Here is a 71755-nt window from a genome sequence, read left to right on the forward strand (position 1 = left end):
TTTTTTTTTTTTTTTAATTACCATAAATTCTGGAAGCAGGATTTTTAAAATGCCACAATGGACCACTGTGAAGACATGCATGGAATTTAAAAAGATATACATTTTACTTGAGCTTTTTGTTGCACTAAAAAAAGGTGCCAATAATGGCCAACAAATTCATATTAACTTAAATTCATATAACTACCCACTTAGGAACCAAGCCCATTTCTCACATGGTTTTTTTTTTTTTTTTTTTTTGCTAGAAAATATATATATAATTTTATGGTAATTTAAAAAAAAAATGCACCTCTGTTGAAATGTATTGCAACGCAGAAAGGACGCATGCATCTATAACGCAACCGTTACATTTTTTTATGCAGTTTTTGAGTCGCATGAGCTTTGAAAAACAAACCAAACCATGATTGTGGCTAAATTGTTGCAATGTTGCCGCAAGTTTGCAAAGAAAAAAAAAAAATCGTGTCATTATTGGCAACTTCTTTCTCTTAGCGGCAAAATGCAGATAACGCCGTTTTCGGACGAAATTTTGATGCTTCTCTATTCTGTGTGTAAGACTCTCTATAGGGGTGTGTGTGTGTGTGTGTGTGTGTGTGTGAGAATATAGGTATCTTTTGTACATGGATCTGTGTGTGTGTGACTCTCTATGGGGTATCTGTACTGTACATGGATCTATGTGTGTGTGTGTGAGACTCTCTATGGAGTTTCTGTACTGTACATGGATCTGTGTCAGGGGTGTGTGTGACTCTCTATGGGGTATCTGTACTGTACATGGGTCTGTGTCAGGGATGTGTGTGACACTCTGTAGGGATCTGTACTGTACATGGATCTGTGTCAGGGGTGTGTGTGACTCTCTATGGGGTATCTGTACTGTACATGGATCTGTGTCAGGGGTGTGTGTGACTCTCTATGGGGTTTCTGTACTGTACATGGATCTGTGTCAGGGGTGTGTGTAACTCTCTATGAGGTATCTGTACTGTACATGGATCTGTGTCAGGGGTGTGTGTGACTCTCTATGGGGTATCTGTACTGTACAAGGATCTGTGTCAGGGGTGTGTGTGACTCTCTATGGGGTATCTGTACTGTACATGGATCTGTGTCAGGGCTGTGTGTGACTCTCTATGGGGTATCTGTACTGTACATGGATCTGTGTCAGGGGTGTGTGTGACTCTCTATGGGGTATCTGTACTGTACATGGATCTGTGTCAGGGCTGTGTGTGACTCTCTATGGGGTATCTGTACTGTACATGGATCTGTGTCAGGGGTGTGTGTGACTCTCTATGGGGTTTCTGTACTGTACATGGATCCCTGTCAGGGATGTGTGACTCTGTGCCTCAGACTTCTATGCAGTTCTTCATTCTGTGTTGGTTTTCAGACCCAGATTCGGAGAATGATTTGCCCAGGAAGAAACGATTTAATGCCTCAGAGGAGGAGTTGGAGAACCAGGATCCTGGGGTGCTGGAGGGCACGTGCAGCTGGTCTTCTCTACTACGGGTAACTGAACAGGAAATCAAGCCAGACACCCCAGCCATTCCGTCCATCAGATCGCGCATCCAGATGTTAAAGGAGAGCAATGAGAGAGGTAGGCGCTCCCTAGGCGGTGGATCACTGAGGGTGTGAAGGAATCCTATTGCTGTTCTAGGTGCTCAGGGGGATATCCTGGAATGCTGTTGTTAGTCTGCAGCCAGATTCTACAGAGAAAATAAAGACCCTACAAGCTGTTTATAGTGTTAATTTTCATTTTTTTGTTGCAGATCTATTTCCGGATTTTGTAGAGGAGGGCCAATTTGTGGCCGGGGCTGATGAGAAGGTCAGTGCGCTGTTGGGTGAAATTTTTGGATCATTTACGTATTTTCTTTCCTGATAACCTCATATAATGTTTGAGACCTGACTGTTATTCCGCATTGTTCATTGCCAATATTTCAGTGTATATGCTAAAATCAGGGTGTGTGCTCTTTAATATATTGGCCGCATCATTTGTCATCTCTTTATACTTGCAGGACGACTCAGGACAGCTGCAGTCAGTTCTGGATGAAAAACGGGAAAGACTGATGGGTAAGAACCAAATTATTATTTTATTTATTTTTTTTTTATGTTCACGCTACCTGATTTTAAAAGACTCTCATTAAATGGTCTTCTAATGGCTGTGTATAGGGACCTTTACTTGGTGTAGGGTGGTTCTAAAGGGTCTCCTCACTAAATGGTCTTGTAATTGTTGTGTATATGACAAGTCACTTGGTGTAGGGTTGGAATAGTGGCATTCTTTCATAATCATTGTATTTTCGGTATTTCCTCCTTCAGAGTGCAGCACTGGGGGTTCAAGCGAAAAGGAACTTGCAGAAGAACAACTTGTCCCGCTGGCCCAGAGCACTTTAGCTACTCGACGTCCTCTGCTTTCCTTAGAAGACAACCCTTCCAGTGTGGAGACAGCTAGCCGCCTTCGAAAGGTCAGTTCTTGGGTTGAGCAGCATGAAAGGCCAATATAATTTATAGCGTGGTACAAGATGATGTTTAGTATGCAAGAGGTTTTTTTTTTTAAATAACCTTTACAAGTAATAGACAAAACTGGGCCCTGACAATGCAGTTACTCATATCTTCTGTACATATATTGCTCAAGGAACGACAGGAGGAGCTGGCCATGGTGTGTGCAGTTCTGGATCGCAGTAATCCCTGGAGAGCTGCGTCTATGAGACAGAGGAAGAGACCACTTGAAGAACAAGTCAGGGAGGTAAGGGGTATCTGTGATGGTATAGAGGGACCTGGTGTGAGGTGTTGGCTGTCACCAGAAAAGGTTGGGTGGCAGTGGAGAGTCACATATCAGGCATGGCACTGGGCAGTAACACAGCAGTGTTCATGCTGGACCAACAGGGAAAGGTTGGTTATAGGGTGTCACTCTAGGCCAGCAACACAATATCACTTTTCTGGATGTCACGCTGTATTAGCAGAGTAATGTCACTTTACTGGGTGTCACGCTGTATTAGCAGAGTAATGTCACTTTACTGGGTGTCACGCTGTATTAGCAGAGTAATGTCACTTTACTGGGTGTCACGCTGTATTAGCAGAGTAATGTCACTTTACTGGGTGTCACGCTGTATTAGCAGAGTAATGTCACTTTACTGGGTGTCACGCTGTCTTAGCAGAGTAATGTCACTTTACTGGGTGTCACGCTGTATCAGCAGTGCAATGTCACTTGGTGCCATGCTGGTCTTCAGGTCAAGAGGTACACACTGATTTCTGGGTGTCACTTGTGGTGGAACATAGCTCTTCAGAGTCCTGTCTTGGCTTACATTGCGACACTGCTCTGCAGAGCGGCAGTAGAGAGAAAAGAAGGCGACGACGGGTGAGAACAGGACGAGGGAGAGTGAAAATGGGACCCATGTCAGATGACTCCAGCGTAAGTAAACACCATGATGCTTCGTGTCAGGCAGTGCTGTACTGTGCTCCCATCTATAGAGTTGTGATATTAAACTGGGTGGTGTGGTTCATTCTGAGTATCCCCCTGCTGACTTCCAGGTATAGGAATGTTCTACAGATCCTGGGACATCAAACCTCCCCTCTTTGAGGGCCGATCATGGCAATTCATTTTCTTCCCCCCCCCCCCCCCCCCCTACCAGTGATTACCAGTTTTTTGATTGTGTTCCAGGGCACAGAGTCTACAGAACTCTCTCTGGAAGGCAGCGATGGGTCTCTTGATGTATCTACAGAGCGCTGCGTCTCTTCCCTGGAGATTCGACTTCAAAGAACTTGCAGCTCCGGTAAGATTTAGGCTATCCTAGGTGGGGTTTTTTTTTTTTTTTTTTTTTCCTTATGAGTGGAGATGAGTTTTTTTTTTTAGGTGTACAGTATGCTTTTGTTCCTGGACTAGGGACAGGACCATGTGAGTTGGCTGGGGAGGGATGGGGCCCATGTTGGTGATCAAACTTGTACATCAGTTTTATGTCTTTACAGACTCCCTGCCCCCAGAGGAGCTTCCATCCTCATTTGATGCTGCGGATGGAGACAAGTCTAGGGAAGGTAAGTCTAAGGGAACGATTGACAGCACGGCATTTACTTTTAGAAGAATATAATGCTGCTGTCTGTATATTCAGAGTGAGAACTGCCACATTGTATATCTCCTGTGTCCATCCTAATAAAATGCAATGAAAGTGGTTGTAACTCTCAGACATTAAAGTATGAGCAAAGCCGTACCCTCTGTGTGTAATTGTCACATTTAAGAACCCCAAGTGTCATTTTTGTCTGCTGCCTCGTTTTCTCGTTTCTCTGCTATCAACATTAGTCACTTCTGACAAGTTTTTCTGACACCAAGAGAAAAAAGGTGACCAAGGAGGGATCTGATTGACAGCCTTAGCTCTGTCCCCTGTGTTAAGTGGAGGGGGTGTGTCCCTTTCCTCCAATCACCTCTCAGAACTCTTCTCACTGAGCTCTGCAGAATGTAATTTCAGCTCTCTGCCCCCTTTTTTCTGACCGTTCAGACAAGTTTATATATTCTGGACTTTTAACAGATGTAGAGAAGACTGCAGATAAACAGGTACTGTTTATGTAGGAGAATGTTTCATCTGTGTATCACATGAGGCCAGTCACTTCACTGGGTATATGTAAGGGTTTACAACCACTTTAATGATTATCTGCTGGTGAGGTTTGTCCATAAATGAAAGTTTAATCCCCCAGAAGTGTGGTAAAGATTCTGCTTGTGGCCTCTTCTCCTGCCTTTTGTTTCCCCTGAATACAGTGCAGAATGTTCATCTTTTATATTTTGTGTGTGTATAACAGACATGTAACTCACTTTGTTTATAAGATCTCATTACAGGTTAAGGTCAATATAATAAAATTACAACTATCCTTTCCTTTAAAAAATTGCAATAAATTGGTTTCTTGGTGTACAGAATTAGTCTACATTTGTGAAAACAAAAAATGCGTTCAGTGTGTTTCTCCAATACATGCACATTTGTGTGTGTGTTGTTTTTTACACTACTTGCAGTAAGGGGGGGGGGGAATGGATCCTGCCAGAAACCAGTGTACTTCTTGATTGAGCGGACAACATAGTGCTCCAGCCTCATCGAAATCCCAAGTAGTGTAGTCAGCTCTGCCTAGTTCTCGATTATGGGGCAGAGACTTGGGTGGGGAATGTTCTCTCTTCTACAGAGAACTATGTAGGACTGATAACACTGCTTGAGATTTCAGTGCAGGAAGTTTGAAGCTCACTGGATTTCCTGCAGGGTAAATGGGTCGTTTCTGTATTTGCAGCATTCGGGCGGTGAAATGTACATGTATCGCACAAATGTACTGAATAGATTAAAACATTTTTCCAGATATACAAATGATCTATGGCCTGATTTTTCATTGAGAGGAGTCTGAGATCTGATCATTGTATGATGGTAACACATCGCTATTCTGTCCCCTCTTCTTTTTTTTTTTTTTTTTTTTTTTTTTTTTTTTTTGTTCTTGTAGACTCCGTTGTAGACCACGGTGATCAGAGGCGGGTGACTATGAATAGTTCTGAGCTGATTGACCGCATATTTGAAGGTGTCCTAGATGTTAGTGAAGTGTCAGATTTGTCAGAAGTGGATCTGGATCTTCCTCCTGTTTCAATACTATCTCCTCTCACTAAGTCAGCGGATCTTCAGGCAGCTATCAGCCCTCTAGTGAGTCTAATTTTCCTAAACCCCCCCCCTCCTGTACTTCTTCTAGATGATCGGTAACATGATACCTATATCTACAGGGCTCAGTGGTGTCCAGTTTACCTGAATTGCTGGAGGAGGAGTCCACAGTGACGCGAGTCATGTCAGCTGAAGAGGAGGTCCACTTGCCCTACAGGTACTGGGGTTTAGTCTAGCTTGGATCAATCTACTCTACAGGTGCACACTTTGGCTTTTCAGCCCAGCCAGAGTCCATCTGTCCTACTGGGGACCATCGGGATTATTGGCTTAGCCAGAGTCTGTTCACCCTAATAATTAACAAGCTTCTCAGTCAAGTCCAGCTCCATCAAACCTACTGGGTTTATTGGTCTTTCCATAGCCCATCCACCCTACCAGGCTTGGCATGTCTTTCATAGCCCATCCACTCTACAAGATACCAGGCTTAGCAGTCTATCCATAGTTTGTCAGTCCATCCGGGTACTGGGGTTAATAGTCTCTCCATAGTCCATCCACCCTACAGAGTCCTGGGATTAACAGTCTCTCCATAGTCTAACCACCCTAGTGGTTAATGAGGTTAGCAGTCTATCCATAATCTATTCATCTGTTAATGGGTTTAGCAGTCTAGCCATAGTCCATTCACCCTAGTGGTTTCTGTATTTAGCCCTCTGGCAGAGCTGATGGTTTATTACAGAAATCGTGGCTGTTTTTCATTCAGGGCAAAGTGTACGTGGAATAGAGTGACTATATGCAAAACCTATAGTTTAGACCTGGCATTACCTTTCTATATGACTATTGCATCTATTTCAGTATTGATGCTTATCGAACATTGCGGAGAAATGTGCAGCTAGAGTCCGTTAGCCAACTGTGTACGCCAACTACGAGCCGGCATCCTGAAAGAAGGCCACTAAAAAAGGGAGACACGAAGGAGAGGATCAAGGTGAGCCTACTGTTCTATAGAAAAGTGTGAATTGTTAGCATAGTAACAAGGCCTGTTTTCCTCCTCTGGCAGCTCTTCAGTAAGGAGGTCTCATCGCTGCAGCGTATTATTGAACAGTCGTGTTGTGCCTTGAGCTATTGTGTGGACGTTGACCATGGCAAGGGCACTCGGCAGGAGGCTGAGGCAGAGCGGCTGCTCTTGGTCTCCAGTGAGTGAATGGTATACATATTTCACTAGTTCTTTTTGTGCACTGATGTTATAAGGAACTTGCCTCATCTTTCTCCTCTTTAGCTGAGAAGAAGGTGGCTTTATTGAAGGAGCTGGACAGACTCCGAGGAGAACGATCGGAAGAGCCAGAATCTTGTCCTTCAGAAGAGCTGAGACCTTGCCATGGTTCTGTCACCATCTCTGAGATCCAACTGCCTCTCAAGGTGGACTATGTGTGCAAGGCAATCCGTGACTCAGGTACTTGTAAGTGTGCTGGCACACAACCTCTGATGCGAGTACTTGTGAAGCCTATGACTCGAATAATTGACGAGTACTTCAGACAGGTTGGGTTGGTGTCTTATTTACCCTTGCCAACTATGTAACTTGTGAGTGCTGTGGTACACACTCTGTGACTAAGGTACTTGTGAGTGTGCAAGGCAATCCGTGACTCGGGTATTTGTGAGTGCACTGGCACACACTTTGTGACTTGGGTGCTTGTAAATGCATCGGTCTTACTGTCCTCTACTTGACCACTGTTCTTTTTTAAAATCTGTGTGTTCTCTTTAGGATCTCCTGGTCACTATTTCCTCATACTCATCCGCTATGGAAGCTATGATGTTATAGCAACACCTCTGGCCAGTGCTGCAGATGCACAGACCGGTGACACCATCATATTTCCTACCTCAGTGACCCTGTAAGTGATTTACTGTGAAAGCTGCTTGGTTTATTTGCTGGTAAATTAAAGTTTTACTCCCATTTTGTTTATATTTTAGCACTATCTTTTTTGCTTTCATTTTGAATGTAAATTTTTAGCTTTGATGCATTGTCACTTTCATTGAACATCACACACCTATGTGGGGGTAGGCTGTCACCTGATTGTTACTGCAGACCATCAGTTAGCCCTTTCCTCTGTTGGTCTTTGGTCCTCTGGTGTCCTCACTACAAAGCTTAACGGGTCCTGCAATATTGGCCTGAGCTACTACACAAATCTGCACATATTTTCTTTGTACACAATGTGGTATTCAGAAGTCTTTCCAGGAGAATCTGGGGGCCTGGTGTGTGAAGAATGAGGACGGTCATGGTAGCATGTTGTGATGCAGTATTTTAGGAGTCTGGCATTGTGGTTTCACAGTGAGAATTGGTTGTGATTTGATCTGCTCCTCTTACTCCACAGGAATGAGGCAAGCGCAGACTTCAAAATAGAAATTGAGGTGTACAGTCTGGTGAGTTGTTGTTAAATTCAGAACATGATTCCAGTTAGGATTGGTTGTTGCAGTCCTCTGATTCCAGTCCTGCTGCTATTACCAATTTTAATTTTCTGCTAAGCAATGCACATTCAAAAAAGAAAAGAGTGATGCTAAGCACCTTGATTCTGTGCTCAAAGCCAGGTCCTCGGGCTGTTTCAATCTAGGAACCCACACTTGGCATCCCGTATGGCTAAGCCTTGCTGCCCTCTACGACCGGGGTGGTCAAAGACACTGTAAAACAAACACAAAGAAAGGGCGCACCAGCCTAGCGCATTATCCTCCAAGCTTTTTAATAACCATTGTTTAAAATCAACTACTCGCAAACATGCGTGGTAGATCAGCATATTGATTCCAACGAACAGCATCAAAATAGAAAAGTCCGATGTCTCCTATAGACGGAAGGCTGCCGCGTTTCGAGGCCTTGACTCTTCCTCAGAGCCTGATTTCTGGGGTTTTGTCCTTTTTTATCCATGGGTGTGACTACTCCTCCTTTACTGGGATTCTGTCCTCATATCAATGAACGTAGTCCGTTACTGGGCATTCTGTCCTCCTTGACAATGGTTGGAGCCAATGCTAATGATTCTGTTCTTATCAATGGATGTGGCCCTGTACCAGGTATTCTGTAATCCTATCAATGCATGTGGAATAATGTCCTTTATAACCATGGTCGGCCCATTAATGGAAATTCTGTCATCCTATCAATGATTGTGGTCCATTACTAATGATGCTGTCCTCGTATCAAACGTTGTCCCTTGCTGGAAATTCTGTTCTCATAATAATGGACATGGTCCCCTACAGGGAACTCTGTCCTCATTTCAATAGGCATGTACTGTTACTAATGATTCTGTCTTCATAATAATGGACGTGGTCCCTTATTAAGAATGCTGTCCTTGTGCTTATGCACCTGTCTCGTTACTGAGGATTTTATCCTTCTTTTTTTTTTTTTTCTGCCCATGTATCTCTGCTAGTTACTAGGAATGCTGTGTAATATTGTTTTTAAATGGTGAGGTTTATAACAGTGCTGGGTGTATCCTGTCCTATCTCCAGGCCTTGGTCCATGGTAAACCCTTGACATCAGCATACGTATAATGCTAAGTGTTTTCATCCACCCACAGGCACAAAGTGGACCGATTACCTCTGTGGACAAAAGAAAGTCCCTTAAGCCGAAGGTACATTTTTTTCCTCATTTTTCAGCATGCTACTAGTCTGATGTGACCATCATTTGCCTGTACTAAGTTTCTGTGCTTTCCTTCCCCTCCAGATTACACCAAAAAAGCTCCTGAGTTCCCGGGTAAGTGTCATTCTCTTATTGGCTTAGAGCGGTAATTCCTGGGGTGTATGGGATAAGAAAGGTCACCTTTTTCCTGTCTTTCACACAGAAAACCTCCCTGAACTCTCCAGGTAAGTGCCCCCTAATGGTGTGGTGGTGGTTCTACAATGCATGCTCAAATCATAGAAATAAAGTCAATCCTGCACTTTTTCCTTCTGTACTCATGTTATATTCATAAAGGGTTGTCATGTTATATTATACCAAGGAATGTTGTAGTTTTAACTTTCAATTTTTAGTCTGCAGCCATTATTTACGGTTAAATCCTTTTTTTTTTTATTTTATTTTTTTTATTCTGCTGCAAATTACAGCCAACCATTGACATGAAATGTATCATTACCAATGCCTTTTAGGTTTACTGGGCAGGGAGTTTTTTTTTTTTTTTTTTTTTTTTCTCTGATGAAATAATAGTATAGGGTGCTAGCTAATGGAATTTGATCATGTGATTATCATCTTTACTATTTACACTCACACATGGCTTCCTAGAAACCTATCTAGGGCTAAAAGTGCCCCACTAGTGATCTATAACTGCAGCCTCTGGCGCCTTCTACAATCTCCTCCTCTCCCTGCAGCCTCTGGCGCCTTCTACAATCTTCTCCTCTCCCTGCAGCCTCTGGCGCCTTCTACAATCTTCTCCTCTCCCTGCAGCCTCTGGCGCCTTCTACAATCTTCTCCTCTCCCTGCAGCCTCTGGCGCCTTCTACAATCTTCTCCTCTCCCTGCAGCCTCTGGCGCCTTCTACAATCTTCTCCTCTCCCTGCAGCCTCTGGCGCCTTCTACAATCTCCTCTTCTCCCTGCAGCCTCTGGCGCCCTCTACAATCTCCTCCTCCCTCTCCCTGCAGCCTCTGGCACCAATTCATTTTTTTTTTTTTCTTCCTCCTGTTACTGTAGCGTGTAGTCCAGCAGTCAACTGCCCTCTCAGGTCCAGTAGCTTTCTGCTGGTGGGGTCCCTGACGTTGTCTCTAGATTCTCTGGGTAAATTCAAGTTTCCACTGGAAAAGGTGAGCAATAATTTGTCTAAGTGTGTTTTGTGCTCAATTTTAGTGCCTTTTTTTTTTTTTTTTTTTTTTTCTTCTTCTTCTTTACTTTTGAATACCCCAATGTGTATTGAGAGGGGATTGCCAAGGAGAGTCCAGTAGTGGTCACTACTATCAGTCAGCCTGGTTTAAGCACCCATTTTGAAATTGGATGCAGTAGCTCCATTATTATTTATATAGAAGTAATTTCAGTTTGTGCTTATTCCTGTGATGTTGCTGTGGCCAGACTATGGACATTCAGATATTTACATATTCTAAACAAGCAGAAAATGAGCTTTAAAACCGTCGCTGACCTTTTTGTAGATACAGGCACTGTGAAGCAAATGGAAAAAATAATGAAATTCTGTTCCTGTATGGGTCAGTTTTCACAGGCACGATGAGACAGAAACTGATGTGGACACCTCTTCACATGTATATGGAGTTGTTTAATTCTCAAGAGTTCTGTCAGAGGCCAAAAGCTGATAGCTGAGTGGAGAGGCTAATAGCGGAGGAGCTTGGGGTTGGGGGGCTGATGGTGTAGAAGTTGTTGGGGGGGGGGGGGTGAATTGGACCTGACATTAAAGAAGTAACTTGAGGGCGAGAATTTATGGCTCAGGGGTTGGGAAGAGTCCTAATTCCATCCAATGGGTTTTGTTTTGTTGGAAGCCCAGGAGAGAGGGAGTAATGGAGTTTGAGTATGATGGAGCGAGCGACCAGAGAACTTAATGGGATTTCTTTTGAGGAATGTTTGACACAGGTAGTGTAGAGGGTAAACCAATATTTTGGGGAGGGAGACAAACAGTAAAGAGGCCCAAACATCAGAGGAAGATAATAGCCTTATGTTATGGAGAGTTGGGAGATCAGAGGAGAGAGTGGGACATGTGAGATGAACAGCAGAAGAGGGAGTGGGATGATATAAGATAAATGACTGAGAAGGGTGGAGGGAGGTATGACAAAGGCAGAGGAAGGAGATGAGATGTATGAGATGAGCAGGGGATATATTAGATCCGTGTTTCTCAAGGCACCCTTTTAAATGTATAGACCGTCTCGGGGCACCCATTCTAAAATGTAAAAGACAACTATTTTAATAGCTTTACACAATGCAGCGACACCCAACGTTGGAGGCAACTTATTCTTCCAAAGCAAATACACTTTTGCACACTAGTAGTGACTAGTATACCAATGTTTCTCTTCTCCCTCAATTTCTTTCCATCAGTCAGCTAATGTCACCCCAGTGCTGAGGGAGATGGGCACAGGAGGGTCAAACAAGGATGCTGTGGAGGCAACAGACCTTCTTAATGGATTACGCCATTGGTTGTTAGGACGCCAGCGTCTAGAAAGTTGTAATGGTGTACAATGAAAACCTGTGGCTTTGTGTAACTAAAGCTGGCTTGATCCACCCGCTGGCTTGTGTATGTATGTGTATGTATATGTGTGTGTGTGTGTGTGTGTGTGTATATATATATATATATATATATATATATATATATATATATATATATATATATATATATATATTTATTTATTTATTTTGTATCCATTTTTAGGCATTTTACCAAGGCACCCTGTTTTAAAAAGGCTGTATTAGATGGAATGAGGAGGCAGCTGGGGGGGGGGGGGGGTGTATGAAATAAGTGGTAGAGGAGGGAGCGTTCTACATATGATGAATGGCAGAGTAGGTTGTGGTATGATATGTGATAAACCGTAGAGGAGGGAGGGGGATGTATGACTTGAATCGTAAAGGAAGAAGTGGGATGTATAAGAAACAGTAGAGGAGAGAGAGATGAATAAGATTAATGGCAGAGGAGGGAGTGGGATGCATTGGTTGTGTGGCAGAAGGTGGGTGGGGGGTGGGGGGGAGCTGTGTATGTGATGAATAGCAGAGGAGAGAGGGGGACTTATGGGATGAATGGAGGAGGGAGTGGGAGGTATGACATAAACAGCAGAGGAGAAGGGGGCTATTGTGATACTGGATCAGATAACAGGGGAAGAAGCTACAGGAGCGCAGTGAGTGTGCACACATTTTCTCTGCTGAGGGGCATTTGCCCATCAGTCCAAAAAAAAAAAAGGAAATGGCAGGAAGGCTGGAAAAGAGGTGAATATACGTAGGAAACCCCCAGTACCTCTGACAGGACACAGCAAGTGCCTTCTCTATTGATATTACTGCGTTCCCTAATCTGAGAGCTCACAAAGTGTCTTTGTCTATTACTCGGTGTACCCCTGAATGACTGACTACATTTAGACATCCCTGAGTGCCCGTCTCTCCTTGTCTCACGCTATCACTCCTCCTGGTTTTTCTTCTCTCCTCTCGTCTTCTCATCTTCTTTTTTTCCACCTGTCTATCTCCTCCTAGATGAAATTGGAAGGGAAGGTCGGTCGCCTGCTTGGAAATCATTTTCAGGATAAGGTGGTTTACTGATTTTTCTTGCATTGTTGGGATTGGTGCATGTCTATGTAGTAGAGGCTTCTCATGCTGGGGGTTGTAGTCGTTCACATTGGTCTTATTGTGAGTGACTAGAACGGGGAACACACACACTCTCTGCAAATGGTTTTCTGGAGGTCTGTGGACTCGGGATTTCTCCCTCACACAATGGATGAAGAAAAGGAACAAAGTGAGGCTGGGGAAATTACTGATCAGGCCGGTCAGGTGATGATGAATAGAAGCTTACAGCCAAATTACAATAAAGAATTGTGTAATATGTGACCTTCTCCAGCCGCTTCTGACCGGACCTGCTGACACAGGTGATCCAGAGGATGTACATGCTGGCACCTATGGAAATTGCAACACCTGAGGAGTTCATAGAATGTCTTCTGTGAAACTATTAATGTAGTAACTACTTCCAAATTGATTTCGCCATTATCCGGTCTAGTGCTGCACCAAAGCTGATCTAGTCAGAACTGACAGCCGGGTCGCCACTGTCCGCCCATCAATATAGATTAGACGGTGACACCGAACAAGCTCCCTGCCCTGCATACAGGAGTTGTGTACTTGGCAACCCTGTTGCTGGGCCTCGCTCCTTGTGTTACAGGTTACCTTCAATCTGCTTTGACCTGAACTGATTCAGCTGGGGCTTAGCAGGTTCTGTATCAAAAGTACATGCTGGGGCCTCCTCCCCAAACCCTATAGATCAAAGTCCTGATTCAAACAAACAGATGGTCGGTTGTGAGAACAGATCTGATCTGAACTGCAGTCTTCATCTCATTGTTAGATCATATCCAATTCTAAAACAAAATGTATTGCAGCTCCCCTGTTAGTAGAGGTGGTGGTGAGATTCGTTTTTTTTTTTTTTTGGGGGGGGGGGGGGTATAACCCTTTATTTTCCTCTAGTGATTCTACCCGTAATACACTTTCTGTCCTAAGATGACAACACACCATACTGTATGGAGGAAGCCAAGGTTGACACCTAGGCTGAACTAGAAAAAAATGTCTTCCTCTCCATTAGTGGGGGAGGGGGGGGGTTTGAGTAGTTTAGAGGGAAGATAAATTGCTTGAGACTCTAGTTAAGCTCACAGGAAGCGACATTGCATTTCTGTGTTGATCAACCAAGTATTTTCTGTACTTTATGAAAAGGTTCTTAACCTAAAAAAAAAAAACGAATGTGGCCACCACTTCTAAGGACTGGAAGATATGGGGGGACGCTGAGCTTCAGTACTATGATGTACTACTTTTATAAAATTGTTCTTCGCTTTTGATATCTTTAATAGACTGCCCTCTGCTCTTGTTTAGTTGACTATACCATGAACAGTTAGCGGTAGGTGTTGCAGTTTCCATTCTTGCCTCTGTAGATATGAGGGTTTGTGATCTGGTAAGAACCAATCTATTGTATATTGATCATTTTTAAAGGTGAACTCACAATAACTCCACCCCCAGGAATGGCAGAGCGTGGACTGGGGGCTGTTGTAATGCTTTTACTCACACTGCACTGACTGGCACTAATCGGCTCTACTAACCAGACACCATTTTTGTTCTGCTTGTCCTGATTGTTGTCTTCTCCCAGGTGCCTTTCCTGTCCCCTTTGGAGGGGAACCTGTACCTGAAGATGCAGTGCCAGAGTCATTCTGCTGTACAGCGTACAGGATTTCTGGTAAGCGCTTTTTGATGGATGATCGCCATATCCAGGGGGGTTAAAAATTGATATGTTGTATTGATGGCGCTCTTCCTATTCTCCCTGCAGACAATATTTGATGATGTCAGTGGTCTGGGGGCATGGCGCAGGCGTTGGTGTGTCCTTTCCAGTAACATTCTGTCCTTCTGGGCATATCCTGACCAGGAGGCCTCTAAGGTAAGTACACATTGACCCGGTGTTCTGGGACCCGCACTTCTTTTTATTGGTGCTGTCTGTACTGATCATTATTGTGTAGGATCCTCTTGGGCGGATAAACCTGGTGAACTGTACGAGTGCCAGAATTGAGGCTGCCAAAAGAGAGACGTGTGCCCGTCCTCACACCTTGGAGCTTATCACCATGAGGCCTCAACAAGAAGATGACCGGGACACGCTGGTGACCCAGTGCCGCAACACCTTGTGTTTTACAAAGTGAGTCTGTTATAGTGACTGGCTTAAGGTAGAATCTCTTCTAAGAGAAGTATACATGATGGAGTACCTTGAAAACCAGGGCTCACGTATTGTCTGTGAATCTCTCCTTCCAGGAACTGGCTGTCTGCAGATACCAAGGAGGAGAAGGACCTCTGGATGGACTGTCTGAACCAAGTTCTGTTAGACCTGCGAACATGGGGAGCCAGCCTAACAAAACCAACACCTAGCTGAGGCTACTGTTCACCCAGCCGCTGCTTTTTGTTATGAAAATGTTTTTACCTGATTCAAAGTCCTATTCTAGCCCAATCAACATATAAACATACCAATCTGCAATGTATTCCCTAATTGATCATCCTGTCGCTAGGTGACCAGGTCACTCTTTGGAAACATTGTTACAAAAGGAATCTCAGATAACATTTGTATCTTTGGAAGACCCTGTTATGTCCCCCCCCCCCCCCCCCCCTGTCTGCAGTACATAGACAGGGGCTCAGGAAAGACATTGTCTGTATTCCAAATGCTGCCAATTTATACCGTAGCACAAGTGTGCACTTTCTTACAGTTCTTCTATTTTGTCATTGTATGTCTTTACATGTCCAGAAATGACTCTAATAATTGTTGTCTTGGTCTGTATTCTGTACGGTTTGTGGTTGCTGCTCTTCCTATATATGGATATATTTTATGATCGGATTATTTAGCAATTTGAATAGATCGTATATATTAATCTATGAAATAAATCATTTAACACACCTCTGCTGTCTCTGCATTCGTAGGTGAGGGCTGATTTGTGGTACAGTGGAAACACTTCATGTATGGAGTCACTGGCATACTTCTAAAAATGTTAATATTAGATTTGCTTCCTTCAGAGTCAATGTGAAACCACATGGATATCAGGAAAGCCGGGGAACTAGACACTGTGTGTGTGTGTGTGTGTGTGTGTGTGTGTGTGTGTGTGTGTGTGTGTGTTTGTTTGTTTTATACTACCAAAATTAGTGTGTGCTGTAAATTGCCTCCAACATTGCTCCCGTTTTTCTTCTTGCTGGAGGCCGCCATTCTGCTGAAGCCCAGAGCCCCTGAACAGCAGTAAAATATTAAGGAACTAAACCTTAAATTGATTTAATTTAATGATTTAAAATGATTTAAAAAAATTGCTGCATTTCTGGAATGCTGGTATCATACCTGATCATGTGCAGCACGCTGGCAGTTGTAGATCAAACAGAAGCAGCTTCCTTGGCTGTAAAGTTTAGGAGGGGCTTCATTCTGCTTTAAGGCTGTCAGCAGATCGACCTCTGCAAATTCGTCAGTGCCTTTAAAATGGAGAGCAACTGAGCATGTGCAGAGCAGTACGAGACCGTGTATTACTTGATTTAAACAGTATAGACACTTATTTTAAAGAGGAGCTCCAGTTTGGGGTGAGGAGGGGGGGGGGGATTGGGTATTTTTAATTCTAACTTTTAATAGGACACTTACCAGTCCAGGGATCCTGCAATGTCAGCATCCTGAGCTGATTCATTGGTCGGCTTCATGTGCAGGCATCGGCATTGTAAAGGAAACCGGCAGTGAAGCCGGACTTTCTGAATGGTCTTGCGGTCTTCTGGGACCTGTGTGTAGGTGGGGGGGGCAAAATGTAGCAGTAGTAGTAGAGTGGTAGTCTTACCCAGGAGTGGGAGTGGGTACCTGCCAAATGTGGAAGTGTCGGGGGTAGGGGGAGAGCTGCAGTTTCCCCTCACTGAAGGTTTTCATACAGTTAAAGAAATGTATAGTGTTTTGTAATGTATTTTTGTTCAGGGCTTAAAGAATATCATTTGTCAAGTAAATATGAAGTCGGACACTGTGTGTGGTATATTTTTTATTTATTTTGCCATGTATACTTTTTCCATTTAGGAGGTTGGGCCCTAGCCTTTTTGCGAATTAAGACTGTCCCTAGCTGCTCTGCTGAAAAACCCTGTTGAGAGAGCCCAATAGCTCAGGCTGAAATTTACACAATTCAGAGTCGGGGCATTGACCCTGACCCCCAACATCCTATGTTTGGGGGAAGGTGGTTTGTATAAAGTATGTCTGTGGAAGTCTTCTGTTGAGCTCCCCAATATTGGTGCCATTGTATACCTTGTACTAAACGTCAATTTGTAAAATATAGGCGTATCAATATTAGTTTGATTCTAGTGTACCAACCATATAGAAGATTGACCAACCATTGTCGGGAGATTGTTTGTTTGTGTTCTTGAAGAACAACACATGCTGACAGAATGAGAAAGTGGATGTCACTCCAATAGAGACAGACCATGGACAGGGACTAGTAATGTTGGAGTCTTTTAAATTAGTTATTGGTCCACAAATTACATGCTGCTTGTTGCCAAAGTTGTCCCCTCGATCAGAAGACCTTCTATACAGACCTTTTATTGCTTGCCAGTGGAAGTCTCTGAGTGGCCAGAGTCTATCACAGGCAGTATCGGGTGTAGTGATCTGCCAAACAGTGCTTGAATATTCCCGACCAGGATGTCCTCAGGAAGAGCAGTGCCAGGCTGTGGAGCCTGCACAAAGGTATGTACTACTAAACACCAGTGCTGGCATTTCCTAATCCCCCTGACACCAATGATGGGGGCGCTTTCCTAATCCTACTGACACCAACCAAAAGACATTTTGTATGGGACTGTATTGACAGATGTCATGACACTTCTGAGGTTCAGAATTCATTAACCGAGAACAGCGGACCTGCAGTTGATCCTCCCAATTTGCTTCAAATGTGTTTTTAAGAGTTTGCATTCCAATACAAGCCTATTAGGAATGCAAAACCCAACTCCAGCAACAGAGACCCTTCCACTGAAGCCGGGGCCTTCCTTTCTTGGCACTGACCTCCTAACATCAGGGCATTTTTTACTCCTGGTCCCAATCTGATGGACAATGAACTGGCCTTTTTGTAAGTTTGTGGTTACCTGATTTTAAGTAGTTTCACTCATTTCTCTAGATTATCCTTCTTTTAATGCCCACCTATAGTGCTTGTATCATTGGATAATTAAAATTTTTAATGCTATCAGAAAGGTACCTAATTTTTTTATTTTTTTTTTTCCCCTGGGACTTCTGGTTGCGGCCGCCTAGGCGACCTACATAATCAGCCTGTCCCGTTTGACTCCTGGGATATCGGTCATCGATCTCAGGAGTCTCCGGGAATCATGTTATTTTCTTACCAGAAATGATGGGATCTGTAGGATTAGGCGCCATTATTAGGATGGGAACCTCTGCCTCTGCTGCCATTGCTATATCAACCTGATAATCAAAAAGTGTGCCTCGCAGTTTCATTACTGCGCAGGCACGAGACCAGGAGGTGCATGCTGGGTTATCCAGCTGTATGAAAATCTGGAAATTAATGCAAGCCACCCATATCTTCCAGTCCAGAATTCAGGGCGGATGTAAGCAAGTACTAATTTTGTAGGTAAATTACTATGTGGGCATGTCCAGCAGTATCTAAGTAGATGGTGCGAGTCATACCCATTACAAAGTTTTTATTACAATTTAAATTATGAGACTGTAGCTCCTGTTTAACCACTTCTGGACCGGAAGGATTTGCCCCCTTAATGACCAGGCCATTTTTTGAGATTCGGCACTGGGTTACTTTAACTGACAATTGTGCGGTCATGTGGCACTGTACCTAAATAAAATTGATGTCCTTTTTTTTCCCACAAATAGAGCTTTCTTTTGGTGGTATTTGATCACCTGTGTGAAAAAAAAAATACTTTTCACTTTTTGCTTTATAACATTCCCAAAATTTAAAAAAATAAATAAAAAATGTACATTCTATTAGGCCAATTTGTATTCTGCTACATACGGTATATTTTTGGTTAAAAAAAATATCCCAATAAGCATATTTAGATTGGTTTGTGCAAAAGTTATTGTGGTTTTTTTTTTTTTTTTTTTAAACTAGTAATAGCGGCGTTCTGCAATTTTTTATTTTTTTTTTTTCCCTAAGCGGGATTGCAACGGACAGATCAGACCCCCGACTGACATTTTTGACACTTGGGGGGACCAGTGACATTACTACATTAATCAGTGCTAAAAATATGCATGGTTACTGTAATAATGACACTGGCAGGGCCTTCCTGACTTAACCCAAGGGTGATTAAAGGTTTAAGTCTGATCCTAGGGGAGTGTTTTCTAACTGTATGTGGGGGGGGGGGGGTCTTGTGAAATGAATACAGAGACCTGTGATCCTATATAGTTTGCTTTGTTTACAAGAGCAGGCTGCCGTTCTCTTTTAGCAGGGAGGGATCACGGGTGCCTGGTGGCAATTGCAGCCGCCGGTCCTGTGGATCAGCATCCCCGCTGCCTAGTGGGGGCGAGCATGCCGCGGCGGCATGCTTGCCCCCCCCCCCCCCCCCCCCCCCAGGAGCGCTCCCATGAATCCGCCGTACAGGTTGCAGTTTGTGCAGCCGAGCCAGCCTACCGCAGTAAAGTGGCAAGTGGTAAAGTGGAATTTTTACTACTATATTATATTAAAGTGGAACTTTAGTCAGAAAATGGAAGTCCTGCTAGAACACTTCATGCTGGCCAATTTTGCAGGTATAGCTGTGTAAACATAAAAAATAAGTGGAAAAAAAAAGATATAAAACTCTGCGCTAATGGTCTATCTGGTTGGAAAATTAGAAGGGAGGATATGTGTAAAAAAAAAATGTATGTGCAAATACAAAAAAGGTGTATCACATAAGTATGAACGTGATATATAGATATAGGCTGCAGCCTCCCTGGATAATAGTCCGAGGACTATAACTATGAATGAAAGAAGGAGGGATGGTGGCGCTGCCTATAAAAGGAAAACTCAATATAAGGTGCAGCCAAATAAATGCTAGTAATGAATCCTCAGTGTGCAAAGATATAAATTATAAAGTGACTGGTGCATATAGGTGATGTTGAACCGTGTGATACAATGTGGTAAATATCAAACGTAAATAGCAGCAGACAGTATTAGATATTATTAAATAGCAGCAAACAATTTTAAATATTATTAGTGCAAATCTTAAGGTGCTTATCAGAAAAGGTGCTCTGGTGCATGTAAAAATCCCCAACTTTACCATACAATATGGTGTAGGGGTGAAATAAAGTGCCAACAACAAATTGCAATAAATATGCACACCAAAAAAGTCCAATATAAGCTAACAGTCTCTGTGTCACATGCAGTGACCAAATGCAGGTGTAGGATTCCGGATCAATATAAGTGACAACACTCTGAAGGTGGTTTATAGGGAGTGACCCCGTGGTGGGCGGTGAGGTGCTGGGTGATCCTTCTGGTAGAAAAACACACTTACCAGAAACACCCACCCCACACAGGGGTATATAGCGGGTGTCTGAAATATATCCAGCGACCCAACGCTCTCGGTATCTCCACCTATTCCTGGATAAGGGCGTCCTACAGGAAACCTGGGTGGTCCTAGTTTAAGATATCCCTTAAGGTGTTGGTGGATCCTAATAGGCTCCTAGTAGCAGATAAGGTCCGAGGTGCCCACAGGTATCACTCGAGGTTATATGCCAGGGAATAATCCTAGACAAGGGACATAGTGTAATACCGTAGGATATTTATTCAAGAAAAAATGTAGAGAGGTACTCACATATTAGGAGAATCAAACAGGCATGTAATAATGAATATGGAGCGCTGTGCGGTCCAAGCCTCGATCTCAAGTGGTGAAAGCCGGAGGTGACGCGACACGCTGTACGCGTTTCGTAGTAGATACATCATCAGCAGCCTTTTATAGGCAGCTCCACCATCCCTCCTTCTTTCATTAAAAATAAGTGCCAATATTTTTTAAAGTCCAGTAATACGCCGTCTCACTCTGCTCTGCACATGCTCAGTTACTCTCCAGTTTTAGTCCCTGCCGAGTTTGTAGAGGCCGATTTGCTGAGGGCTTTAAAGTGGAATGAAGTCCTCCTATTCTTAACATCCAAGGAAGCAAGCAGCCAATGAAGCTACTGCTGTTTTGATCTGTTAATTTTAGTCTTTCAATGAAGGACTTCAACGCCAGTCAGCTTTCTTTATCTGTACATGGTTTATTCAGAATATACAACGTCATCGGGACCACAAGCAAGACGCAGTGTGGTAACAGCAATCTTTTTATACTCCTATTTTTGACTACCTAAACTATGGCCACATATCAGGGAGAGTGGAATTTTTCTAACTGACCTTTAACAATTATGACCATGCAGAGGTGTTGACATGTCCTCATTGTTTGAGCCAAGTCTTTAGGGTTATACAGACGCCATAAACATAAATTATTATAAGAACAAATGGATAGTTTTTATTAAATATGCCATGACATTAGAACAACCCCCTAATTAACCGCTTGCCGACCGCCGCACGACTATTTACGGCGGCGGTCAGCCCCTCACAGGCAAAGTGATGTAGGGCTACGTCGCTAGCCTGTGAGGCTCTAGGGAGCGAGCGCGCGCCGCCGGAGGCGAGCTCCCGGACTCTCCTGCGCGTGTGCCCGGCGGACCCGATGTCCGCCGGTCACTCGTGATCGTCTGTTACACCGGGAGAAAGGCAGGTGGCTAATGTAAACAAAGCCGCCTGTCATTCTCCCCTGTGTAAGAATGGTGATCATACGGTTCTACTATGTAGAACCGTTGATCATTGTTCTTACACATCAAGCCACAGCCAATCACAGTTAGAAACACGCCCCTGTGGACACACTTAACCCCTCTTTCTCAAAAAAGTTAACTCCTTCACTGCCAGTGTCTTTTTTTACAGTAACCGTGCATATGTATAGCATTGATTACTGTAGTAATGTCACTGGTAAACCCAAAAATGTCAGTCAAGGGTCCGATCCGTCCACCGCAATGTCGCAGTCCCGCAAAAAAAATTGCACATTGCCGCCATTACACGTTAAAAAAAAAATACGAAAAATTACAAAAATCTTTCCCTTTGTTAGTAAACGCAATAACTTTTGCGCAAACCAATCAAAATACGCTTTTTGCGATTTTTTTTTTTTTTTTTTTTTTTTTTTTTTTTTTTTTTTTACCAAACATATGGTAAAAAAAATAAATTAGCCTAAAATGTTAAAACATTTTGATTTTTACATTTTTTTTTTTGGGAATTTCATATACAAAAATGTGAAAAATATTATTTTTGCAAAATTGATGCTCTTTTTTTGTTTATAGCGCATGATCAAAAAATCGCACAGGTGATCAAATACCACCAAAAGAAAGCTCTGTTTATGGGAAAAAAAGGACGTCAAATTCGTTTAGGTACAGCGTCGCACGACCGCGCAATTGTCCGTTAAAGTCACGCAGTGCCGAATCGCAAAATAGGCCCTGGTCAGGAAGGGGGTAAAATCTTCCGGGGCTTAAGTGGTTAATCAAAGATTCCAGGAATACATCTTTATGTATTACATTGTATTACACATGTATTTACATTATGCCAAACTAGGACCTATCTCAAAACTAACTTTTAAAGTCCAAAAACCTCAATATTTTTAGTTTATCTACCTTTTTCCAAGGAATCTGAAAAATTCATGCATTACAAGTTATGTATTAAAGTTACATTGGTAAATGTACAATGTCCCTTTATGCATGCAGACGAAATCCTGAACAAAGTATTTGTGTAGTTATAATATACATTATTATATTTTTCAAACAATATGATCTTCATATTTAATATTTAACTTGTCATCTGCAACGGCCATGGTGCTGCACATGTGATCAGTTATGACACCAGCCATTTGATGGTTTGACACTTTGGTTAGAGAGAGACAAGCAAACCTGACAGTTGGCAATCACTGCATTCCAGGAATGTAACTGTTTTTTGAAACCGTTAAATCGATGGGTTTAGTTCTGCTGTTCAGGGGTTCTGGACTCCAGCAAATTGTCCGCAAGAAACAGGAGCAGTGCTGAAGGCAATTTTCAAAACACTAATGTTGGTAGCATAGTTATGAATGTGGAATGTATGTTCCTTGCTAAAGAACATTATTTTTTATCAAGTTGTTATAGATAAAGTTCCCCTTTTAAGTAGTTTCTACAAATGATGGCAGTTTACCAGGAATTCCAGGTCCCCTCTGGGCAAAATCTTGCATGAAGTGTATACAGTGAGGGGATGTAAGACTGTCTAGAGAGGCTGTATGGAATTACGGGCCTGTCCTCGTCTTGTTGGCCAGGTGCCTTGGTAGGGTATCAGATGTTCATGTTGCACACACTTGTCTTGGGAAAGTTTTTTTACTTTAACAAATGAATAGGAACAAATTTATGTAAATGTGAACAATTCTTCTCATCATCTCAGTGTAAACTTAGTGAAGCGGAGGGAATCTGTCCATGTAAAAAAGACTGCTGGAGAATTTGTTGTGGCTCCCCAGACAGACTATTTTATACTTGTTGGAGGCTAAGGCTCCGTTCACATGTAGGCGTTTTGGGGCGTTTTTGGGGAGTTTTTCTGCTCTAGGATCAGTTCTCAAAACGCCCAACAAGACAAATCCTATTCATTTCAATTACCCCTGTTCACATCTGAGCGTTTTGACGCTGTTTACAAAATGCCCAACGCTCAAAAAAGTACATGAGCTTCTTTTTGGGCAGATTACAGGCGTTTTCCATTGGTATCTATTCAATCAAAAAACGCCTGCACAAAAAACTCCTGTAAATCGCGGCAAAAAATTGCGGTAAAATCGCGGTAAAAACCGCGCGAAAACGCTACGCTCAGGTGTGAATGTAGCCTAAGTGTCTGTACCAACACATCTGAGAACTGGTGCAAATGTCCATCTGCCTTTTCTCTACTGAGTATGTGACTTCGGGCAAAGCACTCAGGTACTTTTTTAGATATCCTGTGGGAAGATGTTTTAACGTGTCTCCTCCACCCCTGACATTGGGGAACGTTTGAAATATCCTAACCATTCAGGACTCTTGGATGGGACCTTTCCACTCTCAGTTCCACAATCACTTTTATTTACAATGACAGTTCTGGGCATTACAGACCCCCAATATGGGACCATGCACCAGCAGAGGTCCTCATAGTGACTCTGTGCCTCATCACTAAACACATTCATCATCACCACCATTGTTTTTCCTTATTCTCTGTTGTTCTGTACTAAGTGTGGAGATGGTGTACTCCATCAGCCCCCCTCCCATATCCTGTCTGCTGGGATTCTCACTCTATGCAGAGGATGTTTGTGCTGGATGTATCCTCCCTTCCCTTACCAGCTAGGGAAGGAGACCGACCATGTCTGCGGAGGGTGAGAACGCAACAGATAGTCACTCTGTTTTCTATACATAGGGATACCATGGGGGATAATGTCACTCGTACACAGTTATGTCCTACTGTAGGGGTGATGATGTCACTTGTACACATTTATGTCCTACTGTGGGGGGGGGGGGGGAATGATGTCACTTAAAAACAGTTTTGTCGTACTATATTGGTATGATGTCGCTTGTAAATTGGTTGGGTTGTACTGTGGGGAGATGATGTCACTTGTACACGGTTATGTCATACTGTGACGTTGTGCTGTGAGGGGGGATGATGTTACTCGTTTGCGGTTATGCCAAAAAATGGGGAGGATGTCACTTGTACACGGTTATGTTGTACTGTGGGCAGGATGATGTCACTCGTACACGGTTACATCATACTGTGAGAGGAATGATGTCACTCGTACACAGTTACATTGTACTGTGGGGGGGATGATGTTTGCACACGGGTATGTCCTAGTGTTGGGAGGATGATGTCACTTGTACACGGTTACATATTACTGTAGGGAAATGATGCCACTTGTACATAGTTATGTTGTACTATGGGGGGGGGGGGGGGATAATGTCACTTGTACAGTCATGTCATACTTTGGGGAAGGATGTTACACAGAAATGTATGCAACGGTCAAGTCCTGGGAAAAAAGTGTGGGAACTCACCCAAGATTACGACCCCCCTCAAAAATTAAAGTGTGTGTTTGTGTATATATACCTTTTGGGAAGCGAGGGCCACTTTAGCAACTTGGTAACCGGTCACGGGCCACAATGAGCGGAGCAGGCAGATCAGATGACAGGTCCATGTCAGCATATGCACAGCAGACACGGACACAACCCTCTCTACTCTATGGGCCCTCCAATCTGATCTGTCCAGACAGAAGAAGACGGATCCCCTTCTGTTCTTCTAAGTGGATTGAATTGGGTTCCTGCAGGTATCGCTTACTGCTGCTGTTCCCCCCAGGTGGGTATGGCTGGTGGCTGCTAACTGGCTGTCCTCCTCCAGGGCTGATACTGCTGGCGGGAAAGGCTGGCTGGTACTGGTGGTAGCTATTGCTGACTGGTACTGCTGGTGGGTACTGGAGGTGGCTATTGCTGGCTGGCACTGCTGGTGGGTACTACTGGCTGGTACTGTTGGCAGGTACTGCTGGGTGGCTACTGCTGGTGGGTAATCAAAAAATGTGTGAGGGGGCCCTGCGCTATCAAATTGTGCTGATGAAATAACAGGAAGAAAAAAGGAAAGCTGCAGCTCCTAGTTCAGTCTAACCAACGGGCTGTATACAGAGGCAAGAATAGTAAATAAATGAAGCTGCGCTGATCCAGTAGGTGAGTTACAGCAGACAAGTATGAAAAAACACTCAAAATCGGTACAATAGATTCACTGAATGATAAATATAAAGGGACTTGAAGTGCTAGCGAGGTCAAAACTGACAGTGATGAACTTGAAAGTATTATAATTAAAGTGACTCCAGTGGCAAGAAAAACAGTGATATAAAAAAAACTCTTAATAAAAAATCATATATAGAAGTAATGTGTACACTGTTCACCTGATTTGGATGTAAATACTCTCAAATTAAAGCTGAAAGTCTGCAGTTAAAGCACATCTTGTTTGTTTCATTTCAAATCTATTGTGGTGGTGTATAGAGCCAAAAAGATTAGAATTGTGTCAATGTCCCAATATTTATGGACCTGACTGTACAAGTATAGTGACTACAGTAAAAATCGGACAATAATGACTGGGTACCAGTAAGCAAACTAGATTTAAATTGAGACTCTAGATCACAAAATCATAAGCTAAAACCAATAATCCAATAGAAATGAAAAATAAATAAATAAATGATGTGACTATATTGTCAATACTGTGAGCAGTGATTGGGTGAAATCAGTAAATAAATAAAAAAACAGGTGAATTATCAATAATCATAAGCAGAGAGCAGTAATCCTGTCCAGGATCAATAAATAAATCAAATATGGATCACACCATAAAAATAGGTGGATGTGCAATCGTGTGAGTGGTATTCCCACAAGAGGGTACGAGTGAGCTACTCCAGGGGGGTGACTTTATGATCAGTGGTGCAATAAAGAAGAAATTCTTCTGGGTGTACTACACCCTTACCTTACTGCTGTAAGGTTTCAGCAAAAAACGGAGGAGGTCTCCTGCCACTCCAATGGTCATCCGAGGGGGGGGTTTATTTGTGGGGTGCCGAAGTATCTTAGGATACCTTGCAATCCTATGGCCTTCCAGGGGGGATACAGGGCATCTTGGGAGCTCTCTGAATGGGATGCAGGACAGAAGAGAGAGGCTCTTGTGCAGTATTTCAGTACAATTTATTAAAAAATTAAGTAGCAACTTACATTGAAGTAGACTAGAAACAGTAACAGAAAGCCGGGGCTCTGCTACAGGAGATGAAGAAGTCATGTGACCGTGACGATACGCGTCGAGACGTAGGCAAACCCGGAAGTGCGGCATAAACAGATGGCTCTGACACTATACTTGTATATCACTCGCAAGCACATTACTTCTATATATGATTTTTTATCTCACCATTTTTCTTGTCACTGGAGTCACTTTAATTACAGTACTTTCAAGTTCATCACTGTCAGTTTTGACCTCTCTAGCACTTCAAGTCACTTTTATATTTATCATTCAGTGAATTTATTGTACCTATTTGGAGTGTTTTTTCATACTTGTCTGCTGCTACTCAGCTACTGGATCAGCGCAGCTTCATTTATTTACTATTCTTACTGCTGGTGGGTACTGCTGGCTGGTACTGGTGGTGGCTCCAGGTGGTGGGTACTGCTGACTGGTACAGCTGGTGGATACTGGGGGGTGGCTACTGCTGGCGTGTACTGCTGGTGGGTACTGGTGCCTGGTACTGCTGGTAGGTAATGTTGGTGGGTACTGCTAGTGGGTACTACTGGCTGGTACTGGTGGTGGCTGCTGCTGACTGGCACTGCTGGCGGATACTGCTAGTGGGTACTGCTGGCTGGTACTATGGTGGGTTACGTATACTCTGAATTACAAATTTTCCTCTCTATTTCTCCTCTATCTCTCGCCCCTCTCTATTCTTTCTTCTCTCTCTCTTCTCACTTGTTCTTTTCTCCCCCATCCCTCCCTCTCCCTCTTTCCATCTGTCTCTTTATATCCCTCTAATTCCATCTCTCTCTCGCTCGCTCTCTCTCTCTCTCTCTCTCTCTCTCTATATATATATATATATATATATATATATATATATATTATAAGCTGTTTCATCTCTTTCTATCTTCCTACCTCTTTACTATCTTGGCTGTGCTTCCTATAGTGCGGCTCCTCTCCTCACACTGTGCTCGGGGATGGCGGGTCAGGAACCCGCAATCTGGGCTTGCCAACCCGCCATCCTAGAGCAAGAGATGGTGCCAGGCGCTGGGATCATGTCGAAGGACTAGCTATCGGGAACGGCATTCCTGCTGTACAAAAATTACAGGAACACCGTTCCCATGCGTTCCCACTGGACTCGAGCCCTGAATGTACGTCTTACTATATTTGCGATGTCAGTATAATGTGTTTATATGAATACACTTTGGTTATGTATGAGGTTATGATGTTACTGTGTTCTATTCAGATAACACATCCCTCTTGTTTTGTTACTGTACACTGTCATATAGGAATCATTTCTAGGATCTATGTGAAACATCCCTAATCAGGTTGCTGCTTTCACTTAGAAAGTGAGAGTAACTCCGAAAGGTCCCCAGACCCCCAGGACAGACTGAAGATTATAAATAATTTGTTGATTGACAAGAAAACTCAAATAGCGATGAAGGGAGAGGTTTTAATTATGGGTGACTTCCACATGCCTGACATTAACTGGAATTCTCAAAATGCAATTACAAGAAGGAGCAGGGATGCAAGAGGCATTGAATGGGGTTTTTCTGGAACCGATAAAAATCCTGGGCAATCCTATTCTAGACCTAGTACTGATCGATTGTTAGATGTTGAGGTGGGAGAAAATTTGGGTTCTACTCTAGTGATCACTAATTTCTTTGGTTTGATAATAAAACAATAACTGAAAAATCATATACAAAAACAAACATTTTAGATTTTAAAAAGACACATTTTACTGAAATGGGTGAATTTCTAAAGATTAATTAAAGTAGAAGTCCACCTTAACACTAAAATCCCTGCATCTACAGGCATCCACGATCTAACACTAACCTATCTAGCCCTGTAAAGAAGAAATTCGTATACATTTTGAATTTTTTTGAATATCTGACCAATTTGAACCCGATCTGACCCGATTCCACGCCGAGCTGTCAGCCGCAGCTGCGCTGTGTAGGCGGGTGCAGAGGACACATACGACAACGGAAGTCCCATAGTAAGTCTATGGGTGACGTCACTTCCCATTCATTTCACAGCCGTATGCTGTATTCTCTGCACAGCTTCCGCCGCTTGAGACCAGATAAGATCGGTTCAGAAAAGGTATGTATACAGATTTCTTCTTTACAGGGCTAGATAGATTAGTGTTCGGTCGTGAATGTCTTTAGAGGCAGGGATTTTAGTTTTAGGGTGGACTTACACTTTAAATGGTTGGAGTAAACCAGTGGGAGTCAGTGATCAGTAGGCTCCGTTATATAATCTAGTTCCCTTCAGAATGGTAGACTTTGTCTGGCAAATTCGTAAGGGTAAACAGAAGGAAAAAAATGTGTTTACCAAAGAGGTAAGTGGGATAATAAAGGAGAACAAATCAGCATATATGAGATTCAAGGGAACAGAAAGTGTAGCTGATAGCTGATTAAAATAGACAAAAGGAGGCCAAACGCCTTAATTCAGTGCTGCCAAAGCAAAGAATGAGGGGGAAATGTTTAAATCTATTAAGAAAGGAGACAAAACCTTTTTTGGGTACATTATAGATGGAAAGAAAAACTACAATGGCTTTACTGAGGGCAGATCATGTCAGACTAATCTGATTGATTTGTTTTTACTATATTACCAATGTTTTGGACCAGGGTTGTGCTATGGACATACAGTATCTCACAGAAGTGAGTACACCCCTCACATTTTTGTAAAAATGTTATTATATCTTTTCATGTGACAACACTGAAGAAATGACACTTTGCTACAAAGTAGTGAGTGTACAGCTTGTATAACAGTGTAAATTTGCTGTCCCCTCAAAATAACTCAACACACAGCCATTATGTCTAAACTGCTGGCAACAAAAGTGAGAACGCCCCTAAGTGAAAATGTCCAAATTGGGCCCAAAGTGTCACTATTTTGTGTGGTCACCATTATTTTCCAGCACTGCCTTAATCCTCTTGGGTATGGAGTTCACCAGAGCTTCACAGGTTGTCACTGGAGCCCTCTTCCACTCCTCCATGATGACATCACGGAGCTGGTGGATCTTAGAGACCTTGTGCTTCTCCACCTTCTGTCTGAGGCTGCCCCACAGATGCTCAATAGGGTTTAGGTCTGGAGACATGTTGGGCCAGTCCATCACTTTTACCCTCAGATTCTTTAGCAAGGCAGTGGTCGTCTTGAAGGTGTGTTTGGGGTCGTTATCATGTTGGAATACTGCCCTGCGGCACAGTCCCTAAAGGGAGGGGATCATGCTCTGCTTCAGTATGTCACAGTACATGTTGGCATTCATGGTTCCCTCAATGAACTGTAGCTCCCCAAAACCGGCAGCACTCATGCAGCCCCAGAACATGATACTTCTACCACCATGCTTGACTGTAGGCAGGACACACTTTTCTTTGTACTCCTCACCTGGTTGCCACCACACATGCTTGACACCATCTGAAAAAAAAAAAGTTTATCTTGGTCTCATCAGACCACAGGACACGGTTCCAATAATCCATGTCCTTAGTTTGCTTGTCTTCAGCAAACTGTTTGTGGGCTTTCTTGTGCATCATCTTTAGAAGAGGGTTCCTTCTGGGACGACAGCCATGCAGACCAATTTGATGCAGTGTGGTCTGAGCACCGACACGCTGACCCCCCACCCGTTCAACCTCTGCAGCAACGCTGGCAGCGCTCATACGTCTATTTCCCAAAGACAACCTCTGGATATGATGCTAAGCATGTGCACTCAACTTCTTTGGTCGACCATTTGCGAGGACTGTCCTGAGTGGAACCTGTCCTGGTAAACCTCTGTATGGTCTTGACCCTCATGCTGCAGCTCAGTTTCAGGGTCTTGGCAATCTTCTCTTACCCTAGGCCATCTTTATGTAGAGCAACAATTCTTTTTTTTCAGATCCTCAGAGAGTTCTTTGCCATGAGATGCCATAGTGAACTTCCAATGACCAGTATGAGAGAGTGAGAGCAATAACACCAAATTTAACACACCTGCTCCCCATTCACACCTGAGACCTTGCAACACTAACGAGTCACATGACACCGGGGGTAGAAAAATGGCTAATTGGGCCCAATTTGGACATTTTCACTTAGGGGTGTACTCACTTTTGTTGCCAGCGGTTAAGACATTAATGGCTGTGTGTTGAGTTTTTCTAAGGCGACAGCAATTTTACACTGTTATACAAGCTGTACACTCACTAGTTTACATTGTAGCAAAGTGTAATTTCTTCAGTGTTGTCACATGGAAAGATATAGTAAAATATTTACAAAAATGTGAGGGGTGTACTCACTTTTGTGAGATACTGTAGCATATCCTAATACCAGCAAATCATTTCATATATTTCTATATAACAATCTAATAAAAAAAGTTGTACAAGCTAGGACTGAACCCCTGGGTGGCTCAGTGAATATGCGGTTGGATAAAGGATAGATACTGTACCAGTGTGGTTGTAAATGGGGTTCATTTGGAACGGAGACCAGTCACTAGTGGTGTACCACAAGGCCCTGTACTTATTCCTGTTCTATTTATTCTATATGTAGATGATATACTGTAATTAAAGGTTTGGTGGGTAAGGTATGTATTTTTGCTGATGACACAAAGGTGTTTAATAGGGTTGATATCCCTGGAGGTGTCTGTACCATTGAACATGACCTGGCATTGCTGGAAGATTGGTCAAAGCAGTGTAAACTACAGTTCAATGTTTCTAAATGTAAAATAATGCACCTAGGGAGAAAGAATGTCTTTGCAGAGTAGAATATTGGGGGTACAGTATTGGTCAGCACTACAGAGGAAAAAGATTTGGCAGTACCTTTTTTTTAGATTATTGCAAAATGAGTAAACAGTGTGGTCAGGCAGTATGAGAAGACAATATAATTAGAGGATGCATTACTAGAAGGATGAAAGGACATCCAGATTCCTCTCTATAGATCTTTACTTACACCTCATTTAGAATACTGTGTACAGATCTGGAGACCTCACGTACAAAAAGATATAGATAAGAGAAGGGCAACAATAATGGTGAAAGGTCTGAAGGAGAAAACATATCGAGAGATTTCAGAAACCTAAAGCAGTTCATTAGTCAGGTTCAAAAGAATTAAAGGTTAGCAGGTAAAAATACTGTAGCTGCTGACTTTTAACCGTTTGCCGACCGCCGCAAGTAAATTTACTGCGGCGGTCAGCCCCTGCCAGGCAGAGTGACGTTAATTAACGTCACTAGCCTGGGAGGGTCTGGGGAGCAAGCGCGCGCCGCCGGAGGCGCGCTCCCGCGCGGTCACGGACCCCCCCGCGCGTGTGACCGGCGGACCCGATGTCCGCCGCTCACTCTGCGATCGTCGGGGGAGAGGGAGAAAGTCAGGCAGCTAGTGTAAACAAGCTGCCTGTCATTCTCCTCGGTGTTAAAACACTGATCAGACAGATCTACTATGTAGATCTGTTGATCAGTGTCCTTTCACCTCAAGCCACAGCCAATCACAGTAGAAAGCACGCCCCTAGGGACACACACAGCCCCTCCCTCCCAAATAAAGTTAACCCCTTCACTACCAGTGTATTTTTACAGTAACAGTGCATATATATAGCACTGATTACTGTAGAAATGTCACTGGTAACCCCAAAAGTGTCAAAAATTTCAGTCAAGGGTCCAATCTGTCTGCCGCAATGTCGCAGTACCGCAAAAAATATCGCAGATCGCCGCCATTACGCGTTAAAAAAAAAACAACAAAAATGACAAAAATCTTTCCCTTTGTTAGTAAACGCGATAACTTTTGCGCAAACCAATAAAAATACGCTTTTTGCGATTTTTTTTACCAAACATAAGTAGGATAAAACAAATTGGCCGAAAATGTTAAAAAATTTTGATTTTTTCATTTTTTTTGGGGAATTTCATATAAAAAATGTGAAAAATATTGTTATTTTTGCAAAATGTACGCTCTTTTTTTGTTTATAGCGCAAAAAGTAAAAATCGCACAGGTGATCAAATACCACCAAAAGAAAGCTCTGTTTGTGGGAAAAAAAGGACGTCAAATTCGTTTAGGTACAGCGTTGCACGACCGCGCAATTGTCCGTTAAAGTCACGCAGTGCCGAATCGCAAAATACCCCTTGGTCGTTTAGCAGGAAAATCCTCCGGGGCTTAAGTGGTTAATAAAAGAACTCTTACCTGTTCAGCGATCAAGGAATTTCCTCGCAGGTTTAAAAAAAAAAAAAAATGTAAACGTCAGCAGCTACAAACTTTTAATTAAAGGACACTTACCTGTCCAGCGATCCAGCGCCGTCTACTTGGGCTGGGTATTCACTGGAGTTCGGGTCCCTGGCCCTGGCATTTTTGGTGTGGGGAGCAGGCTATGACTCCTTGCGGCTTCACAGCTGGCTTCCCACTTCACATGCAGGAGCCGTGCTGCAGTTTGTGAATGGTCCATCAGCCTCCTGGGACCGGTGTTGTGTCCCAGAAGGTTGCAGGCAGGGAGAGGGGGAGGAGAACTGTGGAATCGCCTAGGCAATTCCAGGAGAAGTGGGAGCAGGTACCTGGTTTTCTTGAGTTTCCAAAAAAAAAAAAAGTTCCAAAAGAAGAGAAGGAGGTAAAAAGTTCAGCTTTATTATGTACAGTATGGAGGAAAGAAGGGTAATGGGAGACATGATTGAAACCTTTAAATATATCAAGGGGTGAATAAGGTTCAGGAGGGCAGCCAAGATCAAGGATACAAGGACATGACCTTAAATGTATTATTTTACCAAAAAAAATTGTTGACACTTCGAATAGACCTCCAGCAGAAGTAGTTGGTCGGTCAACAGTAAGTGGATTCAAACATGCTTAGCACAATCATAGATCTATACTCAAAAAATGTTTACACACAAAAACATATAAATTAAAGGAAAAACAGGGCAGACTTGATGGAGCACTCTTCTTTGTTTCCCCATATCTCACATTGTTATATCTTCAGCAGAGTGTGACGCCATTGAGAAAGCCGAGAGTCTAGCACGCGGGGCGGCTCTGAAATGGGCATCGTGTGTATTTTGTCGCCCTGATCAGCTGGCACATCTTGGTCAGTATCGGAGGCGGGAGACACAGCGCAATAACTCCATCCAGTCCCGACTAAAAGTAAGTGACATCCCATCTACAGACCCATCTATATACAGCCTGTCTTTACTGTTGAACTTAGTCGGGGAATTGTCTGCCACATTACCTTTACAACATCGGTTGGGATCTTACTACTGGTTTTGTCCCATTTACATTTCCTATTACTTCTTGCCCCGGCATCCACTGTCACTACCACCAGGACAGAAAGTGATGGGAATTGTTGGACATGGTTTGACACCCTTCTTTACCCGGCATGAGCAGTTAGTGAAGGAACCCTTGGGTGGCCTATTGAATTATGACAAATTGAGCTTATGTTAGATCTGAGGATATATTGTAATGTTTGTGAGTCTTCCTGGCTCTGATCTGGTCAAGGTTATTTCTTTTCTGTGAGGTTATTAGAGTTTAGTAATGGTTGTAGAAAGAAGAATCCCAGCTCACAGAGTAAGCAAACCAGGGAAGGCAAGTTGTTGAGGAATTTAAAGCAGCTTACTTACCATAGCTGACCAGATATTTGACTACACCTAACTCCACTAAACTGGTGAAGGGCACTTATCCATTCAGGAAACCCTACAAGCATGTGTTTTCAGCAACACATCGGTTGGTAAGAAACTGCACTTGATGTGGATGTACAGAGTCAGACATAGTCCCTTGGCACACTCTCCAATGTCATGCTGATTACAAGAACAGCCCATCTCTTTAGTGTGGACCTAGAGATTCATCAGAGTATGACCATGTGAGGAGCTGGGGATTTTCTCATGCTCTGCTCCAATTAGCACATAAAGCTAATATAAGGAATAAACTTGGAATTGTTTCACTGGCTGAATGCATTGTGTTTTAGTGAATCTGAGCTTTTGGCTTTGGGCCCATCCAGTAACTTCGCAATGTCCAAGCATCCCAAGATGAATTTCCCTGGGCTCTGGTCACCATTTAGGTGGTTGTTGGTTATTATGTTCTCATCTGTGTTCACAGTCAGCTATTCAGTCGTATTTGGAAGGAGTTGATCTTGGCCTCTCCCAGCTTCGAGCGGCACACACCGAGGTTCACCATGTGCAAAAGGCCCTCAGTGAGGCTCAGGAGATCTGGCAGGCCAGTGAAGGGTCGCTCAGCCACCAAGAGACCATTCGACAATTAGTGATGGAGCACAACCAGCTATCTGTGGTCATACAAAGTTTGCCTCACGTCTATGCAGGTAAAGGCAATGACTGGGAATTCTATTTTATGTTTTGTTAGGAAAATTAGCTAGACTATTTTCCAGAATTTAGAGCTCCAACTTCTAAGAATAAGCTAAATATATTCTTTCGGTTTTTGTGAACTGGATAAAGAGCTGAGATTTCCTCGATTATCAGCCAGTAAATTAAAATTGAATGAGACATTTGAATATTTCATATTCATTTCTACAGAATCCACAAAATAGTGAATGACATCCATTGTTATTTGTTCGCAGTGCCGAAGCTGATCGATCAGACAAAGGAGTTTATTGAGAAGCGGCAAATACTGGAGGCTCACGTCAACCTACGGGATTTGGAGAGCCTGAGAGACGATGTGCTGTACAGGCTACAGAAGGCCGGGCCGTTGCTGAGCACCACTGAGGAAAGCCAGCAGAATGGGGAAGCTTTGGATCTGGTCAGACAGTTTTTTGTCGGGGTTCAGGTTCTGAGTGAGGAATTGGGTGGTACTATCTTCTCACTGGCTCACTCAGCACTGACTGTGGCACGCTGTGATCCGACAATCCTGGTCTCTGCTGTCCGCATCATTGAGCGAGAGGAACTTCTGGATGTTGAAGAGTCTAGGGGTCCTCCACAGCTCTTGTGGAAACCTCCAGGACGACCCAAACGATGGAGAGATAAATTCTTTCAGGCCTTGGAGAAGGGTGTCTGTGAGAGACTAATGAAATCCAACATGGAATCAGAGGAAATAAATCCAACAGACTTGGCCAAACATTTAAAGGACATCCAGTGCCGGATATTGGAAGAGCTTCAGGCTGCATCTGCAGTACTAGTGCCATGTGTTCCTCGACACTACGATCTGTGCCGAAATATTGGTAAAATGTGTCACCTAATCATCTCTCGCCACCTGCGTCAGATTTTCAGTCACAACCTTTCTCATCCTGCTTTGTACCACCTCCTTCACTGGATAAATATCGTCTACCCCAGGTAAGACCACGTGATTGCTTAGCCATGATCACATGAACAATAACTGTATGAGGGTCATATCAGCAACCCTTCTATGTATTTATTTATTGGACTTAAACCTTCAATGTACATCTCAAAATGATGCCTGTAATGCTGCAATCATAGCCTAAAACCTAGACGTTGTCATGGTTCTCAGAAACACAATTATCGAAATATGTTACTGCCTGAACTCCAGACATACTCATACTATCCTTACTGAATCCTAAGATTATCACCTGAAATATAAAAAAATTATATCTTTAAGAAGATGCCACCAAACATACAAACATGTTACAATCTGATATTAGTTTGAAAAAACATTCTTTGCTTTCATCAACATCTACCCCAAATTTCCCCAACTTGCAATGCCCAGTTATAATGGCCAATACAATATGGTGTGAGTATCCCAATCCAGGATCTAATCTGCTATTTATAGGGCCAGGGAGGATGTTATCCCCACATGGTATCATTTTACAATGACATAGAAATCGGATTAGTGATCAGAGTCTAGGTGAACGTTATATGAGGAATGCCGGACAGACTTTGCTCTAGAGTCAGACATGGACCCCAAAAGGATTCACGATGGAGGTGTGGCTGGGGCTTTATTCTGTCTCACCTGAGGGATGGATATATGTTTAATAGCTCTACTCTTCTAGTAAATCTGTCTTCAAATTTCACTGCTACTGTTTAGCATTATCCACAAGTCCTTGTCATTGGTGTCAGTCTAATAGCTCTGCCAAGTTATGTGCTACTTGGAACTGTGCAGGGACCATCAGATGTGAATTCAATCATCCCCAGGAACCTCTAAAAACCTCTGGGGGAACTCTGATTGTGAATGGTTGTTCTATAGTATCTGGAAAACAGGAAGGACTGTGTGTGGTCCTAGGTGCCGTGAAGTGTTAGTTGAGTGACTGTATAACATCTAGGAAGGAGTATGTGTGGTCCTAAGTGCCCTGCAGTGTTAATTGAGTGACTCTCTCTCTATATATACATCCAGAGAGCAGGAAGGATTGTGTGTGGTCCTAGGTGTGCCGTAGTCTTAGTTGAGTGACTCTATAACATCTGGAGAACAGGAAGGACTGTGTAGGTCCTAGGTGCCCTGCAGTGTTAATAGATTGACTCTATAAAATCTGGAGAACAGGAAGGTTTGTGTGTGTGGTTCTAGGTGTGTCGTAGTGTTAGTCGAGTGACTCTATAACATCTAGAGAACAGGAAGGACTGTGTGTGGTCCTAGGTGCCTTGCAGTGTTCATTGATTGACTCTAAGGAAAAAAGGAAAACCCCCAGATTTTTTTCCTATCAAACAGGGATGATGGCTACTGGCACCTAGGTATTAAGTGATGGGGAACCACATACACATCATTGATTGACTCTATAACATCTGGAGAACAGGAAGGACTGTAAGCAGGCCTAGGTGTCCTGCAGTGTTAGTTGACTGACTATAACATCTGGGGAACAGGAAGAACTGTATGTGGTCCTAGGTGTGCCACAATGTTAGCAGAGTGACTCTATAACATCTGGAAATTTGGAATGACTGTGTGTGTGGTCGGGGGTCCTGGGCTGCCTCAATATTTTACAGCCCCGTTTTGTATAAATTGTCCTGCTGGGGTTCCTATATTCAGAACTGTCAGTATCTATGGACTGAACCCTGACCTTGACATTCAGTTCTGAAATTTGATTCTCACTCCTTTGATGGTTGTCTGTTTTAGTGAGGACCTGATGGCACATCCAGAACTGTCCCCAGAGATTGATATATCTGAGCTGGGGCCCCTTATTCCCACGGAAGTGATGGACGAGCAGATGAACCGTTATACGCGCAGTGTGCGGGTGAGACATGGTGCTGTATGATGCAGGAGGCGGAGATTTCATACATAATGTGATACAGTATTACCCAGCCAATGGGGGGGGGAGGGGGAGGGGGACCAGTGCTTTGTAGGAGGTCCAACTGTCACCTCCTAGAAAGGTCTTCATGGCATTGTCTTCTTTTCCAGGCCTGCCTGAGCCAATGGATACACAATGCGCTGGACGTGGAATATTCTGATTGGTTGAGGGATCAGGAGCCAGATAAAGACCATGACGGCTTCTATCTGTCTGGTGTACAGCAGATGGTCATGCAGGTGGGACTCTGGTCACCAATCACATCATAAGTTGTGTTTAGTAATGCGGGATGAAAATGACACCCTTATTGTTCATACAGTGTGTGTTCCCAATCACACTTCAGACCTTAGCGAAATCTGCAGGGAAATTATGGGAAGTACAAAGACACAAATCCCTGTGTTGAAATCTCACCATTGTGGAAGGGGCAGAGACGCATACTATTCCGGGGAAATCTCACCAATGTGAGAAGGGCAGAGAGAAACCACTGCAGGAAATCTCACCATTGTGGGCGGAGCAGAGACACAATTGATGAGGGTAAAATTCATTACTGGTGCCTCCCAGATATATAACGAACTGTCAGTGGGTTATAAATATCAATATCAAAGCTTTTAGTCGGAATTTCAGTGTATCTTTTCTCCTCCATACCTGTATTTATTCGTTCATTTCTTCTTCTTCTTTTTTTTGACGATGGTGTACATTGAAGAAAGCTCAATAGAATGATTTCACATCTGTACTCCTAGAATGATGCAATATCTGTAGTTGTAGAATGATGTCACATCTGTACTTAATGTTTCACAAAGTATAAAACACAAATCTCAGATTGGGAATGATTGTTTTGTCTTGAGAAGATGACGTTCACTGATAATTTGCAGATGCTGATGGAGAACATTCAGTTGGCGTCTGTCCTGGGTGAGAGCCTGGAGAGCCGCATGAGGACGGCTGCGCTCTGCGAGATGGAGAACTGCTTGGTATGGTGAGTCAGCACTGATATAGATAATCAATGTCCATGGCCGTGTTGTACTATTGATACGTTGTTTTCCCTCTACAGGTTACGGGAGACCCTGGTGAAATACGGAATAGAACATATGAAGGAGCGAACCTTCCCGCCACATTATATCCCCTACCTCCTGGCTATTATAAACGCATGCTCTGCTCTCAGGTACTTGTTCTGGATTTATTCTGCAATCCTATGACCTCCACTGACCCTTCAACAATAAAAGGAAGTCTATTGGGGTAATAAGATATCAGGGGGGTGGGGTAGGATATCCCAATATAATGGTTAGTGCTGGATCCAGTAGAATCAAAATCTTCTTTCAATATACAATTATTTTCATCATAAATCTGAGATGAAGAACACAGGGACATGACCTCAAACTAGCAGGAGGAACTTTGAAAACTAAACCTGGAAAATATTATTTTAGTGAGGGAGTAGTTGATGCTTGTAGCAGACTTCCATCAGAGTAAAGCCCCGTACACACGTACTGATCGTCGGCCGAACGATCGGCCGTCTTTTGTCCAGGGCTGTCGTGTCTGTTGAAAACTGCAAAAGACTGCACACGAATTTTGTCGGCCAACAACAGCCGACTGCAGAAGTGATGTCATGTGATGGTTAACTTTCCTTGTCTTTTTTCTTTTCTGAGCATGCCCAGTCTTGCTAATCTGCTGTCTGTCGGCCGAAATCTGTACTGACTGGCGAACAATCGGCCGTTCTGGTGTTGGCCAACAAAAATTTTAATGCCTGCACGACAGATTCTGTTCGGCCGAAAATGCGCTGTCGGCTGTCGGAAGCATCATACTAACAAGCCTACAATCAGCTGATCGGTCGCCGGCCGAATATTTACGGTCGACAATCGGTACGTGTGTACGGGGCTTTAGGGAATCAACAGTAAGTAAATATACATATTCAATCTTGGGGCATATATAGGTCTATAATCAGATTCCTTGTACATGGGATGGAGGACCAGTGTGGGTTCTGATCTTCAGCTCATGTATCATCTAGAGACTCGGGTTGTGGTCATGAGACCTGTATGTACTAAGCTGCTCTGTCCCCAATGTCCTTTTAACCTACATTTGCCTGTAGTTCTTCCATTGGACAGTTACAGCCAGAAGAGTTGCATATTCCTGCATTCGGTAAAGCTGCTCCATGCCTGCAGACATCCTTGGACAAAACCCAGAAGAAAGCCTCCCATCTACTGCTAGATGAGCTGCAGACCGACATTCAGGTACTGAGGATCCGACAACTCTAGTCATTCCCACCTTCGCTATCTACTACTATCATCTGTCTGTAAATCCTAGTACATCTCTACATCTTCCTGTCCCCTAAATCCCTGTATATCTCTGAATTCTCATATCTCATTCCATGAGCCTCTATTCCAGGACATTCCTGCATACCTCTGTATTCCTATGTCCCATTCCCACCGGCCTCTATTTCAGAACCTCCCTGTATATATCTGTATTCCCATATTTCTTTTCATTGGCCTCTATTGTGGGACATCCCTGTATATCTCTGTATTCCCATATACCATTCCATTCCCATTCTATTTCGGGATATCCCTGTATATCTCTGTATTCCCATAATAAATTCCACTGGCCTCTATTCTGGGACATCCCTGTATTTTTCTGTATTGCTAGATTCCATTCCATTGGCTTCTATTCCGGGACACCCTTGTTTATCTCTGTATTCCCATATTCCATTCCATTGGCCTCTATTTTGGGACATCCCTGTATATCTGTATTCCGATATTGCATTCCACTGGCCTCTATTCTGGGACATCCCTGTATATCTCTGTATTCCTATTTCCACCGGTCTCTAGTTCAAGACATCTTTGTAAATCTCTATATTCCTATATCCCATTTCACCAGCCTCTATTCCAGGTCCTACCTATATATATATATACATATATATATATATATATATATATATATCTGTATTCTTTTATCCCATTCTACAAACTCTTTCCTGGGACATCCCTTTATATCTCTGTAATCCTATATCCCACTCCACCGGCCTCTATCCTGAGACATCACTATATATCTTTGTATTTGTGTATCCCATTCCACCAGCCTCTGTTTCAGGACATCCCTGTATATCTCTGTTTTCTTATATCCCATTCCACTGCCCTCTATTCCGAGACCTCCCTTTATCCCTATATCCCTTCCCTATTGACCTCTATTACAGAAACTCCCTGTATGTCACTGCATTTTTATTTACCTTTCCCACCAGCCTCTTTTCCAGAACATCCCTGTATTTCTATATTCCTTCCGCTCCAGCCTCTATTGTGGGACCTCTCCTTTTCTGTATTTTTATTTACCTTCCCCAGCCTCTTTTCCGGAATGGCCCGTCTCGTTCTTGGTTGTCTGAGTCGGACATTGTACAGATAATCGGTGAGAAGATGGAAACTTTTGGCCAGCACCTATCCCAACTACGCTCACCATTAAACCAGGTGAGTGTGTCAAGTGTCTTCCCTGCTTGGGTTTGATGAGCAATTAGTGTGATTGTTATGTCATCCCCATATTCCATGAATGGAGTTGTCATACATAGCTAGGCAGAGTTCAGTCAATGACTGGAGTATGGGGGGGGGGAGGGGGGGTCCTGCAGTCTCTACAATTCTGAACAGTTTTGTTCTCTAGTATCTGCTGACCCAGGTGGAGAGAATGGTTACCATTGAGTACGTCAAAGCTCTGCTCCACAGTAAACTGGTGTGCCGTAACTGTACGGAGCGGCTGCAGCTGGCGCAGAGGATGTCCATGGATGCAGAGGAGCTGAAATCTTCCCTCAACAGGATGGTAAAAAAAAGCTTCCCCAGTGTGTGTATGAAGTGGGGGATAGGAAGGGGGTGTTAAATATATGGATGGGGCTACAGTGCAAAAGACAGAAAAGAGTTGTGTATATTGCTGAGCTGTAAGAAACAATCTAATGTAAATGATTGGGGTTAAAGTGTTTCTAAGCATGACATAGGGTTTGTGGCTGGGCATGGCACAGGGTCAGGGGCTGGGCATGCCGTAGGATCAGCGGTTGAGCACGGAGTAAGGTCAGCAGCGTAGGGTCAGAGGATGAGCCTTGCATACGGTGCATGGCTGGGCATGGTATGGGGTCAGTGGCTGGGCACAGCATAGAGTCAGCAGCTAGGGGTGGCGGAGGGCCATAGGCTTAGTGCAGCATAGGGTCCATGGCTTTGCAGACAGTAAAATATATAGCCAGCCAGCCTTGTGTATACTGAAAAGCAACAAGGTAGATTGAGATTAAAGGTCTGATTTCTGTATTCTCAGAAGTGATGGGGTGAATGTTTGTTTTGCAGCATTAGCAATAATTCCATGTGTCATTCATCTTGTTTTGCTACCCTCGCAGGGCCTAGAAGATTCAACTCTCTGTGTTCCCCTCATCCTTGCTCTTCAAGAATTTTTTGCCCTGAAGGATCCATCACTGCTGAGTCTGGAAATATCAGGACTGATGAGTGCCTTCCCCGACATCAGGTAATTTCAGAATCTGTCTATTTAATGCCCCTAAAACACAAAGTGTTTCGAGGTTAGCCTCTTCTTCAGAGCCAGATAAGAGAAGGACACCTCCTGGACTGACTGCCTGGAGCATTTCCGACACCCCTATATTCACGGTTATTTTTTCTTCGTTCATTGACGGACACAGCTTCAGATCTTCATAACTGTTGGATTATACTGCCCCCTACAGAATTAGGACAGTAGTCTAACAGATCCCATCTTGCCGGGTCTGTCCTTGAGGCCTGGTTTCCCTCCTAGGCCCCTGTAAGCCTCGTGATGCCGTGCAGTGCCGCCATTTTGTTGTAGCCTGTGTGTTTCTATACACCGCGGCCTTGTTTGTGTAGTCCGGCAGCCATTTTGTGGTGGTTTGCCATTGAAAATAGCAACGGCCATGACAATGGAGCCCTGTGGGGGGGGCATTTCGGTGGTGGGAGCCCCTCCTTATCCCCTGGTGCTGATTCCTGGATCCTTTCACTTTCTGATCGCCACGCGTGGAGTGCAGATTATCTTGGTGGCTGCAGTTGCCTGTTTCTGCTGGGTGATAAGTCTGGTAGGGTTCTCTCCCTCTCTGCTGTGGATCGCTTGGTGCTTGTGCCTGGCGACCGGGTGCTGCTGCCAGCGAGGTGGGGTTTGCCCTTGCAGTGTTTTACACTTTTTGTGGGGTCCCCCTGGTGACTCATGGAGTCTTTGGAGCACATCTCCCCACTTGATCCACTCTCTGAGACTGTGGGGCCCCCTGGGTCCCAACCATTCATCGATGCACTGAAGGAGGTCCTGGAGTCCTTTGTGTCCCGGGTGGAGGTGGTCTTTCAGCGACGGGCTAGCAAAAAGCACCCCCCCGCTCCGCCTTCCCCTGCCTCATCTGTCTCATCAGATTCTGTATTTGATTCGGCCACCGCGGACGTAGGTCACCCTGCTGGGTCTGCAACCACGCACCCGGAATCCTCTGATAGTGAGGATGATATTTCTCCACGTCTGCAACCGTGCACAAAAAGGTGCTGGTGGAAGCACCGATTGTATCTGTGCACGAGACCTTGAAGATGGAGGATGCAGTTGCGACGGAGGCGCAGGTTCCCTTTGGCACTCACACACCATCCAGAGCGGCAAAGGTGTTTCCTTTCCCCGCCTATTTTGACAGAATTGGGTATTCACCATTGCCCTGGTGTCGCAAACTCTGACCGAGTGGGCTAAGCTTTTATGCCATGACCTGGAGGGAAAACAGCTCCCCCCTGCCTTTGCTGAGCTGGAAGACCAGCTGGTCCAGTGGCTGCAGTTTATTTGTGATACCTCTTTGGATGCGGCTCCCCTAGTGGCTCAGCTCTCTGTTTTGTCAGTGGTTCTTCGGCGTGTCTTTTGGCTTAAATGCTGGTCTGCGGACCAGACTTCTAAAAAGGCCTTGACTGATCGTCCCTTTCAAGGAGATTGCCTGTTTGGAGCTACTCTGGATGACATCATAAAAGGTCTCACAGGCGGGAAGTACCTTTCAGCTACTAAAGGCAAGGAACCTTGTCGTAGACGTGGGCCTTTCCTTTTCAGCTCATAAGAAGTTTTTTCGTCCCTCAGGGTTGACTGACAAGGGCTCGAAGCCTTTCAGGGCCTCCTCTGGAGGATCCAAACGAACCTGATCTGGTAAGCCGAGAGCGGGCTTTTCCAGACCCGTGGTTAAGGCTTCTTCAGCATGAAGGTGCGCCCTCACCCATAACGGACCTGTGGCCCGTGGACTTCCCTGGTGCAAGACAAGTGGGTCCACAAAGTCATTCGGTCCGGCTACAAGATCGAGTTTCGCTCTTGTCCCCCAGCAAGGTTCTTTCCTTCCAACTTGCACCTGTCCCTAGACTTACAGGGTCTGTTTGGGCCTGTACAAGACCTGTTACATCATGCAGTGATTGTCCCAGTACTGACTTCGGAACATTTTCAGGGTTTTTACTCAAACCCATTTACAGTTTCCAGGAAGGAAAGAAAAGTGCGTCCAATCCTGGACCAACAGAGGATCATGGTACTGGGCTACTTGGATGATCTCTTTCTGCAAGTGGAGTCTCCTTCTGCTCTGGTGGAAAACGTGGAAATTGCAATACGAACTCTGTGGGTGTTCAGCTGGATTCTGAATTTTCAGAAGTCTGCCTTGGTTCCGTCCACAAAGTTGGACTATCTGGGCCTGACTCTGGACTCGGCCTTAGACAAACTCCAGAAATTGCAGGTTGCAATTTGTCTCCTGCTGTCCAACAGATGGTCATCCCTCCAGACTTGCATGTGGGTGCTGGGCCTGATAGTATCTACCTTCGAGACTGTTCCTTTAGCACAGTTCCATACAAGGTCCATGCAAAGGGATATTCTGACCAAATGGGACAAGACTCCGCAGTGTTTAGACAATCAGATCCGGCTGAGTTTGGGAACGAAGGAGTCTCTGATATAGCAGTTTCATTCTCTGGCGCTTAAGCTGGGAAAATCTTTCCTCCCCTTGTATTGGACAGTGGTCACCACGGATGCCAGCCTATCTGGCTTGGGAGGCGTCCTCGGCAAGCATTCTGCTTAGGGGATCTGGACGCTGGAAGAGTCCAGACTACCGATCAATGTCTTTGAACTCCGAGCGATCAGTGTGTGTCTGGACCATTGGATGGATCGTCTTTAGGGATGCCCAGTGCGTATTCAATCGGACAGTGCCACGGCCGTTGGCCTATGTCAATCACCAAGGGGGCACAAGAAGTGGCCTGGCAGCTCTGGAGGTAGCCAGCATTCTAGGGTGGGCAGAATGGTTAGTTCCAGCCTTCTCTGCCGTACACATTCCCAGGGGGGGAACTGGCAGGGGGATTACCTCAGTCGGCAAGCGTTGGGCCAAGGGGAGTGGTCCCCTTATCCGGAGGTGTTTCATCAGTTGTGTTTCTAGTGGGGCACCCTCGAGGTGGATCTGTTGGCTTTTCAGCTCAACATAAAGGTGCAGAGGTTTGTGGCTCGGTCTAGGGATCCTCTGGCAGACGCCACAGATGCAATGTTGGCCCCGTGGGGTCAGTATTGTCTAATTTACACCTTCCCTTAGTGGCTCACTGGGTTTGGTACACCGATCTAGTGCAGCTGGTCGCTGACGTTTATTGGAAACTTCCTTTTCAGGGAGGATCTGCTGTCCCTAGGACCGATTTTCCATCCTGCTTTACAGTCGCTGGCTTTGACGGCTTGACTGTTAAACGCCAGGTGCTGAAGGATAGAGGTTTATCTGAGTCAGTGATTCAGTGATTCCTACACTATTAAAAGCTAGGAAATCTACTTCTTTAAAGATCTACCATCGTACGTTGAAGACGTGCATTGCGTGGTGTGAGTCTCTTGGGGTTCATCCTCACTCCTTCTCGGTGGCTCGAATCTTGACCTTCCTTCAATGGGGGGGTTGAGCAGAAATTGGCCTTGAGTACCATCAAGGGCCAGGTGTCGACTTTGGCGGCCTTCTTCCAAAGAGCTTTGGCCACACACTCTCTGGTGCATACCTTTCTTTAGGGTGTCCGACATTTGGTTCCTCCAGTGCGGTCTCCGTTGCCGCCTTGGGGCCTCAATTTGGTGCTTTTGGCCCTCCAGAAGCCTCCCTTTGAGAATCTTTGGAAGATTCCCCTGCTTACGCTGTCCCAGAAGGTGGCCTTTTTGGTGGCTATCACCTTTGCACGCAAGGTGTCAGAACTGGTGGCAATATCCTGTCGTTCACCTTACCTGGTGATTCATAGAAATCAGGCGATTCTTCGCCCCTGTCCGTCATTTCTTCCAAAGGTTGTCTCTGATTTTCATTTGAATGAAGACAATTGTGTTTCCTTCCCTGTTTCCCAGGCCTAAACATCCGAAGGAAATTTCCTTGCATGCTTTGGACGTGGTCCAGGCAATTAGGGTGTACCTGGCAGGTACGGAGTCTTTTAGGAAGTCAGTCTCACTATTTGTGCTCATGGATGGGCCTCGTAAAGGGTTGTCTGCTTCCTCTGCAACCATTTCCAGATGGATCAGACAGATTCAGGCCTATTCCATCAAGGGTCAGGTTCCTCCTTTCCCTGTTAAGGTGCACTCTACTAGGGCGCTTAGTGCCTCCCTGGCCTTCCTTCATCTGGCGTCAGTGATGCAGGTTTGCAAGGTGGCCACCAGGTTGTCGGTGCACACTTTTTACACAGTTTTATGAAGTGGATGTATTGGCATCTGCGGATGCTTCTATTGGCCGCAAGGTTTTGCAGGCTGCTGTTGAGAGGATCAGATCCTCTTTGAGGGTGTATTGTTTTTTTTTTTTTTTTCAGGTGGGCTCCAGTGGTTTTGATTGAGCTCCCGTTGCCTTGTTGGCTACTGTATAGCCTTGGGGATTTTTTTGCTGTTCCCACCCCTCATGTTTAACACAGCTTTGGGGCGTCCCAACGGTTATGAAGATCTGAAGCTGTCAGTCAAAAATCCCATTTTCTCTTTCGTTCATTGACGATTCATAAAATGCATTTCTCTGATGTTCATTGAGGGACACAGCATCCGCCCCTCTGTGGAGTTGTAATTCTTCTGACACTGCTTGTAACTAAACTGAGTGCCTGTAGCAGAGAGAGGGAGTATACCCCCTGGGACTGCCCATGGGGGTAGCCAGACTTTTTTTCTGCCTAGTGTCTTACTCCTGTAGGGGACAGTATGTGTTATGAAGTTATAACAGTTATGAAGATCTGAAGCTGTGTCCGTCAATGAACATCAGAGAAATGTGTTTTACGGTAAGTTAAAAATCCCATTTTTGTTTGGGTCTGGGAACAGAGTACTGTAATATATAGTTGGGTAATCAGTGCTCTATCCTCTGATTCATTTGGGTCTGGGACCACACTGATGAAATGTCAGTGATCTTGTTGGGTCTGGAACCAAGGCACTATATGCTCTGTAATCCTGGTATGTCTAGGGTCTCACTACTCTACCCTGCGAGATAATGTTCTATCTGTAATGACGGCACTATATCTTCAGTGTACCATTTGAGTCTGTGACTAGTGATCCTGTTGGGTATGGGACTGTGTGCTATATACTCAGTGATCCAATTAAAGCTAAGACCATTGTGCTAAATCTTTGGTAATCCAGTGGGGTCAGGGAGCAAGGTGCTATATCCACAGTGATTCATTTGAGTCTGGGACTGCAATACTGTTATGTATATTCTCAATAATCTAACTGAAACTGGGACCATTCTGCTATATTCCCCTTGATCCTGTTGGGTCTGGGACCATGGTGCCATATCTTCAGTGATCTTGTTAGGTCTGAGACCATGGTACTATATACTCTGTAAACTTGTTAGGTCTGAGACCATGGTACTATATCCTTAGTGATCCTGTTAGGTCTTAGACTAAGGTATTATATACTCTGTGATCTTGTTAGGTCTTAGACCATGGTATTATAAATGCTATGATTATGTTAGGTTCCAGACCTAACTAGATCACAGCTTATATAATACCATGGTCTAAGACCTAACAAGATCACAGAGTATATAATACCATGGTCTGAGACCATGGTACTACATTATATCCTCAGTGATCTTGTTAGGTCTGAGACCATGGTACTATATCTTCAGTGATCTTATTAGATCTGTGTAACGGATCAATCTAGTGCTTCCCGAGGGCTCCAAGCACTCCACCAGAAAGCATAACCACCTCCTCAGACCCCACGAACCGCCGCAGCTTGGTTGGGGTCTCGTCGCCCCCTACCCACCCTGGACCTACGACAAGGCTCCAGGTTCCAGTGGGTGAACCTCTCTTTCCCCAGAGAGTGCAGCAGGAACAGGCACAGGAACAAGCTCTTACAAGAACTTAGTGATTATTCAAGGGAGAATGAAGAGCATAGCAATCCCTTGTCGTAGATTCTACCAATGAGAGACAGGACTCTAAAGTTTGAGTTCTACTTCACCCTCAATCTAATGGTACAGCTGCTCTTTTATACAGTTTTCCCCCCACAAGATTACTGCCCAGGTGGACCTTGTTGGGAACAGGCCCTGAAATTCACAATCCAATGAAAACAGAGTTTTACACTCCCATACAGTGTACAAAATCCCTCCCCTCGGCCTGATTACAGTATCATATGCAGAAGAAAGTGTATACAGGGACAGAATTAACCTGAACTAATTAGCTGGCCATCTGTATAGAACAATGTGAGGTCATTAACATTTAACAATGGGACAGGCACAATCTACATTCCATCGCAATACACAAACAATAGGACAAGGCTGCCAATGACAGTCTGTGTGTCTCTCTCACATTGAAGCTGGAATACACATTATCTCAATACACAAACAATAGGGAAAACCTGTCTGACATTGAGGGACATGGAATATACACAATATTTAGGAGTCACAGACTTCATGGCAATGGTCTACAACAGTCTAAGTCTCCTAGTGTAAAGTGGGATTAAATCTTCATATTTCTATATAAGGATATTGCTGGCAAATATTACTATCCCACTTGAAGCAATTGAAACCATTAATTATCTGTCTTTCACTCCCAGTGACGGTGAAACCCGTCACAGTCTGAGACCATGGTACTATATCCTCTGTGATCTTGTTAGGTCTGAGACCATGGTACTACATTCTCAGTGATCTTGCTAGGTCTGAGACCATGGTTCTCTATCCTCAGTGATCTTGTTAGGTCTAAGACCATGATACTATATCCTCTCTGATCTTGTAAGGTCTTAGATCTAACAATATCACTGAGGATATAGTACCATGGTATAAGACCATGGTACTATATCCTCTGTGATCTTGTTAGGTCTTAGACCATGGTATTATAGACTCTGTGATCGTGTTAGGTCTAAGACCATGGTATTATATACTCTGTGATCTTGTTAGGTCTTAGACCATGGTAATATATACTTTGTGATCTTGTTAGGTCTGAGACCATGGTACTACATTATATACTCAATGATCTTGTTAGGTCTGAGACCATGGTACTATATCCTCAGTGATCTTGCTATGTTTTAGACCATGGTACTATATCCTCAGTGATCTTGTTAGATCTGAAACCATGGTACTATATCCTCTGTAATCTTGTTAGGTCTGAGACCATGGTACTACAGTATATCCTCAGTGATCTTGTTAGGTCTGAGACCATGGTACTATATCCTCAGTGATCTTGTTAGGTCTGAGACCATGGTACTATATCCTCAGTGATCTTGTTAGGTCTAAGACCATGGTACTATATCCTCTGTGGTCTTGTTAGGTCTTAGACCATGGTATTATATACTCTGTGTACTCTGTGATCTTGTTAGGTCTGAGGCCATGGTACTATATCCTCTGTGATCTTGTTAGGTCTTAGACCATGGTATTATATACTCTGTGATATTGTTAGGTCTTAGACCATGGTATTATATACACTGTGATCTTGTTAGGTCTTAAGATCACAGAGTATATAATACCATGGTCTTAGACCTAACAAGATCACAGAGTATATAATACCATGGTCTGTTAGGTCTGAGACCATGGTACTATATCCTAGTAATCCTTATTGTGTTTCTCTCCCACAGTGATGATCATGTCTTGGCATTATTGGAACTGAGGGGTGACGTGAGTCGTGACATCCGCCATACTGTTCTCAGCACAATGCAGCGTCAGGCCCTCTCACTTCCGGAAGATTTTCGCCCAATATTCATTAGTATCCCTGTCCCCGCCCCTCCTCCTCCATTCTGCCTCCACCCCAGTTCCTGCGCCTGAACTTCCACAATCAGCTGTTGGGCTGAACCATTGCAGGAACTGCCAGAATGCCCCACCATATTTTTGTGTAAAACAAATAATAATTTTATACTATCTGATGAAATAAAAAAAGCAGAAAACTTTGGTTTATCTGGGGGTTTGTGTACAAAATGTTCTGCTAAATCCATCTCCATGACACGTCATCCTCATAAATATTGATCACAGATGACAGAATCAAGAGACTATTGGGGTGCAGAGCGAGGAATTGTCTTGGGGAGATAATACATTTCAACAAATAAGTTACAAATTCCGACAAATGATCCGTTACGTGGTGGTGATATCTGCACCAGTGTTAATTTCGTCGACTAAAACCGACTAAAACTTTTTCGTCGACTAACACAATTCAGATGACTAAAATATGACTAAAACTAAAATGGCATTTTAGTCTTAAGACTAAAATACGACTAAAACTAAAATGGCATTTTAGTCAAAAGACTATAACTAAAACTAAATCGAAATTTGCTGCCAAAAATTAACACTGGTGCATGCTCAAAGCATAAATAATAACATATTAGATTTTTCACTCCAGGACTAGCAGTAGTATATAATGAGTTTGGAAATTGTAGAGAAATGCTTAAATAATGCATTACAAATTACAATTGAACTACACCCATTTGATTATAGATGACTAAAATGAGTTTTAGTCGACTAAAATGTAGGGCGTTTTAGTCGACTAAAATATACTGGAGTTTTAGTCGACTAAATACGACTAAAACTAAAACACTTGCTGAAGACTAAAATAGGACTAAAACTAAAATGCCATTTTAGTCCTAAGACTAAGACTAAAACTGAATTGAAATTTGCTGCCAAAATTAACACTGATCTGCACGCCTCTAAATGTTGCAACCGGGTTGACCGCATCAGCTGCCCCCACCACGCTACACCACTGGTGCTGGGTTACCATTGATAATGGATGGCACCGCAACACACGAAGGCATGTAACAAGTGTTAACATGCATTGCAATAGTGCACAAAAGTGGGCCTCGGTGCTTAAAGAAGAGCTAAACCCTCCTATTTTTTTTCAGCCAAGGAAGCTGCCATCTTGGCCTTTCTGTGATCTTCAGCTGTCATGGTGCTGCTCATGTGATCAGTTATAACGCCAGCCATTTGATGGTTTCACAGTTTAGTTTAAAGCACAACCAATGTAACTGTCTTACATAAAAAAAAGTTTAAATTGTTTAACCACCTTGTGTTCAGTTTACATTGGATGCATTTGCAAATATATGTGAAGCCGCACTGCCACATAAAGGCCCTTCTGTAAAGTGTGGTCCCTAACTCTACTCTGTCATCTCCAAATTTAGAAATACATTGAGAGTCTAAACTAGTTAAAAAAGTTAATTAAAAAACAGAGGTTTTGGTTGCATATATTTGCAATCATATGTGATATCTCCTTCCTTCATAGCCAGTCAAATGCACATCTAGAAAAAATGCACAAACCTCCAACCTCCCCTCACAGCCGTCCAACGCACGCCTGCAGAAGAGACTACCGGCCTCCAACCTCCCCTCATACCAGGGCCAATACACACCTGCAGAAGAGACTGCCAGCCGCCAACCTCCTCTGATAGCCGGTCCAATGCATGTCTACAGAAAAGACTATCGACTTCCAACCACATCTGATAGTCAGTCCAACGCTGCCTGCAGAAAAGACTACCAGCCTCCAACCTCTCCTTATAGCCGATCCAACAAATTCTTGCACAAAAGTCTAACGTCCTCTAATCTCCCCTCATAGCTGGTCCAACACACGCCTGCAAAAAAAAAACACTACCGACCTCCAACCTCCTCTCATAGCCGATCCAACACATGCCTGCAGAAAAGACTACCAGCCTCCATCCTCTCCCTATAGACAGTCCAACACATTCTTGCACAGAAGACTAATTTCCTCTAACCTCCCCTCATAGCCAGTCCAACACATGCCTGCAAAAAAAACCACTACCAACCTCAAACCTGCCTTCAAACCTGGTCCAACACATGCCTGCACAAAAGACTACTGCCATTAAACCACCTCCTAAAGCCAGTCCAACACATTCCTGAAGAAAAGACTGCTGGCCTCCAACCTCTCTTCATAGCCGGTCCAATGCAAGCCTGCAGAAAAGACTACCAACCTCCACTCATAGTTGGTCCAACACACACCTGCAGAAAAGGCTACTGGCTTCAAACCTCCCTTCATTGCCGGTCCAACGCATGTCTGCAGAAAAGACTACTGGCCTCCAACCAACCCTCATAGCCAGTTCAACGTATGCCTGAAGAAAAGATTACCAGACTCCAACCTCCTCTTAAAGCTGGTCCAAATGCACACCTACAGAAAAGACTACTGTAGCAATATTTACAGGCATTGGGCCTGATGTGGGTCTACCATTGTTACTGGTAACACTTCCAACACATTGAAGTTGAAAACCCAAGTGTGAGAGCTGAGACAATGACCATTCCGGCATCTTTGGTTTGTTTTGTTTATTTTATAATGGGGATGGGAGAAGGGAATGAGTGGGATACTTCTCTGGCTCAACTAGGTTTAACTGGGACACTTTGTAGAAAAGATGCCTGTTAGCGCTGTCCTGACGCCAGCTGAATGCCGACCAACGCTTCCTGGCGCTTGAAATACTGTTCTGCTGAAAGTGCTGAAACTTCAACTTTAACTCCTTGGTTAACTCAGAAGATCCAGGACTGTAATAATCCTTGACTCTTGACACTCTGTCTAGCTCAAAAGTCCCGTGTATGACTCCCTCCAGCCCTTCACTGACTGAGGTAGCTTCTTGTAACTGGTTGTGCTGCTGCAACTCCTAACACTGCACACTTGACTCTTCAGGGAACAACCGCTGGCGCCCCCTCTACACTTCCAGGGTCCTCTCACTAGGCAACCCCCTTAACACTTCAGGGTCCTTTCACTAGGCAACCCCCTTGACACTTCAGGGTCCTTTCACTAGGCAACCCCCTTGACACTTGCAGGCTCCAGGATCCCTGGGACCTTCAACGAAGTGGTCCCCTCTACACTAGGCAGACCCCCAGGGGCAGTTCACAGTACTCACGACCTTGGAAGGCTTTCCTGGAACTGAACCCCTCTTCTTCCGCTGGTCCTCGGCACACCATATCCTCTCTGCTACTCAGCTCAGCTCTCCCTTCTGGATTCTCAGGCAGCCACCTTCAGACAGGAGGGGAGACAGCCGTACACCCCCTCCTAGGTCTCTGCTTCACCGCCAAAGACGCTGCGTCATGCGCTCCCTTCAAACATAAACCCACTCCCACAATCCTCTGTGGCAGAATCTGCCTTCTGGGGTAGATACAGGCCTGAATGGGCCACTGATTGGGGTTCCTCCACTGCCCAATGAGAATCCTCTCATGGAGCCAGTGGGGAGACTACCCTCTCAGCAGCCACACCTGAGAGACATGACAGTCCAGCTGAAAATCATGGCCCTGCTGTTAGGCAGCCAAAGCCCACCATGCTTTTACCTAGCACCTACCTTGTAGGGTGCTACATCACCGACATATAACTATCCCTCAAGTACAGTCTAATGCATGCCTGCAAAAAGCCAGTCCAACACACACCTGCAGAAGAGACTACATTTCTCCAACCTCCCATGATAGCTAGTTCATGCAAGCCTGTAGAAGAGAGGCTACCGGCGTCCAACCTCCCCTCATCGCTGGTCTAATGCATGCCTATAGAAAAGACTACCGGCCTCCAACCTCCCCTCATAGCCAATCCAACGCACGCCTGCAAAAAAAAACACTAACGGCCTCCAACCTCCCCTCACAGCCGGTCCAAAGTACACCTGCAGAAAAGTCTACCTGCCTCCAACCTCCCCTCATAGCCATTCCAAATCTTGCCTGCAAAAACAACTACCGGTCTCCAACCTCCCCTAAAAGCCGGTCCAAAGCATGCCTGCAGAAAAGACTAACGGCCTCTAACCTCCCCTCGTAGCTGGTCCAACACATTGCTGCAGAAAAGACTACTGGCCTACAACCTCCCTTCATAGCCAGTCCAATGCAAGCCTGCAGAAAATACTACCAGCTTTCAACCTCCCTTCATAGCTAGTCCAAGGCACGCCTGCAAAAAAAACACTACCAGCCCCCAACCTCCCGACATAGGCGGTCCATTGCACACCTGCAGTATCTAAGTACTAGAGCCTCAAATGCATTGGGCAGACTCAATGGCGATTCTGGAATTTTAAATTCACCAAGAATTTGGCATAAAGTAAGTCTATCCTGAATTGGTATCAAACTGGTGTTCTTTTTCGAAGCAATAGGTGGAACAGCTGACTGTACTTCATTGTGGACATTCCCCTCATTGACTGCAAATATCAGACAATTGGCATTTCCTTTTGTGTTCATTGAGCAATAATATACATTGCTCTTTAGTAAAAAGCTGGTAGCTTGGATCTGCTAATTTTCTCTCTAAAGACATAACCAAATCCTCAATCTCAGACAATTGTATTTGCAATGACTCCACAAGCTTGCTCTTCATATCATAGTACCTCACCTCCTAATCTGTTCTTGTAGCTCACCGTTTCTTTTTGACAATTTGCTTGCTGTAGCCCACAATTCATCCATTTCCATACTGGAGGCAGTTGCAATCTCCATAGGTTTTTCACAAAATGTATATCACAATTTTTTACATGTCCTCTCTGAGACGCCTCTTCTCTGCTCCCCCCGTTGCTCAGATATATTTTTAATTTTGAGCAATACTGCAATTTAATTTGCTAATTTCTCTTTCTCCACTTTCTTTGTTTGGTGTTTACCCAAAAATCTGCTATTATGTTGCTGACACTGAGACAATAGCATACCTCCCAACTTTTTGAGATGGGAATGAGGGACACCTACTAGCAAAAGTATGTAGGCATACAGATTGCATGGCTGTATTCGCATCGCATTCGGACCAAAGTCACGCAGGACCCTTTTTCTGATCCGCCCCAGAATCGGATCACATGGGTTTTCACACCTAAACGATCCTATTCCTGTCCGAACTGACAGGTCGCACTGCGATATGCAAACTAATCTGGGGGTGTTGTTAACTTTGTATTGACACTCCCAGCAGTTCGCATATGGCAGTGTGAGCTTCCTGCGAGTCGGGTGTGATGCGGGAACCAGCAGTGGATTCGCAGGGTTCCCTCATCGCACCAATGTGAACCGACACTTAGTGTTGGCTGGTTAGTGCACAGGGGGCCTTTTTGCTCCTCCTGAGATGGTAATAGTCTGTTTACTCTGATACCTATCAGTCTCAGATTTTAGGTGACTGTTGGCTTTTTGTTTATGTTTTGATTTCAGGTCAAAGCCACAGTTAAATCTAAAGGATCTCCCTCAGTTTAAAGGAAGTGTACTTCTTGCAAAAAAACCCCCTGAGAGATTCATGGTCATAACCGCTGTGCAAAACTTGCATAGCAGACCTTGTTAAAGAGGAATCTTCACAGCAATGTAGATATTTGTTTTCTTCTGTGAAGAAGTTAACAGATAGTTTAAAGCGGAGTTCCACCCTAAAATTATACTTACCTCCATCTTCTTGCTCCGGGTCACCTGAAAAACAAATGGATAATCGCAATTTTTTTTTTTTTTACTTACCTTGTTTAGAAGAAAATATACTTACCTTACTTCCTCTTCCTCCCCTCGGCGGCCACGGCGATTCGTCACTTCCTGGCTTGCAATGATTCCTGGGAGCTGAACGTCATCGCTCCCAGTAATCAATGCGCCTGCACCGGCCCAGACGTCAGTTCCGGTGCAGGCACTGTCATACCTTGCTAAACAGCTTCGGGCATGCCCAGAAGCAGTGCAGGGATGACGTTGCGGCACCGGAAGTGACGACGGGGCCGGTGCAGTGCATCGTGGGAACGAAGAAGACGGAAGAGGACACAGAAGAGGATCACGCTGGCTTCAATCTGCCCACACCTGAGATGGCAGCGCTGGACAATACTTTTTCAAGGTAAGTATTTCTTCTAAAAGGTAAGTGCAACCCGGGACAGATCAGAGGCTAGCCATTGTGGAATGCACTAGCCCTGACTGTCCCGGGGGTATTTTTATTTAAAAAAACTTTCCCAGGGTGGAACTCCGCTTTAAGTTCAGTTCGTTCCTTATTAGTTAAAGTGCCAGCAACACAGACAGACTCCCAGCAAAGTATTTTATCCAGCTCCTTGGCATTCACCTCAAAGTTGGCAGAGGCCAGAGACTCAGAGGGAGAAGGAGCAAGTACGCTTGTTTCCCTCAAGGATACGGATGAGGAGGAAGAAGAAGATATTTCTAGAACTTTTATATACAAATTATTTTTAAGAGAAGTAGATGATTTGCTTAAAGCAATCTATACTACTCTCAAGATCCAGTAGGAGAAGGTTCAGCTCTCCGTACATGACAGAATGTATCCAATCCAATGTCTAATCAGGGACTGGATAAATCCAAACATAGGGTATTCCCAGTTCATAAGGTTCTGTCGGAGAAAATTAAAAAAGAGTGGAAAGATCCTGAGAGGGCCCCCTTTTTCTCCAAGACCCTTAGGAGAAGGTTCCCCTTTTAAGATGATGAGACCCATGTTGGGAATCAAAGGCCCAGGGTGGATGCAGCCTTTTCCTCAAGTCTCACGTCGCACAGATTTGGCGTTCCAGGATATGGGGATCTTAACCACTTTAGGACCGGAGGATTTTCCTGCTTTACGTCCAGGCCACTTTTTGCGCTTCGGCACTGTGCGAATTTAACTGACAATTGCGTGGTCATGCAACGCCGTACCCAAACAAAATTTACGTCCTTTTTTTCCCACAAACAGAGCTTTCTTTTGGTGGTATTTGATCACCTCTGCGCTTTTCATTTTTTGCGCTATTAATAAAAAAAAGCTACAATTTTGAAAAAATAACAATTTTTCTACTTTGACAGTTAAAAAATATCCAATATATTCAATTGTTGTCATATATTTAGGCCAAAATGTATTTAGCTACATGTCTTTGACAAAAAATTCTCAACAAGCTTATTTTTAACAGCTTTAAGACCGGAAAATTTAACCCCATTCCTGACCAGGCCATATTTTGCGATTCGGCACTGCGTTACTTTAACGGACAATTGCGCGGTCGTGCGATGCTGTACCCCAATTAAATTCATGTCCTTTTTTCCCCACAAACAGAGCTTTCTTTTGGTGGTATTTGATCACCTGTGCGATTTTTACTTTTTGCGCTATAAACAAAAAAAGAGTGACAATTTTGAAAAAATAACAATATTTTTCACATTTTTTTATATGAAATTCCCCCCCCCCCCCCCCCAAAAAAAAATGTAAAAATCTAAATTTTTTAACATTTTAGGCCGATTTGTTTTCTGCTACATATTTTTGGTAAAAAAAAAAGCGCAATAAGCGTATTTTGATTGGTTTGCGCAAAAGTTATCACAGCTAATAACTACGGGAAATTTATGTCATTTTTATTGTTTTTTTTTTAACTAGTAATGGCGGCGATCTGCGATTTTTTTTTTTGCGGGACTGTGACATTGCGGCGAACAGATCGGACCCTTGACTGACATTTTTGACACTTTTGGGGGTACCAATGACATTACTACAGTAATCAATGCTATAAATATGCACTGTTACTGTAAAAATTACACTGGCAGGGAAGGGGTTAACTTTTATTGGTGATCAAGGGGTTAATGTATGCCTGGTGCTTACTGGCGTGTGTGGGGGGAGGGGACTGAGTGACACAGGGACAGATCGCAGTTTCAGCTATGCTGAATCCTGCAATCTGTCCTTGCCTGTCACTTAGGAGAACAAAGCGGGCGGATCTCCACACTCGATCCCTGACGATCGGGGAAGAGCAGCGGTGATCACTGCCGCTCCTCCCCTGGCCCGACTCCCGCTGTGACTGAATACAGCGGGAGCGAGCCCACAAGGGGAGGAGTCCAGAGACGTAGACCTAGTGCATTATCCTGCTGGAAGGAGCCATCAGAAGATGGGGACACTGTAGGCATAAAGGGATGGACATTGTCAGCAACAATACTCAGGTGGGCCATGGCATTTAAAAGATGCTCAATTGTGCATGCGCTCTCAAGGAATGGACGCCTGTGCCAATTCTTCAGGGCCTGTGCGCAGGGGAGTGACATCATTGTGGATCTGGCCAATCACAGCGCCAGAGCCCGCGAACCCGGAAGAAACATCGGGGAAGATGTTGGCCGTGTCATCGGTGTGCGGGCGGCGCTGCGGGGGGCTGCGTTCTAAGGTTTTATATAATGAGCTAGTAGGCGATGCCTACTAGCTCATTATGCCTTTGTCTTACAGGATTTTTGTTTTTTTTTTAAATGGGTTTACAACGTAAGAGCTTTTTATGCGATATTTATCTGCACATTTTTTTTTTTCGATAAATACCGAATAATCGTTATTTTTTTTTTGTGATTTGGACCTAATTTGCCGCATGTAATAATTTATGCACATGAGTAAAATGATACCCTTATCACATGCAGTAAAGCTTAGTGAATTGACCCCTTTGTGTTGTATACTTTGCTTATCTCATACAATGACATTGATATAAAAGTGTCCCATGTGTCTTCACATAAACTCTGACCTTTCTATAGTCACTCTTCTCATTGTGTACATTTAAAATAAGCGCCTGATACAATAATGCGGAGTGCTGAAACCACGCCCCTACCCTGATGGTACTACCGCCCATAAAGGAAGAGAGAGGGTATTAAGGGCGGAAGAGGCACCGCCGCCATTTTGGAAAAGGTGATTCTACCAAACCCCAGAGCCTAGATAAGATATACAGTGTCTGGATTTATACCCCGCCCTCATTGTATCTGCCATCACCGCCACGCCCCTCCAATGTGGTACTGTCAAACACATGGTATGAGGGGCGGGGATATGACAGGTCCCGCCCTTCTATTCTTTTCTCCTCAGAGCTGGGCGAGTCACGTGACGTCACATCCCGGAGAGACAACCGGATAATCTCCTCAGGGTGAGTGTTATCCCTGTCCTCCGGTCATGTCTGACCCTGTACTATATTTATCTGTCATCCCCGTCCGTGTACTCTTCTATCTATGTAATCCCGATCTTTAGGTGTCCCCATCTGTCATCTCCATCCTCTGGTGTCCCCGGTCCTCTCATCTCCATCCTCTGGTGTCCCCGGTCCTCTCATCTCCATCGTCTGGTGTCCCCAGACCTGTCATCTCCATCCTCTGGTGTCCCCGGTCCTCTCATCTCCATCCTCTGGTGTCCCCAGACCTGTCATCTCCATCCTCTGGTGTCCCCGGTCCTCTCATCTCCATCCTTTGGTGTCCCCGGTCCTCTCATCTCCATCCTCTGGTGTCCCCAGACCCTTCATCTCCATCCTCTGGTGTCCCCAGACCTGTCATCTCCATCCTCTGGTGTCCCCAGACCTGTCATCTCCATCCTCTGGTGTCCCCATCTGTCATCTCCATCCTCTGGTGTCCCCGGTCCTGTCATCTCTATCCTCTGGTGTCCCCAGACCTGTCATCTCCATTCTCTGGTGTCCCCGGCCCTCTCATCTCCATCCTCTGGTGTCTCCAGACCTGTCATCTCCATCCTCTGGTGTCTCCAGACCCTTCATCTCCATCCTCTGGTGTCCCCATCTGTCATCTCCATCCTCTGGTGTCCCCGGTCCTCTCATCTCCATCCTCCGGTGTCCCCGGTCCTCTCATCTCCATCCTCTGGTGTCCCCAGACCCTTCATCTCCATCCTCTGGTGTCCCCAGACCCTTCATCTCCATCCTCTGGTGTCCCCATCTGTCATCTCCATCCTCTGGTGTCCCTGGTCCTCTCATTTCCATCCTCTGGTGTCTCCAGACCTGTCACTTCCATCCTCTGGTGTCCCCAGACTCTTCATCTCCATCCTCTGGTGTCCCCATCTGTCATCTCCATCCTCTATTGTCCCCATCTGTCATCTCCATCCTCTGGTGTCCCCATCTGTCATCTCCATCCTCTGGTGTCCCCAGACCCTTCATCTCCATCCTCTGGTGTCCCCATCTGTCATCTCCATCCTCTGGTGTCTCCAGACCTGTCACTTCCATCCTCTGGTGTCCCCAGACCTGTCTTCTCCATCCTCTGGTGTCCCCATCTGTCATCTCCATCCTCTGGTGTCCCCGGTCCTCTCATCTCTATCCTCTGGTGTCCCCAGACCTGTCATCTCCATCCTCTGGTGTCCCCGGTCCTCTCATCTCCATCCTCTGGTGTCCCCAGACCTGTCATCTCCATCCTCTGGTGTCCCCGGTCCTCTCATCTCCATCCTCTGGTGTCCCCGGTCCTCTCATCTCCATCCTCTGGTGTCCCCAGACCTGTCATCTCCATCCTCTGGTGTCCCCAGTCCTCTCATCTCCATCCTTTGGTGTCCCCGGTCCTCTCATCTCCATCCTCTGGTGTCCCCAGACCTGTCATCTCCATCCTCTAATGTCTCCAGACCTGTCATCTCCATCCTCTGGTGTTCCCGGTCCTCTCATCTCCATCCTCTGGTGTCCCCAGACCTGTCATCTCCATCCTCTGGTGTCCCCAGTCCTCTCATCTCCATCCTCTGGTGTCCCCGGTCCTCTCATCTCCATCCTTTGGTGTCCCCGGTCCTCTCATCTCCATCCTCTGGTGTCCCCAGACCCTTCATCTCCATCCTCTGGTGTCCCCATCTGTCATCTCCATCCTCTGGTGTCCCCATCTGTCATCTCCATCCTCTGGTGTCTCCAGACCTGTCACTTCCATCCTCTGGTGTCCCCAGACCTGTCATCTCCATCCTCTGGTGTCCCCATCTGTCATCTCCATCCTCTGGTGTCCCCGGTCCTCTCATCTCCATCCTCTGGTGTCCCCAGACCCTTCATCTCCATCCTCTGGTGTCCCCATCTGTCATCTCCATCCTCTGGTGTCCCCAGACCTGTCATCTCCATCCTCTGGTGTCCCCATCTGTCATCTCCATCCTCTGGTGTCCCCGGTCCTCTCATCTCTATCCTCTGGTGTCCCCAGACCTGTCATCTCCATTCTCTGGTGTCCCCGGCCCTCTCATCTCCATCCTCTGGTGTCTCCAGACCTGTCATCTCCATCCTCTGGTGTCTCCAGACCCTTCATCTCCATCCTCTGGTGTCCCCATCTGTCATCTCCATCCTCTGGTGTCCCAGGTCCTCTCATCTCCATCCTCCGGTGTCCCCGGTCCTCTCATCTCCATCCTCTGGTGTCCCCAGACCCTTCATCTCCATCCTCTGGTGTCCCCAGACCCTTCATCTCCATCCTCTGGTGTCCCCAGACCCTTCATCTCCATCCTCTGGTGTCCCCATCTGTCATCTCCATCCTCTGGTGTCCCCGGTCCTCTCATTTCCATCCTCTGGTGTCTCCAGACCTGTCACTTCCATCCTCTGGTGTCCCCAGACTCTTCATCTCCATCCTCTGGTGTCCCCATCTGTCATCTCCATCCTCTATTGTCCCCATCTGTCATCTCCATCCTCTGGTGTCCCCATCTGTCATCTCCATCCTCTGGTGTCCCCAGACCCTTCATCTCCATCCTCTGGTGTCCCCATCTGTCATCTCCATCCTCTGGTGTCTCCAGACCTGTCACTTCCATCCTCTGGTGTCCCCAGACCTGTCTTCTCCATCCTCTGGTGTCCCCATCTGTCATCTCCATCCTCTGGTGTCCCCGGTCCTCTCATCTCTATCATCTGGTGTCCCCAGACCTGTCATCTCCATCCTCTGGTGTCCCCGGTCCTCTCATCTCCATCCTCTGGTGTCCCCAGACCTGTCACTTCCATCCTCTGGTGTCCCCAGACTCTTCATCTCCATCCTCTGGTGTCCCCATCTGTCATCTCCATCCTCTATTGTCCCCATCTGTCATCTCCATCCTCTGGTGTCCCCATCTGTCATCTCCATCCTCTGGTGTCCCCAGACCCTTCATCTCCATCCTCTGGTGTCCCCATTTGTCATCTCCATCCTCTGGTGTCTCCAGACCTGTCACTTCCATCCTCTGGTGTCCCCAGACCTGTCTTCTCCATCCTCTGGTGTCCCCATCTGTCATCTCCATCCTCTGGTGTCCCCGGTCCTCTCATCTCCATCCTCTGGTGTCCCCAGACCTGTCATCTCCATCCTCTGGTGTCCCCGGTCCTCTCATCTCCATCCTCTGGTGTCCCCAGACCCTTCATCTCCATCCTCTGGTGTCCCCATCTGTCATCTCCATCCTCTGGTGTCTCCAGACCTGTCACTTCCATCCTCTGGTGTCCCCAGACCTGTCATCTCCATCCTCTGGTGTCCCCATCTGTCATCTCCATCCTCTGGTGTCCCCGGTCCTCTCATCTCTATCCTCTGGTGTCCCCAGACCTGTCATCTCCATTCTCTGGTGTCCCCGGTCCTCTCATCTCCATCCTCTGGTGTCTCCAGACCTGTCATCTCCATCCTCTGGTGTCTCCAGACCTGTCACTTCCATCCTCTGGTGTCCCCAGACCCTTCATCTCCATCCTCTGGTGTCCCCATCTGTCATCTCCATCCTCTGGTGTCCCCGGTCCTCTCATCTCCATCCTCTGGTGTCCCCATCTGTCATCTCCATCCTCTGGTGTCCCCGGTCCTCTCATCTCCATCCTCCGGTGTCCCCGGTCCTCTCATCTCCATCCTCTGGTGTCCCCAGACCCTTCATCTCCATCCTCTGGTGTCCCCAGACCCTTCATCTCCATCCTCTGGTGTCCCCATCTGTCATCTCCATCCTCTGGTGTCCCCGGTCCTCTCATTTCCATCCTCTGGTGTCTCCAGACCTGTCACTTCCATCCTCTGGTGTCCCCAGACTCTTCATCTCCATCCTCTGGTGTCCCCATCTGTCATCTCCATCCTCTATTGTCCCCATCTGTCATCTCCATCCTCTGGTGTCCCCATCTGTCATCTCCATCCTCTGGTGTCCCCAGACCCTTCATCTCCATCCTCTGGTGTCCCCATCTGTCATCTCCATCCTCTGGTGTCTCCAGACCTGTCACTTCCATCCTCTGGTGTCCCCAGACTCTTCATCTCCATCCTCTGGTGTCCCCATCTGTCATCTCCATCCTCTGGTGTCCCCATCTGTCATCTCCATCCTCTGGTGTCCCCGGTCCTCTCATCTCCATCCTCTGGTGTCCCCATCTGTCATCTCCATCCTCTGGTGTCCCCGGTCCTCTCATCTCCATCCTCTGGTGTCCCCGGTCCTCTCATCTCCATCCTCTGGTGTCCCCGGTCCTCTCATCTCCATCCTCTGGTGTCCCCGGTCCTGTCATCTCCATCCTCTGGTGTCCCCAGTCCTGTCATCTCCATCCTCTGGTGTCCCCAGACCTGTCATCTCCATCCTCTGGTGTCCCCAGACCTGTCATCTCCATCCTCTGGTGTCCCCAGACCTGTCATCTCCATCCTCTGGTGTCCCCAGACCTGTCATCTCCATCCTCTGGTGTCCCCAGACCTGTCATCTCCATCCTCTGGTGTCTCCAGACCTGTCATCTCCATTCTTTGGTGTCCCCAGACCTGTCATCTCCATCCTCTGGTGTCCCCAGACCTGTCATCTCCATCCTCTGGTGTCCCCAGACCTGTCATCTCCATTCTTTGGTGTCCCCAGACCTGTCATCTCCATCCTCTGGTGTCCCCAGACCTGTCATCTCCATCCTCTGGTGTCCCCAGACCTGTCATCTCCATCCTCTGGTGTCTCCAGACCTGTCATCTCCATTCTTTGGTGTCCCCAGACCTGTCATCTCCATCCTCTGGTGTCCCCAGACCTGTCATCTCCATCCTCTGGTGTCCCCAGACCTGTCATCTCCATCCTCTGGTGTCTCCAGACCTGTCATCTCCATCCTCTGGTGTCCCCAGACCTGTCATCTCCATCCTCTGGTGTCCCCAGACCTGTCATCTCCATCCTCTGGTGTCCCCAGACCTGTCATCCCCATCCTCTGGTGTCCCCGGTCCTCTCATCTCCATCCTCTGGTGTCCCCAGACCTGTCATCTCCATCCTCTGGTGTCCCCGGTCCTCTCATCTCCATCCTCTGGTGTCTCCAGACCTGTCATCTCCATCCTCTGGTGTCCCCGGTCCTCTCATCTCCATCCTCTATTGTCTCCAGAGTCCAGACCTCTCATCTCCATCCTCATCTATTTCCTCTGGTATTGCCCCCCTCCACCTCCTCTCATCTCATCATTATATTATGAACATGGGGTGTTGTGTATAGGAGGTATCATATTGTGTACAGGGGGTATTATATTGTGTTCATGGGGTGTTGTGTATAGGAGGTATTATATTATGAACATGGGTTGTTGTGTTTAGGAGGTACAGTGGGTACGGAAAGTATTCAGACCCCCTTAAATTTTTCACTCTTTGTTATATTGCAGCCATTTGCTAAAATTATTTAAGTTCATTCTTCTTCCTCATGAATGTACACATAGCACCCCATACTGACAGAAAAACACAGAATTGTTTACATTGTTGCAGATTTATTAAAAAAGAAAAACTGAAATATCACATGGTCCTAAGTATTCAGACCCTTTGCTGTGACACTCATATATTTAACTCAGGTGCTTTCCATTTCTTCTGATCATCCTCTAGATGGTTCTACACCTTCATTTGAGTCCAGCTGTGTTTGATTATACTGATTGGACTTGATTAGGAAAGCCACACACCTGTCTATATAAGACCTTCCAGATCACAATGCATGTCAGAGCAAATGAGAATCATGAGGTCAAAGGAACTGCCTGAAGAGCTCAGAGACAGAATTGTGGCAAGGCACAGATCTGGCCAAGGTTACAAAAATATTTCTGCTGCACTTAAGGTTCCTAAGAGCACAGTGGCCTCCATAATCCTCAAATGGAAGACGTTTGGGACGACCAGAACCCTTCCTAGAGCTGGCCGTCCGGCCAAACTGAGCTATCGGGGGAGAAGAGCCTTGGTGAGAGAGGTAAAGAAGAACCCAAAGATCACTGTGGCTGAGCTCCAGAGATGCAGTCAGGAGATGGGAGAAAGTTGTAGAAAGTCAACCATCACTGCAGCCCTCCACCAGTCGGGGCTTTATGGCAGAGTGGCCTGACGGAAGCCTCTCCTCAGCGTAAGACACATGAAAGCCCGCATGGAGTTTGCTAAAAAACACCTGAAGGACTCCAAGATGGTGAGAAATAAGATTCTCTGGTCTGATGAGACCAAAATAGAACTTTTTGGCCTTAATTCTAAGCGGTATGTGTGGAGAAAACCAGGCACTGCTCATCACCTGTCCAATACAGTCCCAACAGTGAAGCATGGTGGTGGCAGCATCATGCTGTGGGGGTGTTTTTCAGCTGCAGGGACAGGACGACTGGTTGCAATCGAGGGAAAGATGAATGCGGCCAAGTACAGGGATATCCTGGACAAAAACCTTCTCCAGAGTGCTCTGGACCTCAGACTGGGCAGAAGGTTTACCTTCCAACAAGACAATGACCCTAAGCACACAGCTAAAATAACGAAGGAGTGGCTTCACAACAACTCCGTGACTGTTCTTGAATGGCCCAGCCAGAGCCCTGACTTAAACCCAAATGAGCATCTCTGGAGAGACCTAAAAATGGCTGTCCACCAACGTTTACCATCCAACCTGACAGAACTGGAGAGGATCTGCAAGGAGGAATGGCAGAGGATCCCCAAATCCAGGTGTGAAAGACTTGTTGCATCTTTCCCAAAAAGACTCCTAGCTGTATTAGATCAAAAGGGGGCTTCTACTAAATACTGAGCAAAGGGTCTGAATACTTAGGACCATGTGATATTTCAGTTTTTCTTTTTTAATAAATCTGCAACAATGTCAACAATTCTGTGTTTTTCTGTCAGTATGGGGTGCTATGTGTACATTCATGAGGAAGAAGAATGAACCTAAATGATTTTAGCAAATGGCTGCAATATAACAAAGAGTGAAAAATTTAAGGGGGTCTGAATACTTTCTGTACCCACTGTATAATATTGTGTACATGGGGTGTTGTGTATAGGAGGTATTTTATTGTGTACATGGGGTGTTGTGTATAGGTGGTATTATATTGTGTACATGGGGTGTTGTGTATAGGAGATATTATATTGTGTACATGGGGTGTTGTGTATAGGAGATATTATATTGTGTACATGGGGTGTTGTGTATAGGAGGTATTATATTGTGTACATGGGGTGTTGTGTATAGGAGGTATTATATTGTGTATAAGGGGTGTTATATTGTGTACATGGGGTGTTGTGTATAGGAGGTATAATATTGTGTACATGGGGTGTTGTGTATAGGAGGTATTATATTGTGTACATGGGGTGTTGTGTATAGGAGGTGTTATATTGTGTACATGGGGTGTTGTGTATAGGAGGTGTTATATTGTGTACATGGGGTGTTGTGTATAGGAGGTGTTATATTGTGTACATGGGGTGTTGTGTATAGGAGGTATTATATTGTGTACATGGGGTGTTGTGTATAGGAGGTATAATATTGTGTTCATGGGGTGTTGTGTATAGGAGATATAATATTGTGTACATGGGGTGTTGTGTATAGGAGGTATAATATTGTGTACATGGGGTGTTGTGTATAGGAGATACAATATTGTGTACATGGGGTGTTGTGTATAGGAGATATTATATTGTGTACATGGGGTGTTGTGTATAGGAGATATTATATTGTGTACATGGGGTGTTGTGTATAGGAGATATAATATTGTGTACATGGGGTGTTGTGTATAGGAGGTATTATATTGTGTACATGGGATGTTGTGTATAGGAGGTATAATATTGTGTACATGGGGTGTTGTGTATAGGAGGTATTATATTGTGTACATGGGGTGTTGTGTATAGGAGGTATTATATTGTGTACATGGGGTGTTGTGTATAGGAGGTATTATATTGTGTACATGGGGTGTTGTGTATAGGAGGTATTATATTGTGTACATGGGGTGTTGTGTATAGGAGGTATTATATTGTGTACATGGGGTGTTGTGTATAGGAGGTATTATATTGTGTACATGGGGTGTTGTGTATAGGAGGTATTATATTGTGTACATGGGGTGTTGTGTATAGGAGGTATTATATTGTGTACATGGGGTGTTGTGTATAGGAGGTATTATATTGTGTTCATGGGGTGTTGTGTATAGGAGGTATTATATTGTGTACATGGGGTGTTGTGTATAGGTGGTATTATATTGTGTACATGGGGTGTTGTGTATAGGAGGTATTATATTGTGTACATGGCGTGTTGTGTATAGGAGGTATTATATTGTGTACATGGCGTGTTGTGTATAGGAGGTATTATATTGTGTACATGGGGTGTTGTGTATAGGAGGTATTATATTGTGTTCATGGGGTGTTGTGTATAGGAGGTATTATATTGTGTACATGGGGTGTTGTGTATAGGAGGTATTATATTGTGTACATGGGGTGTTGTGTATAGGAGGTATTATATTGTGTACATGGGGTGTTGTGTATAGGAGGTATTATATTGTGTACATGGCGTGTTGTGTATAGGAGGTATTATATTGTGTACATGGCGTGTTGTGTATAGGAGGTATTATATTGTGTACATGGCGTGTTGTGTATAGGAGGTATTATATTGTGTACATGGCGTGTTGTGTATAGGAGGTATTATATTGTGTACATGGCGTGTTGTGTATAGGAGGTATAATATTGTGTACATGGGTTGTTGTGTATAGGAGGTATTATATTGTGTACATGGCGTGTTGTGTATAGGAGGTATTATATTGTGTATAGGAGGTATTATATTGTGTACATGGGGTGTTGTGTATAGGAGGTATTATATTGTGTACATGGCGTGTTGTGTATAGGAGGTATTATATTGTGTACATGGCGTGTTGTGTATAGGAGGTATAATATTGTGTACATGGGGTGTTGTGTATAGGAGGTGTTATATTGTGTATAGGAGGTATTATATTGTGTACATGGGGTGTTGTGTATAGGAGGTATTATATTGTGTACATGGCGTGTTGTGTATAGGAGGTATTATATTGTGTACATGGCATGTTGTGTATAGGAGGTATAATATTGTGTACATGGGGTGTTGTGTATAGGAGGTGTTATATTGTGTACATGGGGTGTTGTGTATAGGAGGTGTTATATTGTGTACATGGGGTGTTGTGTATAGGAGGTGTTATATTGTGTACATGGGGTGTTGTGTATAGGAGGTATTATATTGTGTACATGGGGTGTTGTGTATAGGAGGTATTATATTGTGTACATGGGGTGTTGTGTATAGGAGGTATAATATTGTGTTCATGGGGTGTTGTGTATAGGAGATATAATATTGTGTACATGGGGTGTTGTGTATAGGAGGTATTATATTGTGTACATGGGGTGTTGTGTATAGGAGGTGTTATATTGTGTACATGGGGTGTTGTGTATAGGAGGTGTTATATTGTGTACATGGGGTGTTGTGTATAGGAGATGTTATATTGTGTACATGGGGTGTTGTGTATAGGAGATATTATATTGTGTACATGGGGTGTTGTGTATAGGAGATATAATATTGTGTACATGGGGTGTTGTGTATAGGAGGTATTATATTGTGTACATGGGGTGTTGTGTATAGGAGGTATTATATTGTGTACATGGGGTGTTGTGTATAGGAGGTATTATATTGTGTACATGGGGTGTTGTGTATAGGAGGTATTATATTGTGTTCATGGGGTGTTGTGTATAGGAGGTATTATATTGTGTACATGGGGTGTTGTGTATAGGTGGTATTATATTGTGTACATGGGGTGTTGTGTATAGGAGGTATTATATTGTGTACATGGCGTGTTGTGTATAGGAGGTATTATATTGTGTACATGGCGTGTTGTGTATAGGAGGTATTATATTGTGTACATGGCGTGTTGTGTATAGGAGGTATTATATTGTGTACATGGGGTGTTGTGTATAGGAGGTATTATATTGTGTTCATGGGGTGTTGTGTATAGGAGGTATTATATTGTGTACATGGGGTGTTGTGTATAGGAGGTATTATATTGTGTACATGGGGTGTTGTGTATAGGAGGTATTATATTGTGTACATGGGGTGTTGTGTATAGGAGGTATTATATTGTGTACATGGCGTGTTGTGTATAGGAGGTATTATATTGTGTACATGGCGTGTTGTGTATAGGAGGTATTATATTGTGTACATGGCGTGTTGTGCATAGGAGGTATTATATTGTGTACATGGCGTGTTGTGTATAGGAGGTATTATATTGTGTACATGGCGTGTTGTGTATAGGAGGTATAATATTGTGTACATGGGTTGTTGTGTATAGGAGGTATTATATTGTGTACATGGCGTGTTGTGTATAGGAGGTATTATATTGTGTATAGGAGGTATTATATTGTGTACATGGGGTGTTGTGTATAGGTGGTATTATATTGTGTACATGGGGTGTTGTGTATAGGAGGTGTTATATTGTGTACATGGGGTGTTGTGTATAGGAGGTGTTATATTGTGTACATGGGGTGTTGTGTATAGGAGGTATTTTATTGTGTACATGGGTTGTTGTGTATAGGAGGTGTTATATTGTGTACATGGGGTGTTGTGTATAGGAGGTATTATATTGTGTACATGGGGTGTTGTGTATAGGAGGTGTTATATTGTGTACATGGGGTGTTGTGTATAGGAGGTGTTATATTGTGTACATGGGGTGTTGTGTATAGGAGGTGTTGTGTATAGGAGGTGTTATATTGTGTACATGGGGTGTTGTGTATAGGAGGTGTTATATTGTGTACATGGGGTGTTGTGTATAGGAGGTATTATATTGTGTACATGGGGTGTTGTGTATAGGAGGTATAATATTGTGTTCATGGGGTGTTGTGTATAGGAGATATAATATTGTGTACATGGGGTGTTGTGTATAGGAGGTATTATATTGTGTACATGGGGTGTTGTGTATAGGAGGTGTTATATTGTGTACATGGGGTGTTGTGTATAGGAGATATTATATTGTGTACATGGGGTGTTGTGTATAGGAGATATTATATTGTGTACATGGGGTGTTGTGTATAGGAGATATAATATTGTGTACATGGGGTGTTGTGTATAGGAGATATAATATTGTGTACATGGGGTGTTGTGTATAGGAGGTATTATATTGTGTACATGGGGTGTTGTGTATAGGAGGTATTATATTGTGTACATGGGGTGTTGTGTATAGGAGGTATTATATTGTGTACATGGGGTGTTGTGTATAGGAGGTATTATATTGTGTACATGGGGTGTTGTGTATAGGAGATATTATATTGTGTACATGGGGTGTTGTGTATAGGAGGTGTTATATTGTGTACATGGGGTGTTGTGTATAGGAGGTGTTATATTGTGTACATGGGGTGTTGTGTATAGGAGATGTTATATTGTGTACATGGGGTGTTGTGTATAGGAGATGTTATATTGTGTACATGGGGTGTTGTGTATAGGAGATATAATATTGTGTACATGGGGTGTTGTGTATAGGAGGTATTATATTGTGTACATGGGGTGTTGTGTATAGGAGGTATTATATTGTGTACATGGGGTGTTGTGTATAGGAGGTATTATATTGTGTACATGGGGTGTTGTGTATAGGAGGTATTATATTGTGTACATGGGGTGTTGTGTATAGGAGGTATTATATTGTGTACATGGGGTGTTGTGTATAGGAGGTATTATATTGTGTACATGGGGTGTTGTGTATAGGAGGTATTATATTGTGTTCATGGGGTGTTGTGTATAGGAGGTATTATATTGTGTACATGGGGTGTTGTGTATAGGTGGTATTATATTGTGTACATGGGGTGTTGTGTATAGGAGGTATTATATTGTGTACATGGCGTGTTGTGTATAGGAGGTATTATATTGTGTACATGGCGTGTTGTGTATAGGAGGTATTATATTGTGTACATGGCGTGTTGTGTATAGGAGGTATTATATTGTGTACATGGCGTGTTGTGTATAGGAGGTATTATATTGTGTACATGGGGTGTTGTGTATAGGAGGTATTATATTGTGTTCATGGGGTGTTGTGTATAGGAGGTATTATATTGTGTACATGGGGTGTTGTGTATAGGAGGTATTATATTGTGTACATGGGGTGTTGTGTATAGGAGGTATTATATTGTGTACATGGGGTGTTGTGTATAGGAGGTATTATATTGTGTACATGGCGTGTTGTGTATAGGAGGTATTATATTGTGTACATGGCGTGTTGTGTATAGGAGGTATTATATTGTGTACATGGCGTGTTGTGTATAGGAGGTATAATATTGTGTACATGGGTTGTTGTGTATAGGAGGTATTATATTGTGTACATGGCGTGTTGTGTATAGGAGGTATTATATTGTGTATAGGAGGTATTATATTGTGTACATGGGGTGTTGTGTATAGGTGGTATTATATTGTGTACATGGGGTGTTGTGTATAGGAGGTATTATATTGTGTTCATGGGGTGTTGTGTATAGGAGGTATTATATTGTGTACATGGGGTGTTGTGTATAGGTGGTATTATATTGTGTACATGGGGTGTTGTGTATAGGAGGTATTATATTGTGTACATGGCGTGTTGTGTATAGGAGGTATTATATTGTGTACATGGCGTGTTGTGTATAGGAGGTATTATATTGTGTACATGGGGTGTTGTGTATAGGAGGTATTATATTGTGTTCATGGGGTGTTGTGTATAGGAGGTATTATATTGTGTACATGGGGTGTTGTGTATAGGAGGTATTATATTGTGTACATGGGGTGTTGTGTATAGGAGGTATTATATTGTGTACATGGGGTGTTGTGTATAGGAGGTATTATATTGTGTACATGGCGTGTTGTGTATAGGAGGTATTATATTGTGTACATGGCGTGTTGTGTATAGGAGGTATTATATTGTGTACATGGCGTGTTGTGTATAGGAGGTATTATATTGTGTACATGGCGTGTTGTGTATAGGAGGTATAATATTGTGTACATGGGTTGTTGTGTATAGGAGGTATTATATTGTGTACATGGCGTGTTGTGTATAGGAGGTATTATATTGTGTATAGGAGGTATTATATTGTGTACATGGGGTGTTGTGTATAGGAGGTATTATATTGTGTACATGGCGTGTTGTGTATAGGAGGTATTATATTGTGTACATGGCGTGTTGTGTATAGGAGGTATAATATTGTGT

The 71755-nt window shown here is 44.4% G+C and overlaps 2 protein-coding genes across 3 annotated transcripts in view; both read left to right on the forward strand.

The window, feature by feature from the left end:
- Nucleotides 1-15312, forward strand: part of LOC309565622 (anillin-like) — a 20085-nt gene extending 4773 nt beyond the window's left edge. Inside the window, exons 2-25 of the mRNA XM_082270576.1 lie at nucleotides 1370-1576; nucleotides 1749-1804; nucleotides 1995-2049; nucleotides 2296-2441; nucleotides 2612-2722; nucleotides 3302-3388; nucleotides 3638-3749; nucleotides 3943-4008; nucleotides 5443-5636; nucleotides 5714-5808; nucleotides 6438-6567; nucleotides 6640-6775; nucleotides 6859-7032; nucleotides 7342-7468; nucleotides 7949-7997; nucleotides 9137-9190; nucleotides 9283-9312; nucleotides 9401-9422; nucleotides 10240-10349; nucleotides 12718-12771; nucleotides 14363-14449; nucleotides 14540-14647; nucleotides 14727-14899; nucleotides 15013-15312. Coding sequence (XP_082126702.1) covers nucleotides 1370-1576; nucleotides 1749-1804; nucleotides 1995-2049; nucleotides 2296-2441; nucleotides 2612-2722; nucleotides 3302-3388; nucleotides 3638-3749; nucleotides 3943-4008; nucleotides 5443-5636; nucleotides 5714-5808; nucleotides 6438-6567; nucleotides 6640-6775; nucleotides 6859-7032; nucleotides 7342-7468; nucleotides 7949-7997; nucleotides 9137-9190; nucleotides 9283-9312; nucleotides 9401-9422; nucleotides 10240-10349; nucleotides 12718-12771; nucleotides 14363-14449; nucleotides 14540-14647; nucleotides 14727-14899; nucleotides 15013-15130 — 2501 coding nt within the window. The 3' untranslated portion in view covers nucleotides 15131-15312. The remainder of the gene's footprint in view (nucleotides 1-1369; nucleotides 1577-1748; nucleotides 1805-1994; nucleotides 2050-2295; nucleotides 2442-2611; nucleotides 2723-3301; nucleotides 3389-3637; nucleotides 3750-3942; nucleotides 4009-5442; nucleotides 5637-5713; nucleotides 5809-6437; nucleotides 6568-6639; nucleotides 6776-6858; nucleotides 7033-7341; nucleotides 7469-7948; nucleotides 7998-9136; nucleotides 9191-9282; nucleotides 9313-9400; nucleotides 9423-10239; nucleotides 10350-12717; nucleotides 12772-14362; nucleotides 14450-14539; nucleotides 14648-14726; nucleotides 14900-15012) is intronic.
- An 8747-nt stretch (nucleotides 15313-24059) lies between these two features.
- On the forward strand, nucleotides 24060-49793 carry EXOC3L1 (exocyst complex component 3 like 1). 2 transcript variants are annotated; one of them, XM_082269745.1, is made up of 13 exons: nucleotides 24060-24096; nucleotides 33361-33515; nucleotides 34464-34683; nucleotides 34939-35647; nucleotides 37374-37491; nucleotides 37656-37781; nucleotides 38415-38515; nucleotides 38591-38701; nucleotides 39623-39764; nucleotides 40863-40985; nucleotides 41173-41328; nucleotides 41891-42015; nucleotides 49516-49793. In XM_082269745.1, the coding sequence occupies exons 1-13, from the start codon at nucleotides 24084-24086 to the stop codon at nucleotides 49700-49702; spliced, it is 2286 nt and encodes a 761-aa protein (XP_082125871.1). In that variant the 5' UTR covers nucleotides 24060-24083; the 3' UTR covers nucleotides 49703-49793. The 2 variants fall into 2 exon arrangements, with proteins under 2 accessions (XP_082125871.1, XP_082125872.1); XM_082269746.1 differs by lacking the exons at nucleotides 41891-42015; nucleotides 49516-49793 and having other exon boundaries at nucleotides 24078-24096; nucleotides 33358-33515; nucleotides 40863-41173.
- The last annotated feature ends 21962 nt before the right edge of the window (nucleotides 49794-71755 follow it).

This window comes from Pelophylax lessonae, assembly GCF_965119305.1.
Source record: "Pelophylax lessonae genome assembly, chromosome: 10".
Taxonomy (NCBI): Eukaryota; Metazoa; Chordata; class Amphibia; order Anura; family Ranidae; genus Pelophylax; species Pelophylax lessonae.

What these genes read in the sequence shown, in the direction of transcription:
- EXOC3L1 (XM_082269745.1), top strand. An exon ending in AACGCATGCTCTGCTCTCAG is followed by an intron (nt 38,702 to 39,622) that starts GTACTTGTTCTG and finishes ATTTGCCTGTAG; the next exon opens with TTCTTCCATTGGACAGTTAC. An exon ending in AGTGCCTTCCCCGACATCAG is followed by an intron (nt 42,016 to 49,515) that starts GTAATTTCAGAA and finishes TCTCTCCCACAG; the next exon opens with TGATGATCATGTCTTGGCAT.